The sequence below is a fragment of the Megascapheus bottae genome, chromosome X (genome assembly GCF_031878675.1).
Source record: "Megascapheus bottae isolate mThoBot1 chromosome X, mThoBot2.hap1, whole genome shotgun sequence".
Lineage (NCBI taxonomy): Eukaryota > Metazoa > Chordata > Mammalia > Rodentia > Geomyidae > Megascapheus > Megascapheus bottae.
The window spans coordinates 46,113,256-46,185,344 of NC_143547.1; the positions used below are offsets into that span (position 1 = coordinate 46,113,256).

At 40.1% G+C, this 72,089-nt stretch overlaps 2 protein-coding genes across 2 annotated transcripts; both read left to right on the forward strand.

The window, feature by feature from the left end:
- The first annotated feature begins 14,176 nt into the window (after nt 1–14,176).
- Nucleotides 14,177–41,618, forward strand: Zc4h2 (zinc finger C4H2-type containing). The gene is made up of 5 exons (XM_090325609.1): nt 14,177–14,349; nt 34,786–34,957; nt 37,478–37,650; nt 38,813–38,975; nt 40,222–41,618. The coding sequence occupies exons 1-5, from the start codon at nt 14,297–14,299 to the stop codon at nt 40,333–40,335; spliced, it is 675 nt and encodes a 224-aa protein (XP_090181735.1). The 5' UTR covers nt 14,177–14,296; the 3' UTR covers nt 40,336–41,618.
- Nucleotides 41,619–69,510: 27,892 nt separating this feature from the next.
- On the forward strand, nt 69,511–70,077 carry LOC150040995 (E3 ubiquitin-protein ligase TRIM52-like). Its single transcript, XM_090327112.1, has one exon. It carries the CDS (start codon nt 69,511–69,513, stop codon nt 70,075–70,077), a length of 567 nt encoding a protein of 188 aa, XP_090183238.1.
- The last annotated feature ends 2,012 nt before the right edge of the window (nt 70,078–72,089 follow it).

A 72,089-nucleotide genomic window follows, 5' to 3' on the forward strand; every position in this document is an offset into this window, starting at 1 on the left:
CCGGCCCCAACCACTTGGATATTTCTGACAGCATCCATGGAACTTAGAAAATGATAATATAGGCAGATGGCTACTTGTAGCAATGAGGAGTATACACGAAGCACCCATGAATTTGGTGCCATGGCTCAGGTAATAAAGTGCCAGCCAATTAGAAAAAGCCTCAGATACTGAGTTCAAGTCCTGGTGTTGGACAAAAGGAAGAAGTATACATGTCTGTTTCATGAATTACTAAATGATTTCAGGGGCTATACATATGGTACCTGATGTACTACACCCCTTCTGGCATCTCCAGAGATCAAATAGATTTAGGTACACTGTTTAGGTTTCCCTGGCTTTAACAAGGAAGCCTAAGTTAACATCTGAAAGGAAACTATGTGGGAACTGGTTGCCGCCCCACCTCCGTCCCCACGCCCCCCCCCTTAACTTCCTGATTCTAACTTCTGAGTTTGTCCCTTTTATTGTTCATTAATTTTAATTTTCCTGTTTCCTCAACTTTATCTGCCTCACAGCCTCCTACATACTGGTGTTCTGATAAAGGTCATTTATACTCACTATTCTGGTTATTATCCCCTAGTTCCAAACACATCCTTATAAACTCTGTTTTATGAGCTTGGGGACTGCAAAGTACAGTTTTTTTTGGCAGCTAACTCCCTGTAAAGCTCTGCCAACAAGGACCATTAAGAAAAGACCTCAAGGCTGGAAGAGGAAGACTGCTTGTCCTTAGGGTTTCAGCTCCTATTTGTGTTGCTGCGGCAATGTGTTTTCATTAGTTGGTGGCAATCGAATTCTGTAGCAACTGGTTCCAATTTCTAGTTTCTGCTATACTGTCAGAACTCACAGAACTAATTTTATCTGGTTTCCTCAGAGACCCCCAGCAACAATGGGACCTCTTTTAGCAGGAAACTGGATCTTAGCTCCTCCAAGAATCTTCCTTTAAATGTCTGAAGTCTAATAATCTCCATCGTTTTCCCTAGCTATACTGATATAGCTGCTTCTTGAAATTATCACCTCTGTCAGATCTCAGTGTCTTTTTGACCTTTCACTTTTCCAATACAATTTTAAAATATCACATTCTTTGTTAAAAAAAAACACATGGTATGTCTGTGATTTGGGAAGGGGAGGAGGGGGAACTTGAGAGCAATCATTAAGATATGGAAATCATGAAGAAGAATTTGTTGGGGACGGTGCAGATAACTGGCAACTATTGTTCATGTTGAGTGAGCTATCTGTAAGATACGCAAGTGTCAGTCAAAGGCAAGCAGTTGTTTATATGAATCTGAACTGATACTGTCTAGGATTGAGTTCATTTTCACTGCCAGTTAAAGAATTAACAGGCAGAAAAGTGTCCAAAGCAAGCGGGGTAAGTTTATTTAAAACTAAAATAAAGCAAGGAAAATGGACTCACCCAAGAACATAAAGTAGAAAATAAATCATACGTGTGCTCTACCACTTGAGCCTCAGATTTACTGGTGGCTTTTTGGTGGTTAATTAGAGACAAGAGTCTCAGAGACTTTTCTTGCCCAGTCTGGCTTCAAATTATCATCCTCATATCTCAGCATCCTGATCAGATAGGATTACAAGCATGAGCCACAGGCACTATATATATATGGGTTTTTTATTTAATATTTTTGTCAGCCCTGGTGCTTGAACTGTGGACCTGGGTAATGTCCCTGAGCTCTTCAGCTCAAGGCTAGCACTCTACCACTTTGAGACACAGTGCCACTTACTGTTTCCTAATGGAAAATTGGAGATAGGAGTCTTAGAGGCTTTCGTGTTGGGTCTGGCTTTGAACCACAATTGTCATATCTCAGCCTCCTAAGTAGCTAGGATTACAAGCAAGAGTCACCAGCACATGGCCCAAAATATATTCTTTTTTTAATTTATTTTTCATTGTCAGAGTAATGTATAGAGGGGTTACAGATACATTTGCCAGGTAGTAGGTGCATTACTTCTTACACAATGATACTTCTCATAATTTTGTCCCCACTTCCCTCACTCCATCCCCTCCCAATCATCTTGTTTACCCCTCTTCCCTTTCCTATTTCAAATAAACAAACAAACATATATTCAATATACCAGGTCAAATACAGTAACAACATGAGATAAGCCAAAGGACAACAAAAGAGCAGAGAATATAGTACATTAAGAATAACAATCACACAAGATAAACCTATGGTTTCCATATCCTAGAGTTCATTTTAGTCTCATCCTATATGACCTTATGTATCTAGGTTTGGAGCTATTGTAATTCTGTGCTAGGAGAGTCCTAGATGTGTCCTAATTATTACAAGTGAGGGAAACCATTAAGCCTATGTTCCTTTGGGTCTGGCTTACTTCACTTAATATGATTTTTTTAATAAATGTTTCCATTTCCTTACAGATGGGGTGATGTCATTCTTTCTGATGGCAGCATAGAATTCCATTCCTCATCTTCTTGATCCAATCATGTACTGAGGGGAATCTGGGTTGGTTCCATATCTTTGCTATGGTAAATAGTGCTGCAATGAACCATCATTGTGCTAGTGGCTTTAGTATGGCCTTGTTTCTGGACATTTGGATGAATGCCAAGGAGTGGGATTGTTGGGTCATATGGAAGCTCTATGCTTAGTCTTTTGAGGAATCACCATACTGCTTTCCAGAGTAGTTGAACGAGTTTACACTACCACCAACAGTGGAGTAGTGATCCCTTCTGGCCACATCCGTGCCAGCATCTGTTGTTATTAGATTTCTTGATCATGGCCATTCTAACTGGAGTGAGGTGGAATCTCAAAGTTGTTTTGATTTGCATTTCTTTTATGGCAAGAGATGTTGAGCATTTTTTATGTGTCTATAGGCCATTCTAATTCCTCTCCAGAGAAGTCTCTCTGTAAGTGTTTAGCCCATCCGGCACCAAATATATTCTAAATAACAAAAATTATGTTTTAAAAATGCCTCCTCCAGCCCGGGAGTTTGTCCTAGTGGTAGAGTATTTGCCTAGCTTGCACGAAGTTGCAGCTTCGATTCCTCAGTACCACATACATAGAAAAAGCCAGAAATGGTGCTGTGGCTCAAGTGGCAGAGTGCTTTCCTTGAGGAAAAGGCCCAAGGACAGTGCTCAGGCCCTGAGTTCAAGCCCCAGGACTGGCAAAAAAAATGCCTCCGCCATGACACATCCAATTATGAGAAATCATGCTAGTTGAATTCTAGTTAAAACTGGTGAGTATTTATGCCTTCTTTATACTCTAAAATCTTAGAATTCTGCCAAGCCCAGTTTGAAAACCATTGATCTTGCTGATTTCTGAGACAATTTCCCACTTCTAGTACTTAACTTTCACAGGATATAATTGGAGGAAGTAAAAGGGTTAAGAAGGAAAATGTTGGGTTATTTTCTATCCAAAACGTATTGGCTTGGAGAGGTACAGGAATTAGTCACTTGCCTAGTTTTATCTGCCACAGAGTAATTGTTTGAGACTCTGCTGTGGTATCATGTCAGCAACAGAGCAGCTCTGAAAACATTCATCTGAAAAAACTTTTCTGATTCTCCCAAGTGAACTTTCTTAGTCTCTTCTGACAGCCAAGACCTGGACACTCCATGACTTAAATTCCTTAAGTTGCCTTCCATGAAAACCGTCCAGACATTTCACTAATGTTTCTTGTATTTGAGAACTGGCATTACAAGAATGGAAATAAGCAGAACAAGTCAGCTTGTCCATTCAATGATATCCCCTGCATAGAGCACAGCATCTCTTGAAAAGAGATGAAGAGATGTATACTGGGAAAATTGAGAGTATAGATGGGGCTAGGAGAGAAAGAGAAGAACAATAGAAGGAGTGATCAAGATTCATTGTATTCATACACTGGCATGTTGAATTGTAACCTCTTCATGCAACTATTTAAAGATAACAAAATGATAATAATAGTAAAAAAGAAAATAGAAACATGATTTTATTGACTAGTCCTGGGGCTTGAACTCAGAGCATGGGCACTGTGCTTGAGCTTTCTCAAGGCTAGCACTCTGCCACTTGAGACACAGCACCACTTTCGGCTTTTTCTGTGTATGTGGTACCAAGGAATTGAACCAAGAGCTCTGTGCGTGCTAGGCAAGCCCTCTACCACTAGGCCATACTCTGGCATAATTTTTCTTATCATTCAACCAATAAGCAAAATTTCCCCTCACCTTTACAATAAATTTCCTTATAGAACTCATTGACTGGGAAAGCAAATATGAGCTTTGAGCTCCTGACTTCCTTTATAACAAAATGTTTCTTTGCAAAAACTTGGGTGGCACTGTATTTGTTTCTATTCCCACTGGACAGTGAGCCCTTTCTCAATAACACATCTATGTAGTCTCACAGTGTGCTAACAATCCCTCTATTATAACACAGTTTCCATTGTTTTGACATTGTTTATTTACTGGCCTATCTCCAATTAGGCTTTGAGCATCGTGAGAGCAGAAACTGTTCTAATTTCTCTGGCTCTCCAGCTCCCAGAAGAACACTCAAAACAGGGAAGCTACTTGATAAGCATGTACTGATTTGAAGTGTTATGCATTTCTCAAATCTCTTTTCTCCCTCAAGTAACTCAAATCATTCAAACTATTCCCCAGAAAACCTATCTAAATTTTAAGATGGAAAAACTATTTTATTAAATATTTGAGTGATATTCAATAGCCAGTATTTTAAAATCTAATTGAAAAAACAGTTGAGATGTATTTTATGAGTTAATATCCATATACATAACTTCTCACATTATTTTATTATGACTAGCAGATCCTGAAATCAAAGCAAAGAGTGTATATATAATACATACATATGTACTGCATATGGTCATTTTATAAACCTGAGGACATTATTTTCCTATTTTTAAATGATATCAGACATTTAAAATTGCTATAACCCCATTTTATGATAATCTGGCCATAGCAATGATCGATCTTTTTTGCTGTTCTCATTACTAAGTAGATATGTACAATCATTTTTCTTTATCCTACTGATTTAAAGTAGGATGATGGAGGAACTGTTAAAAGATAAGCTGTCAATGAGAAAGTTAATAGAAGAATATACACACTGAGCAAGATAGGGTGGTGAATAACTATAGCTCTAGATGAATATTTTATTGGGATTAAATAATAGATCTCTCAGCTGGGCACTGGTGGCTCATGTGTATAACCCTAACTACACAAGAGGCTGATATCTGAGAATTGTGCTTCAAAGCCAGCCCAGGAACAAAAGTCCATGACACTCTTATCTCCAATTTGAAAAGTGCTGCTGTAGTTCCAGAGGTGGAGCCCTAGCCTTGAGCTGAAGAGCACAGGAGTTAGAGACCCACGAGTGACCAAAAAATATCTCTGGCATTGTATCCTTAGATTTTTTAAAAATATATTTATTTCTTTGTCCCTAAGCTCCTAAGCTCATTTTGCTTAATGCTGGTGCTCTGTTACTTGAGCTACAGCAACAAATCTGGTTCTTTCTGACTTTAATTAAAGAAAAGAGTGTCATGGGCTTTCCTTCCCAGGGCTGGCTTCAAATCATGATTTTCATATCTCTGCCTCCTGAGTAGCTAGGATTACAGGCATGCACCAACAGCACCTGGCTTCTTACATCTATATTTAAGTGCTGCAATAGAGAATTCTACCTTAACCTTTTACAAATAAAGAGGCTGAAGTCAAATAAAGGAAAAGTGTCAGTATCAGAGCTGGGATTTGAATCTAAATTCCTGGAACTCAGAATTCATTGTGTCGTCTCCGAGTTTTAGAGGAACTTTATAAAAATTACTAAGAAAAGTTAGCAGATACTAGGTCTCCTTGACACAAGTCAAAACTTTCTTAATGAAGACCCAGAAAAACAACAAATTGAAGAAAGTTTGGATAAATGTGACTGCATTAAATTGCAGAGCTTCTATATGGTAAAAGACATAGTTATAAAGTTAAATAGAAGGCCCACAGAGTGGGAGAAGATCTTCAATACCCACACAACAGACAAAGGCCTCATATCTAAAATATACCTACAGTGCCTCAAAAGGCTAAACATAGAACTCCCCTATGACCCAGCAATTCCACTACTTGGCATTTACCCAACCATCCAGAAACAAGGGCATACTAAATCCACTAGCACAACAATGTTCATTGCAGCACTATTCACCATAGCAAAGATATGGAACCAACCTAGATGTCCCTCAGTTGATGAGTGGATCAACAAGTTGTGGTATTTGTACACAATGGAATTCTATGCTGCTGTCAGAAAGAATGACATCGCCCCATATGTTAGGAAATGGAAAGACTTAGAAAAAATCATATTAAGTGAAGTAAGCCAGACTCAAAGGAACTTAGGCTCAATGGTTTCCCTCATTTGTCATAATCAGTAGAAACCTTGGGCTCTACTAGCAGAGATCTGCAATAGAGCAAAACCTTGATACATAAGGCCATATAGTATGAAGCTAATTGAAAGGATCTCCAGGATATTGAAACAAAATCCATATAACGAATGATTGTTGTCCTTAATGCACTATGTTGTCTCTCATCTCCTTTGCTGTCCCTTGGTTATCTCATATTGTTATAGTATCTCAATTAGTTATCTGATATATTGAATTTATTTGTATTTGGTTATTTGAAATTTGATAGGGAAGGGGGGAAAACCAAGACAGGTAGGGGGTGTGTGTGGGGGGGAGGGAAATGGGTACCAAGACATATGAAAGGGTATCAATGTACGTGAATTAATGCACCTTCTATCTGGCAAATATCATGTAACCCTTTTACTAATTACAATGAAAAAAGGAAAAAAAAATAAAATATACCTACAGCTAAAAAAAATTGAATCTCTCAGAAACATATTCTCAAAGAAACAACCATCTCATTTAAAAGGTGGGCTAAAGACTTGAGAGATTTCTCTGAAGAGGAATTAGAATGGCCTATAGACACATAAAGAAATACTCAACATCTCTGGCCATAAAAGAAATGCAAATCAAAACAACTTTGAGATTCCACCTCACTCCAGTTAGAATGGCCATGATCAAGAAATCTAATAATAACAGATGCTGGCAGGGATGTGGCCAGAAGGGATCACTACTCCACTGTTGGTGGTAGTGTAAACTCGTTCAACTACTCTGGAAAGCAGTATGGAGATTCCTCAAAAGACTAAGCATAGAGCTTCCATATGACCCAACAATCCCACTCCTTGGCATTCATCCAAATGTCCAGAAACAAGGCCATACTAAAGCCACTAGCACAATGATGGTTCATTGCAGCACTATTTACCATAGCAAAGATATGGAACCAACCCAGATTCCCCTCAGTACATGATTGGATCAAGAAGATGAGGAATGGAATTCTATGCTGCCATCAGAAAGAATGACATCACCCCATCTGTAAGGAAATGGAAACATTTATTAAAAAAATCATATTAAGTGAAGTAAGCCAGACCCAAAGGAACATAGGCTTAATGGTTTCCCTCACTTGTAATAATTAGGACACATCTAGGACTCTCCTAGCACAGAATTACAATAGCTCCAAACCTAGATACATAAGGTCATATAGGATGAGACTAAAATGAACTCTAGGATATGGAAACAATAGGTTTATTTTGTGTGATTGTTATTCTTAATGTACTATATTCTCTGCTCTTTTGTTGTCCTTTGGCTTATCTCATGTTGTTACTGTATTTGACCTGGTATATTGAATATATGTTTGTTTGTTTATTTGAAATAGGAAAGGGAAGAGGGGTAAACAAGATGATTGGGAGGGGATGGAGTGAGGGAAGTGGGGACAAAGCTATGAGAAGGGGTATCAATATGTGAGAATTAATGCATCTACTACCTGGTGAATGTAAGTGTAACCCCTCTATACATTATCCCAACAATAAAAGAGAAAAGAAAATATTAGCAGAAACAGACAAAGCTACTTTTACAACAATGTTTTCCACATTAGAGTTTACAGATTTAGAGAAGGGAAAATTAAGACTCCCCAACTTCAGTTCCAGTTCTTTATCCCTTGCACTTCACACTTGGGGACCTAGGTCATTGTATAGGCTAGAAAGAATAAAGAGAAAATTCAGTGACATAAAGCCATCAAAAATAGCATGAAGCATTGCTTGGAGAGTACCTAACACAATCTATGTAGGCAGATACAAGTTATGTTAATCACAGGTAACTCCCATGAACCAGGGAAATCTTAGATAAGTCCTCACTTCCCACTCCCACAATTAAAGGGATAGAGAACATGAAAGGTTTCTGGTAAGTATGAATAACAGATTACTGGTTCAGTCTTTAGTTCCTTGATCCTGGTCAATTCCATTGTCATTTCCATTTCATTCTTTGCTGTTCATTTTTATTCCAGTACTGGGACTTGAACTCAGAGCCTGTGCTTTGTCCCTTAGCTTTTTCATTTATTTGAAATACACTTCCACTTCTAGATTTGGGGTAGTTAACTAGAGACAAGTATTTCATAGACTTTTCTGCCCAGGCTGTCTTCAAACCAAGATCATTCAATCCCAGCGTCATGAGTAGCTAGGATTACATGTGTGAGTTTGCCATTTCTGATGTTCTGTTTTTGCACCCTTCCATATGCTTAAATTCTATACCCTTCCCTGTCTCATTAAATGACGCTGTCCTATTTTCCAGGCCCTAAATCTAGGAATCATTTCCTTTTTTAAAAAAAAGTGTTATTTTTATTTATTTTATTTTTGCTTCTTATGTTATAACTGTACATATTCATGGAGTACAATGTGATGTTCCAATGCATATAATGATCAAACCAAAGTAATTAGAATATCTATCACAATAACTATTTTTAATTTATTTGTGGTAAAGAGATTTAAAGTTCTATCTTCTAGCTATTTTGCAATACACAATGCATTATCGTTATTAACTATAGTCACCCTACTGTGCAACAGAACACCACCAGTTATTTCTCCTAAATGTATTAGTGTACCCATTACAAGAGTCATTTTTCAGATGTACTGTTTATCTCTCTGTACCTTCTATCTCATCTCTGAGTGAGTCATATCAATTCAGTAATATGTTTCCAATAACTCTATTTTTCTTCATGTCTGCTATTGCTACTGTAATTCGAGCTATCACTAACTTTTTCCTGGACAATTGTAATAGCTCACCTTGTACTTTCTTCTGCTTGCATGCTTACCGCCCTGCAATCTATTCTCCTCATAGCAGCCAGAGGGATATTTAGAAACTAGATTATGTTTTATTTCACTGCTTAAAATAAAGTCCCAGCTCATCACAGTAGCTTACACGTTCTTTTGTTTTCCTGCCTATCTCCACAATCTACTACTGCTTCCCTCAATTGATCATAACCCTGACAGTTTGTGAGTTTGTGTGTGTGTGTGTGTGTGTGTGTGTGTGTGTGTGTGTGTGTGTGTGTGTGTGTGTACTTGTTATGTGCTTCCTGGAGTTTGAACTCAGGGCCTGGGTTCTGTCTCTTAGCTTTTTTGCTCAAGGCTGGCACTCTACTGCTGGAAGCACAGATCCACATCTAGCTTTTAGGTGGTTAATTAAAGATAAGAGTCCCATGAATATTTCTTCCCTGGCTAGCTTTGAACTACAATCTTCAGGTCCCAGCCTCTTGACTAGCCAGGGTTACAGTTGTGAGTACTCAAAGCCTGGTTCTCACGAAGAATGTTTCATTTCAACGGACTCATTCATAACCACACTGTGGCCTTACCATACATGTGGACATACTGTGAAGTGAGAACTCTTAGATGAAGAGATGGTGGACAACGATCAACCTTAATGGTAAGGTTGGGAATGGAGCTCAGTGGTGGAGTATTTGCATAGTGTATGAAGGCTCTGCATTTCATCCCCACTACTGCAAAACAAAACAAAAATCTTTGAAGATCATTCTTAAACTTCTGACACATTCTCAACCAATGCTTTGCAAAGGACATTATGCTAATTCATGACCCTATATTGCTTCTGTTTGTCAAATGTTTTCCATACATACTATCCTCATTAGTCTACAAATGACTCAGTTCAAATGGAATTCAAGCTCTAAATCCATACCTTCTGTGTGTGGCCTTGATAAACTTTTTTCTCATTTGAGTCTATTTTCAGTCTTATTAAAGATGGTTAATCTGTTTCCTTCATTGTAGTTCTGAGGATGCAATGAGAAACTCTACCCCAATCCTTCTACACAGAAGTCATTAAATGCTAGGTACATGCTGGGTACATGCTGGGTATACAGGCGTTTTCCTCAACCCTTCTCCCTATAGGACATGGTGGAAGCCAGTTCTTAGGTTGGACCCACAGGCAATGTAAACCAACTCAGTGATCACTAAGTATCACATAGTGGCACTCTAATATAGGGAATTTCAAGATCACCAGGGACTCTCAGTGTTGGTGGCTTACACCTGTAATCCTAGTTACTCAGGAGGCTGAGCTATGAGGATTATGGCTCAAAGAAAGTTCATGAAAAAAGTTCCTGAGACACCTACCTCCAATTAACCTACAAAAAGCTAGAAGTAGAGGTGTGGTAAAATGGCAGAGCAACAACTTGAGGGGAAAAGCCAAGCAAGAGCATAGGGCCTTGAGTTCAAGCCCAAGTACCAGGAAGTTTTAAAAACAGCTCATCAGAAAAACATCAGGCTAATTCCACTTTTGGGTTTGTACACTAAATAAAGACAGCTTACAATAGTGACACCTGCACATCTATGCTATCACAGCATTTTTCAAAATTGGTGGATAAAGAATAAAGAAAATACAATGGAATTTAAAAAATTAGGGCTGAAGGAAGGTTTTATGTGGTGGAACACCTGCCTAGCAAGCACAAAACCCTGAGTCCAAGCCACAGCACTGTAAAAAGTGAAATTATGCTTGAAAATGAACAGAACTGAAGATCATCATGTTAAGTGAAATAAGCCATGTATGCAAATATTTTAATAAAGCCCCTAATTGTACATTTCAATACATGTGAATAAAATACATATCCTGTTCATTTATGAAAATGAAAAATAAATATGTTTCCTGACTATGAAAGATAGTAAGGTCTGGGATTTAAAGAATAGAAATGTTTCAATTCCTTCCCCAGAGACATTCAGAATGGGCTGACATTCATGTTTCACACACATTTTTTTAGCTCCTACAAAATACCAAGTCTTGTATTCAGCACCATTATGGAGGATGCTCTCACTGAGTCTTCAAAAAAAAGTTTTTGAAAACTGGAAGTCCATTTTTCATGATTAACTGAGTTTCAGGCAAATGAAAACTCAGAGAAATTTCAGATCAGTTGGAAGAGAGTCAAATCCTCCCTTTGTCCAAAGCCTACTGCTCAGTATCTGTCTATGCTCTTTGAGTAACTAACTCCCTCTTAGCTACTGTCATTTCTGATTTTCCACTTTGCTTCCAATGTCACTTCCCTCACACATGTGTCTAACATTTTCATTTCTATGCTATTCAAATTATTTTATGTTAGGGGCTGGATGCACAGGTCACGAGTAAAGAATATACTAAACATGCATAAATCCATGAGTTCCATCTCCTCTGCCCCCACCAAAAGCACTTATTTTAATATAATTTCACATTACTTGGCATATAGCAAGCACCTAATAAATGTTATACTGGATATGTGTGGTGCATAGGATTAAGTACAAACTTTGAATTCTGACATTGAGGAGCGGTAGCTGAACTGAATGTAACTAGACTGAATCCATCTCGTGAAAGCAGCCTCCATTCTGTAAGAGTTAAGTTCTGAGAAATCCCCTAACTGCCTCTTCTCAGGAGAACTGCAAGATGCTCCATCACATGTTTACTCAGACAGTTAGCAAGGACATTCAAAGGTCATCTCTAGGACTGCAGCTGTATTCCACAGCTAGCAAGGACACCTAAGACTAAAGTTCTGTGGGAAACCATAACATCAAAACCGATAAGAAATTGTGGAATGTCCCTATGTAAAAGTTAACTAAAACATGAGGCTGTGAGAATGATAACTGAAACTTGTTTATTCTGTACTATAAAAGCTGTGCTAATTCTGTACTCGGGGCCTCCAAGCATCTCTGGTTTCTAAGGTGCAGAGGACCAAGCTCGAGCTTGCTAATAAATGACTCTTTGTTGGTTGTATTGGTTGTGGACTCTGGTGGTCTTTTAGGGGGATCCTGAACATTGGGCATAACAACATTCAAGTCTCCAATTCATGCTTTTGTATTTTTGTTTTTTGTTTGGTTGGTTTTTGCCAGTCATGGGGCTGGAGCTCAGGTCCTGAGCACTGTCCTTGGGCTTTTTTTCAAGGCTAGAGCTCTACCACTTGAGCCACAGCACCACTTCTGGCTTTTTCTATGTATGTGGTACCCAGGAATTGAACCCAGGTCTTTGTGCTTGCTAGACAAGCACTCTACCACTAGGCTATCTCCCAGCCCCCAATTTATATTTTTGTAAAAAATAAAATTATTGTAAGCCAGGCGCAATGGCTCACACCTATAATCCTAGCTACTCAGGCCGCTGAGATCTGAGGATCGCAGTTCAAAGACAGCTCTGGCACTAAAGTCCGTGAGAATCTTATCTCCAATTAATGACCAGAAAATCGGACGTTGTGCTATGGCTCAAGAGGTAAGAAGGTAGCCTTGAGCTGAAGAACTCAGGGACATGCCCAGGCCCAGAGTTCAAGTCCCATGACCAACAAAAAATATTGTAAAGGTAATATACAGAGGGGTTACAGTTACATAAGTAAGGTAATGAGTGCATTTCTTCTTTGAACAGTGTTACTCCTCCCCCATTTCCTCCCATCCACCCCTCATCTCCCCATCAAGGTGTAAACTTCATTTTCAACAAAATGTCTAGTGAGGATCACTGTTACATTGGTTCACACTTTGTCCCACTGTTTCTATAATTTCCCTTCCCTTTCCATATCAGATAAACTTATTTACAAGAGAAAGCGTACAGAAATAAAACAAACAGTGCTAACAGGGAACAAAGCAAAGGGGAGAAAAGAAAAAAAGAGAGAGAGAGAAAGAAAGAATGAAAAATTGCAAACAGTACACTAAAAAATCCTTCATTTTTTTGAGTTCATTTCAACTAGCATCATTTTATATTGTATATTTTATATTGAGCAATTGATTGCCTTCTAAGAATATCCTAGACATATACTAATTATTACAAATGAAGGAGATCATGCAGCCTATGTTTCTTTACGTCTGACTTACTTCACTTAATATGATTTTTTCCAAGTCTTTCCATTTCCTCATGAATGGGGCAATGCCTATTGTTTTCTAGATACATTTCTCTCTTCACCTCCATATTTGTCATATGAATCTTATGCTTCAGAGACCCTGAATCCTTCATAGAAACCTAATTTTTCCTCTATGCCCTAGAAAATTCTTACTAACTTTTAGAGACCTCTTTACATTGTCTCTGCTCAGGTTACAAAGTATTTACTCCTTTAATAAATAGGACACCTCACTGTAGTGTAATTAATGGTCTATTTTTTTTCAGTCTAACTTTCTTTTCAGAAGCAAGGATTTGCTTTTATTTTATTTTTGCCTATCCTAACACGAAGCCTAGTAAAGTTTGACTGGCTGTGAAACTTTATTTGCAAGACAAAGCTTACAGAAATCAAACAAACAGTGTTTACACCAGTTTCTTCCCGGTTTTTTTTTTCAGTCGCTATCCCTTCCTTCCTTCCTTCCTTCCTTCCTTCCTTCCTTCCTTCCTTCCTTCCTTCCTTCCTTCCTTCCTTCCTTCCTTCCTTCCTTCCTTCCTTCCTTCCTTCCTTCCTTCCTTCCTTCCTTTCCTTCCTCTCTCTTCTTTCTTAATTCCACCCCTACTTCAATCTCAATATCAAACATACAAGTTTCTAGGCAGAAGTGAGGAAACTTGACATCTTGGAAGCTAGTTCTCCCCTCAGGGTTACACTCTGAGCCCAAGGGCTCAGTAATTAGAAACTCTTGCTAATGTTTCTGGGGTGGGTAAGCATGAAGGCCCAGACTCGTTATGATTACGGAGTATTTCTTATTTCTCTAGTTGTCTTAGGAATATTTCCCTTCATTTTTTTTTCCGTACACTGGTCAAACGAATGTTTCCATTGCTCGGCTCATCTCACAACCTTTGAAATAATTATCTGTGACAAATTGATTTAAAGTGCGACTGCAGGAAGAGAACCAGGAGTGTCTCGCTTGGCCTTCTGGGAGTTGTAGTCTTATAGGCCCTCGGGCTGCCTGGCTGGCCCTGGAGCAGCGGACTACAGCTCCCAGGCCTTCTCCAAGCTCCTAACGCACAGGCTCAGAGCCCCAAGCCCGGAGGAGGTGGCTACATTGTATCTATTGTATCCCTTGCCTGGTGCATTTATAAGATTCTACCCGACGGGAAATTGAGAGTGAAAAGCATGGCAGATGAACAAGAAATTATGTGCAAATTGGAAAGCATTAAAGAGATCAGGTAAGTGAGCCACTGTATGTCGCTGCATCCCTGCCCCCCCCCCTGCCGCCCACCTCGAGACTCTTAACATCTCCCGCTGGGGGACCAAGCTGTTACCTATGGAAAATATCTATTGTTGGGCTACTTGCGGAAGGGAACTGGAACGGCGCGCGTTCACTACTGATTTACAGGTGAGGGAAGGTTTAGGGGTGTTGGAGAGAGTCGCAAACAGACTTCAACTCGGAGGAGGGAGGGAGGAGATAAGAGGGAGGAGGGAAAAAGGAGGGAGGGAATGAGAGAGGGAGAATCAGTCTCCAGATGGAGACCCTAGGGACTGGTTCCAAGACAGCTTTATGCTCTTCCGTTACTGGTCACAGTATTTACGGATGCTTTCTTTCTTTTTTTTCCTTTTCTTTTCTTTCTTCTTATTGACTCCAAAGTGTCTTTGGCTTCTGGCTCTTTATGATTCGAGATCCGACACCCCCACCTCGCCCTCCCTGCTGGCCAACTTCAGGATTCCCAGGCTAGGGAAAGCCTTTTGAAAGCGGAGTCTATCTAGTGTGCTGTGGCAGCTGCCCTTGGCTGCCAGGCTGGGATGCTGAGGAATCCCAGCGCGGGGGCGGGGGCGGGGTGGGGGCGGGGGCGGGGGGGGACCGCGACCTGGAGCACGGAGCGCGCTCGTTTTCCTTTTACTCTCTTGCTACTTTCTTCTTATCCCGCGCTTGAAGGAGGAGGGGAGGGGTTGGGAAAGATGGTAGCTAGGTTGATGGTGAGATCACGACAACTGCTCTGTGGAGCAGGAGGTGAAGGGAGCATTGACAAAGTGTGAATTGCCATCGATAGTCACCCGATATCCCAGTAGCAGCTTTGCCCAGAGAGTGTTGATGTTGCTCTGAACACAATAGTGCCTTGAGAGCTGATGGTGTGTGCCAGCACTAGGTTTTTCATGGCCTCCCCTGATCTGCCTGAGTTCCTGCTTCACTGCCACCCTCCTTCAATGGGTGTCCTTAGTCGAATTGTATTAGTGTTTCTGTGGTGTGTTCAGGATCCTGGGGGTGGGTGGGGGAAGGTGTGAAGGATATCGAATGTGTCCTGTTCAAGCTATTAGACCATGAGATTTAAACGTGATCAATTTGACATGAGATTGAAGCCCTGGAATAATGGAATGAGATCTGCCCATGGCATGGGTGATTTCTTGGTTTCTTCTTCCTCTGAAAGGATTGCATCATATCTTTGATATGAAAAGGAAAAGGATGGGATTGTGATTTATCGAGCCTCCAGTGTGCTGGGTCTTGTAACCTACTTTCACTAATTTCTGCAAGAATTCTGTGATCTTCCTGTGCCTCCTTTCCAATTTGGAAAATGAAGACTCAAAGAATAGGGATGAGTGTCCTGCAGCTGTACAGCTTGAATATGCCACATTTACTCACACATTTAAACAGAGCGTCTGTTGTTCTGACTGTGGTCTGAAGTGCTGAGTTCAAGCCCTAGTCCCTGCCCCCCAGCCAAAAAAAAAACCAGCAAGTGATAGAGAGTGAGTGAGATACTTGAATGTAGTAAAATACTAGGAGTCATAATGCTGTAACAAGAAGTTTAGGCTATCTTATCACAGAGAAGGACCATATGGGAGAAAGGACATATACCCTAAATGAAAATGGACCCTCCCAGTGGAGAACACCATAACTTCTACCATCCACAGCAGTAAAAAGAAGAGGTTTCTTTTTCTTTTACATAACTGAGATAGAATCAGTGGAGGTTGAGGTAAGACTGAACTTATACTCCTAACCAACCTGATTAGCAAGAGACATCTTGTGTAGACACCGGACTTCTAAGAACCTACCCCATCCATCCAGGAGAGTATCAGAGGATACTTGCTTAAACAATTTAAGTATGTTCCAGAATGTCCAACTTCTAATGAAAATGTGCTTGCCATATCCAGAAATCCACTTGAATGAGAAGAGAAAATACATACATGTCAATACTGAAACAGACACTAGAATTATTTGAAAAACATTTGAAAATATCCCAAAAATGCTTCAGTGAGAAATCACAAAACATTTCAAAATATGATAAAAAAGAAAATGACAGCAAATAAATGTGTCAATAACAAAAATGAGTAGAAACTAATGGAGTTTCTAAAACTGAAAAACCTAACAATAACAACACTCTGAGTACTCACTAGATAGGCCCAAAAGTAAAGTGGAGAAGAAACAGAAAAAATAGTCATCTTAAATATAAATTAGTAAGCCAGGCACGGGTGGCTCATACCTATAATCTAGTTCCTCAGCAGGCTGAGATCTGAGGATTCCAGTTGGAAGCCAGCCTATGCAGAAAATTCTGTCCATGACACTCTTGTGTCTAATTAACCAGCAAAAAGTTGCAAGTGGAAGTGTGGCCATCTTTCAGCAAAAAAGCTAAGAGACAGAGCCCAGGTCTTGAGTTTAAACCCCAGTACCACTACACCCAAACACAAAAAGCAACAATAAAAGTAAAGTAACAGAAATCACTCTAATACTATTGCAAAAGTTTTAACATTCCTACCAATGATTGAAAAGGAAATGGAAGAAACAATGGCCAAAACTTCCCAATATCCTCCAAACTCAAGAAGCTGAGCAAACTGTATGTTGCTTCACACCTGTAATCCTACTACTAAAGAGGCTGAAATCTGGGGATCATGGTTCAAAGCCAGCCTCGGCAGAAATGTCCCGTGAGTCTCAAATTAATCACCAGAAAACCTGAAATGGTGCTGTGGCTCAAAGTGGTAATAGCCTTGAGCAAAAGAGCTCAGGGAGAGCACCCAAGCCTCAGATTCTAGCCTGAATATTGACAAACAAACAAACAAAAACTGAGCAAACACTACTAGAAACACTCAAAAGCAAGCTATTCCTAGGCACTTCGTAATTAAACTACTAAAAAAGGAAAATCTTGAAGAGAAACAGTATCTCATTTATACTTACCAAGAGAAAATTACAGAGCCTAACAAAGCAGCACATTTTCAAGTGAAACAAAGGCACTTTAACAGTAAACCTACCATGAAAAAGTGACAAATGTAATAGGCTGGTACTGTGGCTCAAGTGGTAGAGGACCTGGCTAGCAAGTGTTAGTCCCTGAACTCAAACACCAGTACTACTAAAAACATTTCTAAAAAATAACAAAAGTAAGTTCTCAAAAAAGATGGAGAAAAAGGCTATAATAGCAAGAAGGAAGAATAAACACCTAAAGCAAACGTGTGAGTAAATATGGTATATTATCTTTTGAGGTGTTTTATGTTTGATGATCAAAGGGAAAGATGTCTCTTTTTAAATTATCAATAACAAAGGTACTGAAAATGAATTTAGTGCTATTTCCTTTTTTTGTGCTAGCAGTGGACCTGAATTGAGTCTCATGCCTTTCCTTAGCTTTTTTGCTAAAGACACTTGAGCCACAGTTTCGCTTCTGGCTTTTTACTGATTAATTAGTAAGCAGAGTCTCATGAACTTTCTGTCTTTGCTGATTTGGGACTGTGATCCTGAAGTCTCAGTTTTTTGTGTAGCTAGGATTATAGGTATAAGCCAGTGTTACCCAGTGAATTCAGCAATGTTTTTTGAATATATATGTAATATATTTGACCATATTTACCCATCACCCTTTCCTACCCATTCCCCCTACCTTTTATTGCCTTCCTCATTCCTTATTCCTCATTCCTTATTAGGAATTCCCTGAAAGTTTATAATATATAATGTGATCTCAATGTATGTAGAAAAATATTTGACATTTTATAAGCAGAGGAGTTTAAAGGAATACAAAAGGGGGAGGTTTCTATGTTTTTATCTTTCACAAAATCTGATAAATAGGGCTGGGAATGTGGCCTAGTAAGTACTTGCCTAGCATGCATGAAGCCCCTGGGATGGATCCTCAGTACTACATACACAGAAAAAGCTGGAAGTGATGCTGTGGCTTAAGTGGTAGAGTGCTAGCCTTGAGAAAGCCCAAGGACAGTGCCCAGGCCCTGAGTTCAAGCCCCAGAAGTGGCAAAAAATCCCTGATAAATAGTAAAGTTAGAAGATAGTGATAACTTTTTATTTATAATGTGTTGCTGAGAGCAAACATTAATAAACACTGTGCAAAGAAATGTACTTAAAGGCATTAAAATAAATAAGAGAATTATAAAATGTTCACTTCATCTATGGAAAATAGAGCAAAGAAAAAAGAATGAAAATAAAGATGTCAGACTTGGTTTCTTGGGAGAGGACTGGAACTATACATTTCTAACAAGTTCTCAAGCAGCAGGGCTCTGCTGTGATGAGAAGGTAATCAGGTACACAGCACTGGAATTTTTACTTCCTGAATTTGTGATCTTGGCACCTCACTTTGTTTCTATCTATCTCAAAATCTTCATCTGTAAAAATGAGCTGCACATACTGGTAAGGATGGGAGGGGGAAAATGTGGGGGAAGGATGAAAGGCGTGACAGTGATCAACATGCATTATACTTATAACCTGACTCATGGAATTGTAACCTCTTGGAATAACTGCTTAATAATTTTTGCCAGTCCTGGGCTTGAGCTCAGGGCCTGAGCACTGTCCTTGGGCTTTCTGAAGGCTAGAGCTCTACCACTTGAGCCTCAGTACCAGTTCCGGCTTTTTCTATGTATGTGGTACCAAGGTATCTATCCCAGGGCTTCATGTATGCTAGGCAAGCACTCTACCACTAGGCCACACTCCAGGCCCAATAATAATACCTTGTAAAAAGAATTAAGTTGTGTTGTTGCAGAGAAATGGATGGAACTTGGTCATCATCATGTCACTGAACATGATCATCATCCTCAAGTTAAGTGATATAATTCAAGTCAATTTATTATTTTCACTCATGCAGAAACTAGATCTAAAACATGTAACAATATGACATGATTTTTAAGGGTGCTATTTTGAAAGGAAGGGGAAAAGGAAAGAGTGATTGGAGGTAGATATTAAAGAAGTACATAATATATGTATGAAAAAAGCACAATGAAATCCACTGAAAACTCTTTCCTAAAATAAAGGAGAAAAAGTAAGTGTAAGAAAAAAATAACATACATGGTATAAATTGGATCAAAGTATTTTGTATGCATGTATGTAAATATCACAATGAAACTCTTGTAAGTTAATATTTGCTAGTAAAATTAGTTACTCAAAATAGTGTAAAAACTAAAACTTATTAAACCTCTTTAATTTTTTAATTTAAAATTTTTTGCCAGTCCTAGGGCTTGAACTCAGAGTCTGGGCACTGTCCTTGAACACTCAAGGATAGCACTGTGCTACTTGAGCCACAGCCACACTTCCAGATTTTTCTGTGTATGTGGTACCAAGAAATCAAACCCGGGGCTTCATGCATGCTAGCAAACACTCTACTAGTAGACCACACTCCTGGCACCCCAAATTATTAAACTTTATTTCTTTCCTTTCTTTTTTTTGTTGTTGTTAGTCATGGGGCTTGAACTCAGGGCCTGGGCTATTTTGTTCAAGGATAGCACTCTATCTAACACTTTGAACCACAGTTCCACTTCTGAAGTTTTAGTGGCTACTTGGAGATAATAGCCTCACAGGGACTCTTCTGCCCTGGCTGGCTCCAAACCATGATCCTCAGATCTTGGCCACTGGAACCCAGCCCTCTTTCCTCTTTGTGGTGTCATGCTATTAGACTGTTTAAATTCTTAACTTTTCTGTGTAATTTCATCATATTTTCCATGCATGTTCTTTATTAATTTATATAGAGATATATTTCTGTTACCATTTTCCTTCATCTTGAAGGACTTCCTTTAATATTTCTTGTAGTATTGGTTTGCTGGTTGGTAATGGGGTATGTCAGCTTCACTGTATCTGAAAAGTACTCATTTCACCTTTGTTTTTTATTTTTATTTTTTGTCAGTCCTGGGGCTTGAACTCAGGGTGTGGGCACTGAACTTAGACATGTTTTGCTAGCACTCTGCCATTTGAGCCACAGCGCCACTTCTGCCTTTTTCTGAGTATGTGGTACAAAGGAATTGAACCCAGTGCTTGGTGCTAGGCTAGCACTCTACTACTAGGCTTTGCTCCTGGCCCCTCACCTTTGTTTTTCAGACTTAATTTAACTGGAAGTGTAATTCTATACCAACAAGAATTTTGTCAGTACTTTAAACAATGATATCATTATTTGGAGTATGCTCTAATTAGGTGAAAATGTATTTACCATTCTTTGTTCCTCTTATGTGTCTTTTTTTCTCTAGCTGCTTTAAATTTTTTCTCTTTATCACCATTTTGAGCAATATCATTGTGATATAATTGTAATTTTCTTTATGTTCCCTTGATGATGGTTTGTCGAACTTATTGGATCATTAGATTGGTAGTTTGTATCAAATTTGGGATGTTTTTGACATTAATTCTTCAAATTTGTTTTGCCTCCTTCATCTCCTATTACCAGTATTTTATTTATTTAATTTTTAATTAATTAATTTCTGTGTGTGTGTGTGTGTGTGTGTGTGTGTGTGTGTGTGCATGTGAGCTGGTCCTGGAGCTACAATTCATGGCCTGGGCACTCTCCCTGAGCTTTTTTGCTCAAAGCTAGTGCTCTGACACTTGAGGAAGAGCACCACTTCTGGATTTTTGGTAGTTTTAATTGGGGATAAGAGTCTCACAATCTTTCCTCCCTGGACTGGCTTCGAACCCCACTCCTCAGATCTCAGCCTCCTGAGTTGCTAGGAATACAGGAAAGAGACCCCAGTGCCCAGCTATTTTACTTTTACCTTGGTAAGTTCATTAAATATCAGATGTATACATTTGATAAATATTTTGCATTTATATTATGGTATTATTAACTAGAGGTACAATATTGCATAGCAGAGCTCTTGAAAATTATTCATCTTATGTAACTGAAACTTTGTATATATTTTATATGCCTCAAATAACAGCTCCACATTTTTGTTTTCTCCAATCCCTTAGCAACTACCATAGAAGCAACTCTCTGTTTCTGTTAGTTTCACTACTATAAATATCACATACAAATGGAATCATGTTGTAATTTTCCCTCTCTGAATTGTTTATTTCACTCAACATTATCTCATCAAAGTGTATACATGCCTTCATATGTGGTAGAATCTCTTTTTAAATGTTGAATAATTCTATTGTGTACATTAACCATATTTTCTTTATCCATTCATCTGTTGATGGACATTCAGATTTTTTTCTAAGTTTTTACTACTATGAATATGCTGCCATGAATATGGGATTGAGATCTTGGCTTTAATTCTTTTGGTTAAATACTGGGAAGTTAGATTGGTCGATCAGTTCTATTTTAGTTCCTAAAGTTTTATTTTATTTTAAGTTGAAAAGTAAATGTAATTTTAGGGAGTAAAATTATATTTTGACAATGATATGGACATGGTATGGGAAATATATGCACAACTACATAGTCATAAAAACTTATGACATGTTTTATTACATAGAGTAATATGTATCTATGATATACAAACCCTTAGCCTAATTTTGATTATGTTCTAAAAACTAAGTGCCAGTGATTGTATATGGAGATTCCCTTCTTGAATACTTGTTTGTTAAACACATCATTTGAAATATGATGTAAAAATCAATGTTAATAAATGCTTTAATAAAAAAGAAAAAAATTATATTTTGACAGATATATACTTTGTGTGCTGATCAAATCAGGTGGTTACCATATTCAGTTTAAACATATATCATTTATTTGTGGTAAGAAAATTCAAAATCTTCTCATGATTATTTTTAATATCCAATAGTTGGCTTTTTTATATTTGTGTGTGCTGTTACTGTGACTTGAATTCTGGGCATTGCATTTTCATTTGGCTTTTTTGCTCAATGTTGGCACTCTACCACTGGAGCCATCCCTCCATTTCTACCTTTGTGTTGGTTAGTTGGAGAAAAGTATCTTGTGGACTTTTCTTCCTAGGCTGGCTTTGAACTGAGATCTTAAGATTTCATTCCTTCCTGAGAAGCTAGGATTATAGACATGAGCCACTAATGCTCGTTTCCAATAGTTATTAATAAATATAGTCACCTTGCCCTGCAGCAGAATACTAGAAATCATTCTTTCTATCTAACTATAACTTTGTTTCAATTGACTAGCCTTCCCCAATGACTCTTCAATGCCAGAAAATGAATAGACACACAAGAGATTTTGTCAGGGAACATTATTTCTGTACAGAAATATACACTGCCATTATTCTCTCCAGAGTTAAGCAGGCAACCTGAGCAGAGTGGTCTGCTCAGTTTCTGTGCTAACATTGTCCCTTCTATTTGTTGCTAAGGAGTCAGGCTCAGAATGTCTTGATTACCAGTGTGATGGGGTAATACTAGAAAGTAAGAAAGCACTCGAATCATCAGTGACAGGTCCCTACTAGGCTTTTATTTTTGAGGCAAAGGCATGTACGTGTGTGTGTGTGTGTGTGTGTGTGTGTGTGTGTGTGTGTGTGTGTGTGTGTGTGTGTGTTGATAATGGGGCTTGAACTCTGGGCCTGGGGACTGTCCCTGAGCTCTGTTGCTTAAGGCTAGCATTCTTACTTTGAGCCACAGCTTCACTTCCAGCTTTAAAAAATTTTTTATGGCTAATTGGAAATAAGAGTTTTACAGGCTTTTTCTGCCTGGGTTGGTATTGAACCACGACCCTAAGATTTCAGCTTCCTGAGTAGCTAGAATTACAATTGTCAGCCACCAGTGCCTGGCAAAGGAATACATTCTTCTCAATACAACTGGCTGGGGATGGAGCTGGGAACAGTGCTGCTGACTCTTACAGTTGGAGGAGATTGGTAAAGAAAGTGGAAAGCTCCATCTCAAGGGGAGTCTATTCTTTAACTCCATTTGTAAGGAGTCATATCTTTGATATGGCTGGCTAGTTATGAACAGCACAGATGATAATTACAATAAAAGTTAAAAAAGCAAATAATTCCAGGTAATATCAGTACCGGGAAATATGTACAGAATTTTAACTTGTTACAATTTAAAGACATTTTAGTTTGACAGAAAAGATTGCTTTTCCTGCTCTAAGTCTCTGTAATTGCTGTTCTACAATTTACTAAGTGTCAAACTGTGGATGAATGGATAAAGAAAATGTGGTATACACACACACACACACACACACACACACACATATAAACATACAATTGGATGAATTCAGCCATAAAAAATGAAATGCTCTCATTTTTGGCAAAAAGTTAAAGACAAAAGGAACTTATGTTACCTGACAAGCCATGTACAGAAAAACAAATAGCAGATATCATTCATGTAGAATAATCAAGGACTACATGTACTATTTTCTGTTTTCCATTCCTGACAACAGTATATGAGGATTCCATTATCTTCTTAACTTTCTCAACATGTGTGTGTATGAGTGTGTGTGTGTGTAATACTGAGGATTGAACCAGGGCCTCACACAGGCTTACCAAATGATCTTCTAGTGAGATAAACATCTTTTAAAATAATAGATATCTTGACTAGAATTTATTTTTGTGATGATTTAGCAACATTGAACATCATTTTATACACCTGTTTACTATTTCGTTAGTCTATTTTTGTTGCTGTGATAAATAATGAAGAAAAAAACATGTAAAGGAGAAAAGGTATCATTTTGGCTTCTGGTTTCAGCCCACTGTTATTTGGCTCTGTAGTTTCTGGGCCTGATGATTGAATGGCATGAAGGGATGGAAATGAGCTTCTCATGGCTGCCAGAAAGCAGTGAAACACAGGCAGGGGACAGGGCCAGGGTACATATTTCCAGGACTTGCTCCTCATGAACTATTTCCTCCAAATAAGTTCATTGCTAAGACCTAAGTCATAAGGCTCTCTCCTCTATTTTCGTGTCTGTCTGTCTGTCTGTCTGTCTGTCATCTATTTTTGACAGTCCTGGGGCTTGAACTATAATTGAGCTTTCTCAAAACTACTACTCTACTACTTGAGACATAAGGCCACTTCCAGATTTTTCTGTATATGTGGTACTGAGGAATAGAACCCAGGTTTTCATGCATGCCATTCAAGCACTCTACCACTAGGCAATACTCCTGGCCCCTCTCCTGTGTTTTCTTTGGGAATATGTGGGCTATACATCTGTTTGTCTCAACAAAATATAACAGACAGCAGTGGCTTAAACAATAGGTATTTATTTTCTCATATTTCTGGGGGCTAGAAGTCCATGATAAAGGTTATGTTAATTTTACTTTTCTAAGACTTCTCTTCATGAAGGGGTGAATCGTTATTTTCTCATTGTATTCTTGCAGGGTTGTCACTGGCCTTTCCTCTGTGTGGAGAGAGAGAGGGGAAAGGAAACAAGCAAGAGAGAGAGGTGGGGGAGTGAGGGAGTGAGGAAGGAGAGTATGGGTCCGTTCTTCCTTCCTTCCTTCCTTCCTTCCTGCCTACCGGCCTGCCTGCCTGCCTACCTTCCTTCCTTCCTTTTTTTGTTGCCAGTCCTAGGGCTTGAACTCAGTCCTGGGAACTATACTTGAGCTTTCTCAAGCTAGCACTCTACCCTTGAGCCACAGCATCACTTCCAGCATTTCCTGTGTATGTGGTACCAAGGAATTGAAGTCAGAGCTTTGTGCATGCTAGACAAGCTCTTTGGAGACAGGATCTTTCCGTATAGCCCCAAGTTGGCTTAAATTTAAAGATCATCCTACATCTACCTACTTAGTGTTATGGATACACACATGTGCCACCACTACTCAGAGAGGCCCTTTCACTTGTTTGAGACAGAGTTTCAGTATATAGTACAAGCTTTGCTGCTTCCTCTCCTTCTTTTGTAGAATAGAATAAAGGGTAGGTCTGAAAAAGAACTTGAAGTTATGATTGAATACTCTAAAATTTCAAGAGATACATAATGAAAGAGGCAAGTCATTTTTATGAATGTCAAATAGCATAGTCCCATAGAAATCTATATCAAGATACATTATACGTAAATTCTGAAAATTGGAGAAAAATTCCTTTAACTAGGCAAAGAGAGATAATAACATCATATATACAGGAGAAACAGTTGGACTGAGGAGGCCCACTGCAGTGGCACAAGACTTTCTGAATTGCTGAAAGAAATCACCTTCAACACAAATTTTATTTTATTTTTTTCAATATTTGAAAATCAATGTATATCAATACATTGTGGAAATAAAGAAGAAAAATCATATTAATTGATAATCTTATCACATTCAACTCAGTAAACAAAGAATAGACAGTTTTCTAAGAGTATATTTATCATACTCGAGAAGTATGACATTTGTATAGTTATTATCTAATAATGTATATTCAGATTTACCCAGTTGTTCCAATACTGTCATAGCTCCTTTTGTCCCAGTATAAATCTAGGTGTGTGTGTGTGTGTGTGTGTGTGTGTGTGTATGGGCATAAAGGGAGGTTCTTCTATTCACTTATGGTAATAATTATACATTAAATATAACATATGAAATATAATACAAGCATTAAAATAAGCTATGGAAAATACTACACATATTAGAAATGCTGTAGGTAAAATATATTGATAAAAAAAGTGCTATCCCACAGTGCCCAGGCCCTGAGTTCAAGCCCCAGGACTGGCAAAAAAAATGCTATTTATGATAGGAAGGCAGGAAAAAGAAAACAGAATTGAATAAGAGAGAAATCAAATAGTAAAACAAATCAAATAATTGATTCAAGCTCTAAAATCAGTAAATACACAAAATTTAGTCTAAAGAGTAAAATGAACACACTAGTTACCCCAAAGGTTAGAAGGTGAGGAGGTTAAAAAAAGAGTAATAGAATGGTGAATATGATCAAAGTATATTATATGCATGCATATACATGCTCTAATGGAAGCTTTTACTTTGTACAGTTAATATATACCAATAAAAATTATACAATAGAGGTAAAATAAAACAAAAATATAAACTATTACTCATTTATACATTGTAATAAACTGTAAAAAAAAGTAAAAAGTAGATCATATACCACAGGTCCATTAACAAAAGGAAGTCAGAAATGTATTAATAACAGGTCAAGTAGCCTTCATGGAAAGGAAATACAAACTACATGCAGCAAAAGCCAAAATACCTAAAAGAACAGATAAGTCTACAACCATATTTGGAGTGATCAAAACAGCTCTGTCACTATCTAATATTACTAGCCAGAAGACAACTGTAATATAGAACTCCATATCACCATGAACCAATAGGATTTAGTTGACATTTGCAGAATACTCTACACAATCACAACAGAACACATATTCTTTTCAAATGCCAATAGAACATGTATCAAAATAATTCATATACTGTGATAAAAATATGATCTTCAACAAATTTAAAACAAATGAAATGCATAATATGTTCTCTGACATTAAAAAATTATTCATTTGTATTTCAAAGGTGAAATCTCACAGAAAGTAAAAATACACTGAACTGCATGAAAATGGAAGTATAATACATCAAAATTTGTATTATACAGCAAAACCATCAATAAAAGGAAAAATTTTTGCTAGTCCTGAGACTTGAACTTGGGGCTTGGCCACTGTCCTTGGACTTTTTCAAGGCTAGTGCTCTACCACTTGATCCACAACACCACTTCTGACTTTTTCTCTATGTGTAGTACCAAGAACGTGAACCCAGGGCTTCATGCATGCTAAGCAAGCACACTACCATTTGTGGTCAAACTCCCAGCCTCAAAGGAAAATTTATTGCATTAAATATTTACATTAGAACAAATTCCTCAACTCAGTAATCTGAACTTTTATCGATGGACACTAGAAGAGAAGAGGAAAAAAATAACAAAAGCAAGCAGACAACAGGAAATAATAAATATAAGAACAAAATTCAGTGAATTAAAAACTACACACACATATCTCAAAATATGGTAGCAGCACTCACAAAAAATACAGACAACAAAAACAAAACATAATATCAGTACAGATCCCATGACAAAAGGTTACCAGCTATAAAAATATATGCCAGGTGCTGATGGCTGACACCTGCAATCCTTGCTACTCAGGAGTCTGAAATCTAAGAACCCCAGTTCAAAGTTAACTCAGGAAGAAAAGTCTATAAGACTTTTATCCGGTTAACAAGCCAAAAGTCCAAAGTGGAACTGTGACTCAGGTGGTAGAGTACCAGCCTTGAGAAATAAAGGCCTAAATTGAACCCCCAGTCCTGACATGCACATACACAAAAAAGATATACTGCAAGAAATAAGAAATGTGACATAGAACAGAATTAAACACATGTTATTGCAAAAAATGGTATCAATAGACTTGTTCAGCACAAGTTTACCACAATTTTTCAATTTGTAGATAATGCATTTTAACTTTCTGTTGCTGTGACAAAAACACCTGTAAAAAGCAACTTGAAGAAGTGCAAATGTTTACTTTGGTTCATGGTTTTAGAGTTTTAAAACAATGTGCACATTGTTCTGGGCATGGAGTGATGCAGAAAATCATGGTGGGAATTCTGTGGTACAGTGGAGCTTCTCATCTCATGGTGGCCAGAAATGGAGGACAAAGGGAAAAACAAGCACAGAGACAGTGAGAGTGAAAGGCAGAGAAACAAAGAGAGACATACATACATACATACAGACAGACAGACAGACAGACAGACACACACACACACACACACACACACACACACACACACACACACAGAGCACTGCCCCCAATGATCACCATTCTCCAACTAGGCTCCCTTCCTGAAATTTCTGCCCCCATCCAACAGATCATTAAGTTTTGAATTAATTAGTGAATCAATTCACTTATGAGATGAGAGCCTTCATGACCCAACTACACTTTAAAAGCCCCACCTCTGGGCGGGGAGCATAGCCTAGTGGTAGGGTGCTTGCCTAGCATGCACAAATCCCTGGGTTCAATTCCCCAGTACCACATATACAGAAAAAGCTGGAAATGGTGCTGTGGCTCAAGTGGTAGAGTGCTAGCTTTGAGAAAGCTCAAGGACAGTGCCCAAGCCCTGAATTCAAGCCCCAGGACTGGTTAAAAAAATAGGCTTAAAGGCCCCACCTCTGAATACTGATATACTTATTGTGGGACCAGCCTTTAATGCATGAATTTTTGGGGATATTTAAAATCTAAACCATAATGAAGCATATTTGTGAAGCAAATTAAATACATCTATAGATAGTTAAAATAGTCCCATATAACTATTTAGGAATTGAATATGTAACTTGACAACTCTCAAAATTGGAATATCTGAGCCCAGATGGCTTCACTGGAGAATCCTTCCAAACATTTAAAAAGAATTAACACCAGTGCTTCACAGTCTCTTCCAGAAAGTAGCAGTGTAAAGAACACTTCTCATTTCATCTTCTGAAGTTATTATTACCCTGATACCAACTTCAGGCAAAGACAGTATAAGAAAAGAAGGGAAAAAAGCAGCATCAGAATCATTTATGAATGTAGATGCAAAACTCTTTATTAACAAATAGTATTTAGCAATGCATAAAAATAATTACACTTTGAAACAAATTGGGATTTATTCAGGAGATGCAAGACCAGCTAATGATTCAAAAGTCCATCACCATATGGGTGGTGGTGGCTCATGCCTGTATTCTACCAAGGACACTGAGATCTGACCATCATGGTTCAAAGCCAGCCTGGGTAGGACAGCCCATGAGGCTCATATTTCAATTAAGCAGTGAAATACTAGATGCGGAGCTGTGGCTCAAGTGGTAGAACATCATCCTTCAGAAAAATCAATGGAACAGCTTCCAACATTGAGCTCAGGCCCCATTACTGGTACAAAAAAATAGTGTCCTTCAACAGGTTTAAGAAAAATCACATGATCATATCAATTTGTACAGATGATACACTTGATAAAATTCAACACACATTTGTTGCAAAAATCTCTTAGAAAACCAAGACTATAGGGGGAACTCCTGATTAATAAATAGCATCTACAAAACCCCTAAATATTTAATTGTGAAAGAAGGAATGCTGTCCCCCAAAGATCAAAGAGAGCAAGGGTGTTCACTCTTAGCACTACTATTCAATAGAATACCAGAAGTTCCTGGCAGGCCAGTTAGGTAAGAAAGACATATGCTCATAGAGAAATGTAACTGTGCTTATTTGTAGATGATGTGACTGACTGTTGTAGGAAATGGCTTATATATATTACATTATGCTATATATTATAATATATACATTACACACACACACACACACACCACACACACTTATTTTTTGGCCAGTTCTGAGGCTTGAACTCGGGGCCTGGGCACTTGAACTCTTCTGCTCAAGACTATCAATCTACCACTTTAGCCACAGTACCACTTCCGACTTTTTCTATGTATGTGCTACTGAGAAACCAAACCCAGGACTTTTTGCATGCTAGACAAGCACTCTACCCAGCCCCTGGAAATATATTTTTAAATTATATACAATTTTAATGAGATCTCCTAAATCTAATGAATTCAGCTAATTTACTAAAATCAATAGTATGTTTATAATCTAGCATCGAGCATGTGGAAGCCATGATTTAAAACATAAAGCCACATTAAAATCACAAAATTACTTAAATTCATTAAGAAATGTGAAATTATACAGATACTAGTGGCTCAAAGCTTTAATTGTTGCTACTCCAGAGGCTGATATGTGATGATTGAAGTTTGAAGCCAGCCCAGAAAGAAAAGTTTAAGAGACTCTTAATTCCAATTAATCATCAAAAAGCCAGAAGTGGAAATGTAGTTCAAGTGGTAGACTGCCAGCCTTGAGTGAAAAACACAAAAGAAAAAAAAACATATCAAAACTCGCTTGAGGACAGGAGCATGGCCTAGTGGTAGAGATCTTGCCTAACATGCACAGAGCCCTGGGTACAATTCCTTGATAGCACATACACAGAAAAAGCTGGAGGTGGTGCTGTGGCTCAAGTGGTAGAATGCAAACCTTGAGAAAGCCCAAGGACAGTGCCCAGGGGCTTAGATTAAACCCCAGGACTGGAAAAAAAGAGCTGGGTGCCAGTGGCTCATGCCTGTAATCCTAGCTACTCAGGAGGCTGAGATCTGAGGATCACAGTTCAAAGCCAGCCTGGGGACAAAAGCCCATGAGGCTCTTATCTCCAACTAACCATCAAAAAACTGGAAGTGGTGCTGTGGCTCAAGTGGTAGAGCACTAGCCTTGAGCTGAAGAGCTCAGGAACAGGGCCCAGGCTCAGAGTTCAAGCCCCGTGATCAACAACAACAAAAAGAAATTGTTTGAAGCCCTAAATTCAATCCCCAATACTGACACAAAAAGAATAAGTAAATAAAAGCATAAAGAAAAAGGAAAGAAATGTAAAATTACTTGGTTATTGCTATTTGTTGTTGTACAACTGAGAATGTCTACAATGGTGTCAACATTACAGCTGTCCTATACTCATAGACAAAGGTTGACACTACTCTCTTGCTGGTGACAGACAGGGAGAGGAGATGCCATGACTTGAGGAAGAATTCATGACTTGATTTTCCATGTGCAGACAGCAGTTAACTCTGACTCTACCATGTAAAAAAATGGTGTATTTTTATTTAATCTGAGATTTCAGTGTTTCCTGCCTGTCAAGATGAAGTTCTGGGAACAGTAGACACAGAGGGAGAAAGAGTAGATAAAAGGTGCTCATCCAAGTGGAGATGGCAAAGCTATGTTAATTTCTACTAAGTATCAATGGGAGAAACCATTCATCTTTGATTTCATTTAATGGTACTTGTCGCTATGTTAATTGACTTGATTCTGAATTAGAAAAGCTTGCCCTGTAGCATGCCACTGAAATTACTAGATAGCTTATGCTAATGATTATTATTTTGATCTTTGTAATCATAATATACCTGGCTAGTCAGGGTGTTATATAGACACAGACAGACAGACAGACAGACAGACAGACAGACAGACACACACACACACACACACACACACACACACACTACTTGTTTTAAGCTCTTTATAACAAAATCCAAACTAGAAGTATCAGGCCCTATTATATTGACTACCTACCATGAACTGTGTCATCAACTGATGAACTGGAGAACTTGTGATAGTACATGAAAATTTACTATGTGAACTGTCCAGTATACGTGATTATGCCCATGTTATATTAATACTGTTTACATTAAGTTTCCCTCTTTCTCTGGGAACAAAAGGTCCAACTTATCCTAAGCTCCAACGTGTATTATAAATACTGACAACCTCCCTAGTTTCAACTATGCTACAGTCCCTTTTTTAGTGGATGGTTCCACCAGTATATACTGGTCTTGTTTTGATTTTTTTTTGTGCTGCTACTAGGGATTGAACTCAGGGCCTGAGAGTTTTTTTTTTTGCCAGTCCTGGGCTTGAGCTCAGGGCCTGAGCATTATCCTTGGACTTTCTCAAGGCTAGAGCTCTATCACTTGAGCCTCAGCACCACTCACAGCTTTTTTCTATGAATGTGGTATCAACGAATCAAACCCAGGTCTTTATGCATGCAAGGCAAGCACTCTACCACTAGGCCATACTTCAGCCCCAGGGCCTAAGCTTTTTTGCTTAAGTTTGACACTTTACAATTTGAGTCATACCTCCACTTCTAGCTTTTGGTAGTTAATTAGTTAAAAATCTCACAGACTTTCTTGTCCAGACTGGCTTAAAACACCCCATCCTCAACCTCCTGACTTTCTAGGATTCCTGGTGTGAACTACCTGTGACCAGCTGTTTAGTTGCTTTTTTCTACTTTGAGGCCATTGTTCATGTTGTTGTCATTCCTGGACTGCTCTCTTCTGTGTCTACCTGCACTAACCAGCTAACCTGCTCATTGTTTAGGTCTCAGCTGAGGGGTCACAACTTCAGATTGTTAGGGAACCTTCTTAGGGCTGACAAACTTCTTGGGGAGGTTTTACTGGGGTTTCAACTTAAGACCTCATGCTTGCTAGGCAGGTACTCTTCTGCTGTGCTATGCCTCCAGGCCCTGACAGCTATCCTACCTCTACCATATCCCTCAGCCTATGTTATGGTATCCTTCCATTTCATTCTGCATCTGCTCTCTACAACTCACCATGAGGTTTCACGTATAACTTTGTCCAGGGATCTGTTTTGCTCATATATTATTGTCTTTTCCTATCTGTTTCAGTAGATGATTTATGATAGTTGTTCAGTAAATATTTTTGAATGGATATGTAAGTAAACCCTCTATGTTTGGTCCTTAATAGGTGCTCAATAAATATAGTTGTAGTTTTTATTAATGTCCAAGGCAAATAGTCAAGGGCAGAAAAAGGTTTTGTACAGTTTTAAATCTGATGTGATTTCCTACAGTCAGGGCCAATGAAAAATCTATATAATTCATATATAAGGTATTTCAGTATTGTAACAAGAATCCTTGCTATGTGTATACCTTTTAGCCTGGTACATCTGTCAAAGGCAGTAGGAGGTAGTGGGTGATATATAGGTGTATTGGTTACTTTTACATTGCCATAACAAAATACTTGACATAAACTACTTAAGGGGAATATTTAGTTTACAGTTTCAGAGGTTTTAATTCATGGTACCTAGTTTAGCATTTTGGGCCCAAGGCAAGACAAACATCATGGAGTGGGAGGGTGTGACAGAGGAGATTCTTTACCTCATGGCAGCCAAGGTCTAGGGCAAGACAGAACCCCAAGGATACATTCCCATGACATACTTCTTCCAGCTAGGCTCTCCCTCCAGGTGGGAACCAAACATTGAACTCAGGATCCTATGGAGCAACATCCCATATACAAATTATAAAGATTGGATTTTGTGTTAGAGATCTTTGGCTTCAAATCCCAATACCTGATTTACTAGGCCTGTGGTCAAACCTATTTGCAAGACAGATGTCTGGAGGATAATGACTCAAAGCTAGCCCAGGGCAAATGATAATGAGATTCCATAGAAGTAAGTGGGCATGTTAGTAGTTTCTATAACCCCAGTTATGTGAGAGGCATAGGTAGGAGAATTAAGATGCAAGGCCTGGCTGGGCAAAACTCTAAAAACAAAACACAGAAGCTGGCTGATATTTAGAAGCCAGAGGCTAGGGTGAAGAGTTGGAACCCCATGAGATAGGCTGCTGCAGAGGGGAATATCAGCTACAGGAGCAGGAGAAAAGAAGTACTAAGTATGAGTAAAGGATCAATGGTTAGGCAGATACTGAGAACAAGGAAATAGGAGTCCAGTAGGGAAATAGCAATGTGCCTTAAAAGAACCTCCTTCTAGAATCTTGTACCAACTCCCTTAGCTAGGCCCCTTTGAAACCCCTCATGCATATTTTGAACTTAAAATCTTGGTGTATTATAATTGCAGTCTTCATGTATATAGTTTCATTAAGAAATGTCATTAGCAATTTCCACATTACAAACATTTCTGTTTTGCTTATCCATCATGTATTGACTTTTGCCTTTTGGAATTACTTCATTAATATAAACTCCTAGGTATGAGGCTACTGAGGCAGAGGTTATGTAGTTTGGATTTAACAATTATAAACAAGATTTTTGAAAGGAAGACATAATTCATAATAATTCACACCTCCTTTCTCTTCTGAAACTGAGTGAACTCTAGCATTGTGCTGCTCATAGAAGCTATCAGCTACATGCGTTGTTTACAGTTACATTCATGAAAATGAGTTCAAGTGGAAAATTCAGTTCCTTAGTCGCACAAGCCACATCTCAAGGTCTCAGTAGCCATACATGCCTAGGGCTACTGTTATAGAATCCTCAGCTAAAAAGATTTTCATTTTGTCACACTCTGGTGACACACACCTGTAATCCTAGCTACTCAGGAGGCTAATAACTGAGGATCATGATGTTCTAAGTTATTTATGACCTGCTCTCCTACCTAAATGGATGTGCTCTCTCATCCCTTGTGCTCAAATGGTGCTCAAGTAATTGTCCCTCCCACATCTTCTCACAGAACTTTCAGGATCAAGCCACTCTCCACGAAGAAACAAAAGAAAGTTATTCTATTGGCCAACAGGTTCAAATAAAAACTGATAATAGCCATGGTTTGAAGCTAGCCTGGGCAGACACATCTTTGAAACACTTATCTCCAATTAACCACCAAAAAGCTGGAAGTGGAAGTATGGCTCAAGTGGTAGAGCTCCAGCATACAGCAAAAAACTAAAAATGATAGATCTTGAGTTCAAGCCCCAGTACCAGCACTAAAATATAATAAAATAAAAATAAATCTATCTCTGTAGAAAGTTTACTAAAGAGTACCTCTTTACAGTTTCTAAAAATGCCACTGTTACTTAAGGACAGAATTCTGCCCTTGAGTTACAGTACCATTTCTGGCTTTTTCTGTGAATGTGGTACCAAGGAATTGAATGCAGGGCTTCGTGCATGCTAGGCAAGCACTCTATCGCTAGGCCACATTTTTGGGCCCCTGGAGCATTTATCTTGAACGGAAATATCTTCTGACTTCTCCTGGAATAGCTTCCACTTGAGTCTGCCTGAGAGAGAAAGGATTAGAATGATGTTCTCTGTTTTCTTCCTGTTTTCTGCTGACATGTTGCCTACTTGGGGAAAATTTCAGGAATAAGACCCTGCAAATGGAGAAAATCAAGGCACGTTTGAAGGCCGAGTTTGAAGCACTAGAGTCAGAAGAGAGGCATCTGAAGGAATACAAACAAGAAATGGACCTACTGCTACAGGAGAAGATGGCCCATGTGGAGGAACTTCGACTAATCCATGCTGACATCAATGTGGTATGTGGTTGGCCAAGGAAGATGTAGCTGTGAATGTATGGCCTTTCTTTGGAATGTGGCTGTGGCCATTCTGAGGAAGCATGTGTCAGGATGTTGCACAGTGCGAAAATTCAGGACTTCTGAGACCAGCTGAGGCTCTGTCACTATTAGTCCTGGAAAGCCCTATCACTTGGGGCTTCATTTTATTGTACATACATTATGCAGGGGGCTCACTAACCTCCAGGGGCTCTTTTCATGTGGTTATACTCTGATTCTGGAAGTCTTGAGAATCAACACTTTGTCTTGGAGAAAACTAGAGCAGACACCTGGCTCTGGGGGTATATTTTAAGGTACTCTAAAGCTCCCAGTGAGACCGAACGAATTATTATTTTTTTTCTTTTTATTTCGAACGAATTATCTTGGCCTGCCTATCTAAATGAGTCTCCCTCATGAGAGCTTGCCCTTTGAAGACTTCTGACACGGGAAATGAACTTTAAGGAAATATGCTTCCCTCTTTTGGAGTTATCCAAAGAGACACTGTGCTGGTGATTCTTTCACCAGATAGTAGCTTGAAAATGCTGACCTACAAGTTCCTTTCCAGTCCTTAGAGCCTATATTTTTTTAAATTATTTTTTGGTGGGCTGGTACTAGGTCTTGAACTCAGGGCCTGGGAGCTGTCCCTGAGCTTCCTTGCTCAAGGATAGAGCTCTATTATTTGAGCCACAGCTCTACTTCTAGGTTTTGGTGGTTAATTGGAGACAAGAGTCTTGCATACTTTCCTGCTTCGGCTGGCTTTGAACTGAAATCCTCAGATCTCAGCTGATTAGAGATGATTACACTGATTACAGGTATAAACCACCAGTGCCTGGCTCTTTAAATTACTTGTTTTCCATTTTCATTTTTTCCTTTTTTTTGTGCTGATCCTAAGGCTTAAATTTAGGCTTAAATTACCACGTGAACTACAGCTCTACTTTCTGCTTTTTGGTGCTTAATTGGAGATAAGAGTCTTATGGACTTTTCTCCTTGGGCTGACTTTGAACTGTGATCTTCAGATTTCATCCTCCTGAGTAGCTCAGATTACAGGCATGAGCCATGGGTACCTGGCAAATGTATACATATATTATATATTATAATAATATATTATATTACATATTAATATAATGTATTTATATATACATATATTATTATAAATAATATTATATATATGCCAGTTCTGAGTCTTGAAATCAGGACTTAGGCACTTCCTTGGACTTTCTCAAGGCTAGTGCTCTATCCTTGAGCCACAGCACCATTTCCATCTTATTTTATGTGGTACTGAGGAATGGAACCCAGGGCTTCATGCATGCTAGGCAAACACTCTACCACTAGGCCACACATATAGGCCCTAAAATATATTCTTTAAATTACTGTTGATAGAACTAAGGTCCTATTCTTGGGAAATTTATTTTTCAGGAAATACTCACTTCTGATGATGTCAGCTCTAGGAGCGTAAAGGAAAAGTAAATGAGGTTTGTACATTAGGTCTTAGAATTTGTTGTGTTAGGGATCACAGGATTCTGGGTATCTGAAGAATTAGCAGCTCTGTTATCAGCTAACCAGGGATACAGAGTCAATGAAATGAATAAAATATTTGCCCAAGTGTAGCGGATGGTCTAGGCCAGTAGCTCTTAGGTATCTGAAGGGCCTGTTAACACACAAATTGTTAGGCATCACCCACCTGAGAATTTCCAGTTCAATATGTCTTGGTTGGAGCCTGAGAAGTTGCATTTCACACTTCCCAGTGATGCTGGTGCTGCTGATTTTGCAATCATGTTTGGAGGACAGTTGACCTGTGAGAAAAATCACTGGTCTGTACAGAATTGGTCCTTTAGAAGTATTTCCGAGCTGGCAGCTGGTGGCTCACGCTTGTAATCCTAGCTACTCAGAAGACTGTGATCTGAGGATAGCAGTTCAAAGCCTGCCCAGGCAGAAAAGTCTGTGACACTCTTATCTCCAATGAACCAACAAAAAGCTAGAAGTAGGGCTGTGGTAGAGCACCAACTTTGAGCAAAAAAGAAAGAAAGAGAGAGTGAGAGCGAGAGGGGGGGGGAGACTGTGAGACAGCTCCAAGGTCTGAGTTCAAACTCCAGTGCCAGCACAAAAAAAGAGAAGAATTTTCCTAGAGAAGTCTTTTCTTTCCTCTGAAGCTCAGTTGTCTGACCTGAAAAAGAGTGATAGGGTAAATGAGCCTTCACAGCTCTGAGATACTATTTGAACATTACCATTTATTCAGTGTTTATTCTGTTAGTCCTTATACTCAGTACTTTATATGAATCATTGAATCTTCATCAAGATTGCATGGGATATGCAGTATTACACCTGCAGAGATGAAGATGCTGAGGTATGACTAGAATCATGTAGAAAAGACATGACAGATCTAGGATTTGAACATAAATTAGTCTGGTTTTAGATTCTGTGCTGTTATCTGCTTAGTCATAAAATGTCTTCAAGAATTTTGGGATTTTTTTTGGTTCTCCACACATCCCCTACTTTATTTTCCAGATGGAAAACACCATCAAACAATCTGAGAATGACTTAAACAAGCTTCTAGAGTCTACCCGGCGACTACATGATGAATATAAGCCACTGAAAGAACATGTAGATGCCCTGCGAATGACTCTGGGCCTACAGCGGCTTCCTGACTTATGTGAAGAGGAAGAGAAGCTCTCCTTGGAGTAAGCTGACTGCTCCTATCTCCACAGTATAACACACACACACACACACACACACACACACACACACACACACACACACACACACACACTGACAGAATGTATGTGTACTCAAAATCCGGCCTGAAAGCCAGCATACATTGTACTAGGCCTGCTAATGTCTGATTCATTGCATGACATTAGGTAAATCTCTGGGCTGGGTTAGGCTGTTATAACTAGAAGGCGGATGATTAAGACTAGAATTAACAGCTGGCTTTTAAAATTATTTGTGATTTTGACATTGTAAATGTTTTAGCTGTCTAGTCAGACACTGGTGGCTCAGGCCTGTAATCATAGCTACTCAGAAGGAAAATTTCCTGAAGGTAGAGCAGGTTGCCTGTGGAAATGGTAAGCTTCTCAGGCCTGGGGTATATAAACATAGGCTTGGGGACACTTAAAAGGAGTAATGAAGCTGGGTGCTGGTGGCTCACACTTATAATCCTAGCTACTCAGGAGGCTTGCCAGCCTGGGCAAGAAAGTTGTGAGACTCATCTCCAATTAACCACCAGAGAACTGGAAGTGGCACTGTAGCTCAAAGTGGTAGCACTAGCCTTGAGTGAAAAATCCAGGCTGAACACTAGCCCAGCCACTGGGTTCAAAAAAGGAATATTGAAAATAGGCATGAGTTGGAGGATAGGAATAAATATCTTTAAGTACTTTGCTAACCCGAGCAAGGTTTCATAACCATTAGATATTTTTCTTTCTTTGTCCTTCTCTCCTTCCCTTCTTCCCTTCCTTCATTTCTCCCTTCCGTCCTTCTTTCCATTAGATCTTTCTTTCTGGTGATGGTACTGTGGCTTGAACTCAAGGTCTAAGTGCTGTCCTTTAACTTTTTCTTTCAAGGTTAGAGCTTTCCCACATGTGTCACAACTCCATTTCTGGCTTTATTGTGGTTAATTGCCCAGGCTAGCTTTATCTGAAGTGTCCTAATCCACTGGGCCTTTCAGAGTCAAGGGTTATTCTTCTAGCAGATAAGAAATTTGGAACCTTTGAGCTCCAGAGGGTATTACTAACATTCTAGAGAGACCCAGAGTTCAAACCCTGATTTTATGGCATGGATTCTTTAGAGGGGGAATGCTTTTATTGCTTACAGAATGATTCAGCCAATATCTTTTTTTCTCCAAAGTTACTTTGAGAAGCAGAAAGCAGAATGGCAGACAGAGCCTCAAGAGCCCCCCATCCCTGAGTCTCTGGCTGCAGCAGCAGCTGCTGCCCAACAACTCCAAGTAGCCCGGAAGCAGGACACCCGACAGACAGCTACCTTTAGGCAACAGCCTCCACCTATGAAGGTGAGTGAATGAAGTGGAGACTATGAAGAAAGCCAAGTATCTTCCCATAGAAGGCCCATAGAATTGTGGGTGTTGGGCTTTGGGCCTTATTTGGCTTTTCTTTAAACAGCCTTCTCTTGGGATGCTGGGGGACTGGTAAACTGGGATCAGTGATTTTGATTGTTCCACATTCCTGGATGGATTTAAATGAAGAGAGATTGGCAGGTCCTGCTGAAATGTTTCAAATGTTGCAGGCATAGTATATACACAATATGTAGTTATCATGTGTCAGTGATGGAGCCACCGGGATCAGAAGACATGTTCCTAGAATAGTTGAGGAGTGGATATTTATATAGTTAAGAAAACAAAGGAAATCTGAAGTAAATTTGCAAATTAGCTGATTTATATCCTATGGGGCAATAAATCTGTGACTTTTATGACTATCCATTTCCTCAACAGAACTAATTTGCATCTTTACTGGGAAAAATCCAGCTACAGGTTATCCTAATGGCCTTACACAGTATGATCAATAGTAAACAGTTATACAGAGACATTCTACTAGATCCTGGGCTCAGCAAACTACAGAGTGCAGGCAAAGTCAGACCAGATTTCTGTTTTTGTTAAAGATTTATCAGCCCACATAAGCATATAGATTGTGTCTTTTTTGTTGTTCTTGTTCCCATATTTTACTTGGATTTTTCTGCTCAAGTGTGAGGCTCTACACTTAAAGCCACACCTCAACTTCTGCCTTTTTGCCAATTAATTGGAAATAAGAATCTCATAGACTTGTCTGCTTAGGCTTTGAACCCTATTTCTCAGATCTCTGCCTTCTGCATTGCTAGAATTTACAAGCATGGGCCACCAGGACTCCACCCATATATTGTATCTTAACATAAAATAGAGTTATAGTTTCAACAAAAACAACATACTCTCAGAAGTCTATATTATTTATTATTTTGGCTTTTCCAGAAAAAGTCTACTGACCTTCCCCGAAGAATATTAAATAATCTATGTGTGACTTTGTCAGATACAACAGTATAGTATAATGCTAAGATGTGTAGTCCTCATTTTGCCTTAATTCCAAGATTTGCATACATTTTTTTACCCCTCGCCTCTAACCTGATTTTTTCCCTTCACCCCATTTTTTGAGGTCTGATTACTGTTTCTTTCTGATGGAAAATCACAATTGCTTTCTGGTCCCTTAGGAGCCATGGTCTAGATGAATATAAGCACTAACTTTCTTTGTTCTGTGCCCCTCCTCCACCAGGCTTGTTTGTCCTGTCACCAGCAAATTCACCGGAATGCACCTATATGTCCTCTTTGCAAAGCCAAGAGTCGGTCTAGGAACCCCAAAAAGCCCAAACGGAAGCAGGATGAATGAAGAGGAGAACGTGTAGACTTCTGCTGATCATAAGCCCTCCCCTTGGCCAGAGTGATTGATGTCCTGATGTGAAAAAAAAACCTTCCCCTCCTTCACCAAGTCTCCTATTTAATGTGATAGAAGCACAACACCCTTCCCCCCACTCTGCTCTTCATTTTTTTCCTGCTCTTGGGATTTCTGGTTTAAGAAGAAATGAGATTCAGGTGCTAATTAATGACTCTGATGACAAGGCCTTCTCTCCCATTCTCATTTCAATCACTGCCCCTGTTTGCAGTAAAGGGCACTGCAAAAGCCCAGTAATGACTATTGCTTCTACCTTGTGCCTGAAGTCTTAAGAAGCTGTAGGATCTGAGGCCGGGGGAAGTGCTCATATCTTGGTTTCTCTTCCCTTTATTTCTGCCCAGTGATCTCAAGAGATAACAATCTTCTTGCTGGACTTCCCAACAGATTAGGCACCATCTTTTCTCCCCACCTCCATCCTCATTCTTAAAGACCAGAGGTAGCTTGGACAAATTTTCCTTTTAATATTCATTTATGAGGCCTAGGATGTTAGCCTACAGCTCCCATCCAAGTCTCTCAAATGTACTAAAGTTCTTAAGTACCAGTTTGGGTGACAGGAAATTCTGAGATCTGTTGGGCTGTACTAGTTTATCCATAATGAATTACAGAGCCAGTCCCTGTATATAGGTCCTGCCTACCTCACTGCCTAAGATATTGAGGCTGAGGGGTAATCTACAGGAGTTATCTTAGGCTGAGAAGGGCCCCAGGATGATTATGGTGTTGGCTTGCATACAAAGTAGGTACCTGCTCAGTGGTATATCGTGGGGAGAGGAGTGGATTTACATTCACATGAGTACCAATCAGTAAACACTGATATAAGTGGTAGACTTCTTTCCATTCATGCTTCTCTCTTCTAAGTCTGTCTTTTATAAGGCAGCTTCAGCTCAGGATAAATGCTGGGCACATCTTTCCTGTGGATTGTGTAGGTAACTTTTCATTCCAAAAGAAAAGGCCTCATGAATTCCAAGTTCTATAAATCTCCTCTGCACTGAACCTAGATAGGTCTCCTGGTAAAGACACTCAGACTTAAGGAATGAAGAAGGGGGCTGAGTGAAAAAGTTTTAGTTCTAGGTCTCAGTCCTCGACTGGGGAGGGGATATTTTTCCCTCTTTCCTTAACTGTAGTTTTAAGTTGCCACAGTGTATGTGTTCATAATAACAAAGGCTCTTCTGCCTTTTGAAGGTAAGAGTGTTATGTCTGTATAAATCCTTTTCAATAAACATTTGTTCATTGGAGTAAATTCTGACTAAGGGCCTACTGCATACATGATAATTCAGAACATATAATACCGTTTTCTCTCCAGCTAGCTCTTTACATTTATTCTATTTTATTAAGGAGGTGTTACAACACAATAATTCTCCCAGTTATAGAAACTCTATTTAGTACTTACTGTGTGCCAGGCAAAATGCTTTTGTAGATGATTGTACTTGATTTTTCCAACAGTCTTATAAGCTAACTATTCCTTTCTCTGCTTTTTCTTTTGCCATTCCTGTGGCTTGAACTCATGGCCTGGGTTCTGTTCTTGGGCTTTTTCAAAGCTAGCACTCTACCATTTGAGCCACCACACCATTTCTGGCTTTTTCTGTGTATGTGGTACTGAGGAATCGAACCCAAGGCTTTATGCATGCTAGTCAAGCACTCTACCACTAGGCCACACTCCCAGCCCTCCTTTTACTACTTTTTAATGTTGGTACTAGGGCTTGAACTCAGGGCCTGAGTTCTGTCCTTAAGCATTTTCAGTCAAGGCTTGTACTCTACCACTTGAGCCACACCTCCACGTTCTCTTCTTTTTCTTATTGTTTTTGAGACAGGGTCTTGCTGTAGCAGCCCAGGTTAGCTTCACATTCTAGATTTTTCTGCCTTTACCTTCCAAGATTATAGGCTAGGATTATAGGCACACACTATTATATCTGGCTACAGATAAGTATTTTTTTTGCCAGTCCTGGGGCTTGAAATCAGGGCTTGGGCACTGGCCTCAGACACTTTTTGCTCAAGGATAGCTCTCTGTCATTTGAGCCACAGAACCACTTGTGGCTTTTTCTGAGTATGTGGTACTGAGGAATGGAACCCAGGGCTTTGTGCATGCTACAAGAGCACTCTACCATCAGGCTACGCTCCAGGCCCCCAGATAAGTATTGTTATTATAATTTTCTATAAAACATAAACAATTATAGAGGCTTATATACATTTTCCAGAATTAAATAGCTAGTAAGAGAAAATGTCAGGAGTTGGAGTCAGAGTTTACTGATTCCAGAGCCTATTTTTTGTACTTAGTCACATGATTAATTTTTTTCAACATTTCTGCATTTGGGCCCTGTGACAGTGGCTCATACCTGTAAACCTAGTTACTTATGAAACTGAGTTCTGATGATCCTGGTTCAGAACCATTTTTAACAGGAATGTCCAGGACCAAAAAATGCCAGAACTTGAGCTGTGGCTCAAGTGATAGACAGCCAACCTTGAGTGATAAAGCTATTCCTTAGAATAGTCCCCAGGCCCTAACTTAATTCCCCAGTACCAATACATACCAGAGAGAGAGAGGGGGGGGGAGGGAGGGGAGGGGAGGGGAGGGGAGAGGAGAGGAGAGGAGAGAGAGGAGAGAGAGGAGAGAGAGAGAGAGTTTTGCGAATGGTTTCATGAAGTGATCTAATTCCGGGCTTGTAATCAGGGAGTAATCTAATGAGTGATTGACATACAGATGTAAGTATTTAGTCTTCTATAGAGAAATCTGATGAGGTGTCTTAATTTTTGTGCTCCTGCAGGGAGAAAGAAAGCTACCAGCAGGACTGTCAAACAGTTCATCTTTATTTTCTCAGACTCTCATTGCCTTGTGTTACCAAGCACCCCCTAATTACTAACTTGAACTTGAGACTGGGTTTTTAGACCCCAAATCCAGGAGTTCCAAGTTAGGTTCAGCCACTTGCCTGGTTATGCCAAATAAAGCTGAGGGGCAGAGAGGCATGGCAGCCATGGGAAGACACACTTCAGTGTATTTTCAGCCCTCTTCAGAGGTGCAGACACCAGTTTTAGGTTAAATAGATAGAATTATGGGTGGTGTGAGAGAGGTATATATAGTTAAAACAGTCCCAAATCACAAGTATAGCCTCGCTGTTCTTTACCTCAGCCTTTGTTCCTAGAGGAACTATAAAAGTTGTTCTTTTATTACTGGAACTGATCAAGGAGCAAGTCTTAGACTGTTGTTTCTAAGATGAAAAGGAAGTATTGTTTAGGGAGCACTTTGTCTTCCACACAAGATGGTTATCTGAATCTTCTCATTCCTCTTGGATACAAGGTGATTGTAAAGGGACCATGACAGACAAGAACTCAGATCAAATTTGGGAGAGTTTTAGTTGGGACCCAGAAAAAGCGTGTGTGTGTGTGTGTGTGTGTGTGTGTGTGTGTGTGTGTGTGTGTGTGTGTGTGTGTGTGTCAGTCCTGGGGCTTGAACTTGGGGCCTGCACTCTACTACTGGAGCCACAGCTCCACTTACTTCTGGCTTTTTGGTCATTGATTGGAGGTAAGAATTTCACAGATTTTACTGCTTGGCCTGGCTTTAAACTGATCAATATTTCAACCTCCTGAATAACTAGGTGTGAGCCATGGATCCATGGATACCTGGTACAAAGCATCTCTTTAGTTATTTCTTACATACTAACAACCAGTGCTTCCCAGAGAACCCAAAGAGCAGACATAAACTTCTCTATACTTCATATTTATCATCTGAAAAACAGGAAACATGATTTATTTAATTCATTGGGCTGTGGTGAGTAATGCCAGCTACTTAACAAGCAATTGATGTCTTCATTTCCTTCTCTGTACTGCTAGAATTAGGTAGATTGGATGATTTACTTACTGTTCAATTTTCTTGGCATCAATTAAAATTTTGTTAATCAGTACCTGTAGGTGGCACAGGCTCAGTCTAAGCAAAGGGAGGTCACTTAACTCCATGGATACCTTTAAATAGCATTAATGGTCCTTTGCCTGCATCCTTGGCATAACAGAGGACAAGTCTTTCCATTTCTTTTGCAGTGACTGTAACAAGCTTTGATCACAAACAGTACCAACCAAGAAAGCCAAAGAACACTTCATTTTTTGTTTATTTGTTTTTATGCCAGCACTGAGGGCCTTGAACTCAGGGCCTAGTCACTGGCCCTTAGTTATTTACTTAAGGTTGATACTCTGCCACAGCTCTACTTCCAGCTTAAAATAATTGAGAAAAGAATCTCACATATTTTCCTCCCTGGCCTGACTTTGAACCATGATCCTCAGATGTCAGTTTCCAGAGTAACTAGGATGACAGATGAGAGTCACTGGTGCCTAGTCAAGGGACATTTCTAAATGGAGAAGAACAATCATGCCTTGAGCACTGAACTCTGCCAACCACTTGGTGGGACACTATTATTTCATTTTCCTTGACTGGTTTTCTATCTGTTTTCTGTGGAACAAAATGTTATCACACTTATTGGTTTAATACAATCACCATTTATGTGGTTATGATTCTGAAGTTTGTACAGATTAGGCTCGGCATGTTTCATTTCTGTTATTAGATTCCTTCAATCATCTGGGTAGGGGATAGAGAATCCAAAATGGCTATTCTCTTGTCTGACACCTTAGGTCAGGTGTCTGGAACAGCTGTGAGCTGGTCATCTATCACCCTTCAGTAACCTTTATCTTCCAAAGCCTGTCTTTCTGCATATGGCCTTTTTCTATGGTAGTCAGACATTTACACCTGGAAGCTGGCTTTCAAGAAGGTGAAAATATAGTTGCCAGGACCTTTGTGCCCTAAAACCAGAAGTCATACATGTACAATACTGCTGCAGTACTCAATCTGTTAAAGGAAGTCAGAAGGCCAACTCCAATTTTAAAAGTGAGAAAGAGATGGATGTATGTTGGAGACAGTAAGAACTGCTGATATATGTCTGTATGTGTCCATTTTTAATAGTTGATAGAATAGAGGCTCAAAAAGAGGAAGTGCCAGCCAGGTGCGGTGGCTCTGGACTGTAATCCTAGCTACTCAGGAGGCTGAGATCTGAGGATTAACGTTCAAAGCCAGCCCAGGCATGAAAGGACCTGAGACTCTTATCTCCAATTAACTTCTAGAAAATGGGAAATGGGGCTTGGTTCCAGGGTAGAGTGGTAGCCTTGAGCTGAAGAGCTCAGAGACAGCGCCCAGGCAGAGTTCAAGTCCCATGACTCCCCAAAAAAGATGTGCCTAGTGTTGATAGCTCCTACCTGTAATCTTAGCTACTCAGGAAATTGAGAACTAAGGATCATAGTTCAAATCCAACCCAGGCAGTAAAGTCCCATGTGAACTTTTATCTCCAATTAACCACCAGAAAGGCTGAAAGTGGAGCGGTAGCTAAGATAGTAGAACACTAAGTTTAAAAAAAAATCTACAACTCTGGGACAGCACCCAAGCCCTGCGTTCAAGCTTCAGGATTGGCACAAAAAGGGGGGGTGGGGCCAGGATTTTGTCCTAGTGGTATAGTGCTTGCCTAACATGCATGAAGACCTGGGTTTGATTCCTCGGTACCACAAACGTAGAAAAAAAAATCCGGAAGTGGTGCTGAGGCTCAAGAGGTAGAGCTCTAGCCTTGAGAAAGTCCAAGGACAGTGCTCAGGCTCTGACCTCAAGCCCAGGACTGGCAAAAACAGTGGGGGGATTAACAAAGGACAAAGAAAGAGACAGGTTCACATCCCATAAACTGCCTCTAAACTTTGTTGCTTTTGCTTAAGTCCACTGCTCTTTGGTAAACTCAAGATCCAATTAGGGGCTAATGAAAAGGAGAACAGAAATAATAAAATGAGAGGAGATGGTGGCGGGGAGAAAAAGGAGAAATAGGAGAAATAGGAGGAGGAAAACACAAGTAGTTATATTTTAAATGCTTTATGCTTCAAAACACAATTGTTTGTGTAGGTGTGCGATGTGTGTGTGTGTGTGTGTGTGTGTGTGTGTGTGTGTGTGTGTGTGTGTATAGTATGTAATGAGCCATAGAGCCAAGGTGCTCTTCCTTAGTTGTTTTTTTTTCTAAAGCTCAGATCTGGTGTTCTAATACAAGCCACATCTCTACTTCCAGCTTTTTACTGGTTAATTGGAGATAGAGTCTCATATTTGTCTTTCCAGGCTAGTGTTCAGCTGTGAGCCTCAGCTCTCAGTCTCCTGAGTAGCTAGGATTACAGGTGTGAGCCATTGGTGGTTGCCTCATAATGTTCCTGTTCAATCTCACATCAGTGACACTTTACTGTTTGTACCATATGTGTTAACATCCACTTATGATAATGTCCAGAGGAGGGAACTTATTGTGTACGTTAGGATCAAAGTTATAACTAGAATCTATACCTTCAGATCAGTCTATAGCCATCATTACCTTCTCTACACAGCTAGAATGAATTGTATGAATATGTTGTGTCAGAGGTTGCTGACTCTTACATTGGAGGTAAGAGCTCCACTTCACATAATACTAGGTAATTTGTGCAGTTTTGCTCTTAAAACCCTCACCTCTTTTTGTGTAGCAACTATCCATGCTTTCAATTTAAATCAACATCTCTCAAGGTTAAAGCAGGAAAGGATTATTAACTCAGTCCTAGGACCAAGGCTTCTAACTTCCTCATCAGCTGTCCAACTACTATGTATCTGACTGTCATTGATTACAGTCTATAAAGGTATTGCTGTCAGTAAGTATCAATTCAGTTCCAAAATGGGCTGGTCAGATAAGTATAACCGGAATACACAGTCTCAAAGACCTTTAAACAACTGTGGTGCGTGGTTTCACAAATGTGTGTGCTAATACTAAGGCTTGAACTCAGGGCCTCATGCTCTTTTTTTCTCAAGTTTTTTCTCTCGAGCTCCAGCTCCAGCTTCAGCTTCTCGATGGTTAATTAGACATAAGAGTATCACAGGGACCGGAAGTTTCGTCTAGTGGTAGAGTGCTTGCCTAGCATGCACAAAGACCTGGGTTCCATTCCTCAGTACCACATACATAGAAAAAGCCGGAAGTGGTGCTGTGGTACTAGCCTTAAGAATACCCAAGGACAATGGTCAGGCCCTGAGTTCATGCCCCAGGACTGCCTCCTCCACAGATTTTTCTATTCTGGCTGGCTTCAGATTACCATCTTCAGATCTCAGCCTCCTCAGGTGCCCCACTAGGTACATCCAGTTTTTAATCTAACCTTTGAGATCATCCAGTTAGATGTCCTGATATCTTCCATCCAATGGGATTCCCCTTCCTTTTGTCTAATATTATCAAAACCTGATGAAACATGTACACTACAACACTATACTGGGCTGCTTCAGTGTAAGCATGTTGACCTCTTGAAATAGATCATAAGTAGAATCAATGGATCATAAACATGACCACCAATATCTTGCTGTGTTTTTCAAGTTGTTTGGAGAGCGACACAACAGTTCGTGGGACCTTCCCCAACATGTTCAGGAGGAAGGACCTCAAGGGCCCAACCTCACTTTTCATATACATACCATTTAAATTGCCTAAAAATCAGGCAATCTCAGGGACTGCTATCATGAAGTTTTATGTTAAAATGTCAAAGAGCTTCTGCCATTCCCCTGTCCAAATCAATGGTTCATGTTGGTTCCTTTGAAAACTTCATACAGAAGCTTTGCTATTAAACCAAAATTTGGACTCCAAAACAAATGACAAAAACATGTTGTTCTCAAGAACCCATGCAATTTTATCTTGCACATTTGGGACATATACATTTATAGAAACGGCCTACTTCAAGTCTAGCATGAAAATGTGGAGACCTCAATTTACTGAAAACCTGATAGGTAATGTATGACTTACAAGTCTGGGCACCTTTGTTTTCATACTGGGGTTTGAACTCGGGGCCTCACACTTGCTTGGCTTCCCTGTTTTGCTAACATTCTATCACTTGACCCATATGTCCAGCCTTTGTGCTGATTATTTTGTGGATGGAGTCTGGCAGACTTTTCTACCATGGCTGGCCTTAAACTGTGATCCTCTGAATCTCAGTCTCTTAAGTAGCTAGGATTACAGACATGAGCCACTGCTATCACCTAGCTAAATCTGAACCTTTTTTTTGTCAGTATTGGGCTAGGCTCTTCAGCTCAAATCTAGCATTCTACCACTTTGATCCACAGTGCCACTTCTGGTTTTCTAATAGTTAACTGTAGATAGGAGTCTTTCTGGACTTTTGTGCCCTGCTAGCTTTGAACTGTGATCCTCAGATCTTAGTCTCCTGAATGGCTAGGATTACAGCTATGAGCTACCAGCACCCAGCAACCTGAGCCTTATTTTTTGCCAGTCCTGGGGCTTGAACTCAGGGCCTGACCACTGTCCTTGGGCTTCCTCAAGACTGGAGCACTACCACTTGAGCCTCTGCATTTTTCTGTGTATTGGTACGGAGGAATCAAACCTGGGTCATTGTCCATGCTATGCAAGCGCTTTACTACTAAGCCAAACTCCCATAACCCAACCTGATCCTTTCAAAGTGACACCTTGCAGCTACTTCACGAGAGATGGCTCAGCACTGCAGTGATGTTGGCAAGTCAGTATTCAGGATCAGGGCTGGACACAGGAGGTCATTCACTTATTGTAATGTATTTTCATATTGTCCACATATTTGTAACCGTAAGTTCTATGAGTCTCTTTTTATGCTTTCACTAAATAGAGTAAATGGGCTTTTAAATCCTTGTGACTTGACTGTTCAACAATATCATGTAGTCACCTAAGTGTTGGGCTCTTACCATTTCAAAAACAAATAATGATATTTTTCCCTCCATAGGGTTGCAATTAAAAAAGGATCCTTCCAATCCAACTCTGAAACTCATTCATGGTAGTTATTCCTCTTATTCCCCTGACATTATAGTTAGAAAGATTTAAGTGACTTAAGTGTTTGGTATAATTGGGGTATAATGGCATGAATTGTCTCATTTATGGGTCTCAAATGTGTATTCTTCCATATTGGACTTTTTATCTGGCAATATTCTTGTGTTATAGGCTGGCAAGATTAAGTCCATGTTCCAAAAATATGTTTGGAATTGGCTGAGCTCATTTTAAGGCCTCTTTCCTTTAAAAAATATTGTTTGTTTTTAGGGAAAGTTGCCACTTCTGTTAGTAGCACTTCAATGGGGACCAATATAATGGTTCCATTAAAATTTCCTTTGACCCACACAGCTTTACTTCTTTTTTCATGGACGTGGTGAGGCCATAGCAAATCTATCTCAATCCTAAAATGAAGGTGGAGGTCATTCTCCAAAATTACCTGTAGGTGGAGCAATTGCTTTCCAGGTGAAAAAGTTATTTATATATCAATTTACATAGTAAATCTTACCACCAAGAAATCTCCTATATAGAAAGCAATCTCTATTTCTAGTATTATTAAACCTTGTAAGCAATAACAAGTTGTGAGGAAGTTTGGTGCTGGTGGTTCATGCCTGTAATCCTAGCTACTCAAGTGCCTGACATTGAGGATCATGATTCGAAGCCAGCCTGGGCAGGAAAACCCATGAGATTCTTATCTTTAATTAACCATGAAAACCTGGATGTGGAGCTGTGGCTCAAATAGTAGCGCACCAGCCTTGACCAAAAAAGCCAAGTGTGAACCTAAGGCTCTGAGTTCAAGCCCTCAGGCCAGCACAAAATGTTTTAATTAAATTTTGAAATAAAGTAAACACAGAAAGCATTAATTGTTTGATAAACAAGTAAACTAATAAAAAAATTTCCCAGTAAAATTCTGTGTCATCAACTTAGAAATAAGTTAGTTAAGATTGAGAGAGGTCAAGTGTCTCAGGTCTAATATGCTCCAAATATGCATAAAACAGTACCTGGTACCAAGTAGGTCTTCAATAACACTTTTTTTTCTTTATACTTGGAATTTGAAGGCTTGGCTATGAGCCTTGTCTTGCTCCAATTCAATGAATGGAGGAAGAAAACAAAGAAGCAAAGTCACAACTCAATAAGAAACCATTGGGGGTGGGGGGGTTGGCCACCCATGGCTTACACACCTTATCCTAGCCTTGAACACAAAAGCTCAGGGACAGTGCCCAGGACCTAAATTCAAACACAGGACTTCTACACACACACACACACACACACACCACATGGGTTATTCATTTTTACAGGGGTCAATCTGGCCTTTGCTCCCCTTGCAAGGCACATTGTTAGTGATTTCCTTGTTTGTCTGACTTTATTATCCACTAAGAGGTGGGTTCCCAAAGGAGAGAGCGTGTATCTCCAACTACATAGTTTTCCACTGGGAGCTATTGGTTCTGTAAGAGTGGAAACAGCACCAGGAAAACATTCCAGACAAGTTTGGACTCTCAGAGTTTTGCATCTGAATTCCCGCCTGGCCAGATTAAGATTGTAGTTGAAAACTGGAAAGTGAGAACTGGCAAAGGTCATTTAAACACACCCTCCCCACTGACTGCCAAAGAGATTTTACCTAAATCAGGAGGAGAGGCTGAGCAAAGGGAAATAGGAGGATACACCATCAATCACTGAGGCTCAAACGTAACTTCTTTCCAGCTGCCTTGGTACAAATGAATGGAAAAAAAATCAGACCCTTCTTCAGGAGGGGCAGAATTATTGGTTGTCACTTGGTAGCAAGTGTCATTTCAATCCTCTACTAATCCAGCCATGTGTACTTCCTCCCCATACCGTCATGGCTCTTCACACCCTGGCCTTTTCCCTCTTCACTTCCTTCATGCCCTAGGCCCTATTTATGTTTCAGGAAACTCATAATGAAAAACATCTCCTTATTCCAATAGTTTAGTCCCTCAAATTTTCCTTAGTCCTTCCTCACTCTGTCATTTCCTGGAGGGCTGATATATTTCAAACATTCTGCCCTTTTGAATTTTAGAGAGTCAAAGACATATGAGCCACTGTTTCCACATCAACCTCTTTTCTTCTATAGATATATAGATGATAGATAGATAGATAGATAGATAGATAGATAGATAGATACATAGATACATAGATACATAGATACATAGATAGATACAAATTTCTGCTAGGCTGCTGCATGCTTTGGCTCAATACAAAAATCCAAACTGCTCAGGAAGCTGAGATCTGGATGACTTTTATTTGAATTTGATTTTGTTGTTAAACTTTTTTGTACCAGTACTGGGTCTTGAACTCAGGGCTTCACACAGGCTTTTTCTCAAGGCTATCACTGTGTCACTTGAACCACAGCTCCAGTTTTAGCTTTTCATTAATTGGAAATAAAAAAAATTCTTATGAACTTTTCGGTTCAGGCTGGCTTTAAACTGCTGGTTTTAAACCTTAGAGTAGCTAGAATCATATGAGCCACAAACACCTAGCTCTATAATCACTTTTTAATAATATGATCTAAGTACACAATTTGATTGTATTAGATATATAACCAGGAGGAAAAACAGTCAGTATGAGGCTCTGAGTTCAAGCCCTAGTACTGATACAAAAACAACAACAACAACAAATTCTCAATCACACAATCTAACCGAGTTGGAGACGAAGTCTCATAGGACATACGCGGGACCTGGAAATTCACCTTAACTGGGGGCTTCTATATGCTCACGTAATTCACTCAAAACACCCTTGTAAGGGGAATGATTATATTATGCTTTATGTGCTTGGTAAGCCATTATTCCAAAGACACATAAGGGAACCAGAGTTTGCATATACACTAACTCACTCCTCTCTCTCTCTCTCTCCCTCTCTCTCTCTCTCTCCCTCTCTCTCTCTCTCTCTCTCTCTCTCTCTCTCTCTCTCTCTCTCTCTCTCTCTCTCTCCTCCCTCCCTCCCTCCCTCCCTCTCTCTCTCTCTCTCTCTCTCTCTCTCTCTCTCTCTCTCTCTCTCTCTCTCTCTCTCTCTCTCTCTGTGTACACATGTGTGCTGATTCTGGGGCTTGAAATCAGGGTCTAGGCACTGTCCCTGAGCTTTTCCATTCAAGGCTAGTACCCTATGACTGAACCACAGATTTCCTTCCTCATCTAGTATTAAATGTGTCTTTTTGCATCCAATCTCAACAAAACCTTTATTGGGACAGGAATTGCTCCCATTATCTCTCATTTAATTATAGAGCAAATTAAAGCTTGGTTGACACAATTTGCTAGTCCCTCAAGTAGAAAAAGATGGAATTAGCATCGGAATTTAAGTACATTCAACCTTGGAATTCTATGCTTTCAAGAGCTCTGTCTCACAAAGTAGAAACAATACCATGATGCCAAAGACACTAGTATAAAATTCTTCACATGGAGAGCTTATTTCTCGCCTGGACAGACATACTTGAGAGAGCAGAACTTTGTGCTAGGAAAACTTTTTGACATTTGGAACTGGAGAAAAAAAATTAACTTTCTGGGCTGAAGGAATAGCAAAAATTGAAAGCCAAAAGTCAGAAAAACACGGAGAATCCATGTGAGACAAAAGAATTTGGAATTTAGTTCAGACGATTTTTCTCTTAGCAGTATGGATGAAGGACTGAGGCAGAGAGATCATTTGAGAGGCTATTTCAAATACCTGGCAAAAGGCAAAAATGTCTTGAACTAGACAAATGCATTGGAGATAATATGAGGACAGAAGCAGTCAAACTTCAGAAGGGAGCAAAAGAGCTCTCGGGAAAAGGAATTGAAGAAAATTGACAGCCACAATGAGTGAGAAGGCTTATTCTAGATCATGGGTGTTCCTTCTTGGGTTCAACAACAGACGGAGCATTTCTGTCCTAGAGCATTTCTGACTAAAGCATCAGAAGGAAGAGCTCATTTTTTTCAGCATTCTAGAACTGACTGCTAGCTTCTGGGTGATAGTAATTTTTCTTGTAATTTGAAAAAGTAGTTATAGCAGAAGTACTTTGCCAATTTGGAAATTAGTACTATCACAATTAATAGGTGCCAGAGTACTTATCTCGGAAAGTCTTCCCACAGGGGAGCAAGGCTAATAATGTAGGGGAGGGAAGTCCAGGCCTGGTTGATGCACAGAGTGAGAGCTGTTCCTTGTACATCTCTAGGAGTATCTCAGTGTTGGGACAGGGGATTTCCCTCAGAGAAAGGATGGGAAGAAGGAACATCTAACTATCCCCATGGCCTCCATATAAGTAGTGGGATAGGTTCTGGTGGTAAATGGAGAAAATTATATTTGGGTAAATTTAACTGCACTCCATACTTCTGAATTGTATTTTTCTTTTATATTTTTCCTTGATGGAGAACCCAGGGCGTCCCATATGGTAGGCCAGTGCCTTATGACTAAGCTACATCTGTACCCCTGAATTGTTTGATCATTTTTGTATATATATGTGTGCCAGTATTGGGGTTTGAACTCAGGGTCTTCCACTCTTGCTTAGCTTTTCCTTCTCAACATCTCTTACAGTATTTTGCATATAGGAGATAAGAGTCCCAGAGACTTTCCTGCTGGGGCTAACTTGAAATCATGATTATCAGATCTCAGCCTCTTGAGTAACAAGGATGATAGCATGAACCACTGGCACCTGTTGAACTGTTTTATTTTATTTTATTTTGCCAGTCATAAAGCTTGAACTCAGGGCCTTGGTCCTGTCCTTGGGTTTTCTCAAGGCTAGTGCCCTATTACTAGAATCAAAACACCACTTCTGGCTTTTTCTGTGTATGTGATACTGAGGAATCGAACCCAGGGCTGCATGCATGCTAGGCAAGCACTCTACCACTAGGTCACAGTGTCAGGAACATTCTCCCTTTCCCAGAATTCTTAGCGTAAGAATGGGCCTGCCTAGTTCCTTGCCCTAAGGGCAATATTCTGTAATTAGGTCACTAAGCAACGCAAGCCTGCTTGTGTTGATATGCAAATATCCTACCATAGGACCTCCTATCCCGAGCAGTACCCCAACCCCCTCCTGACTCTCCTGAAGAGGCATATAAACCCCTGTGTGAAAAATAAAATTTGCAGCTTGATCAGAACGCTTGTCTTGCTACCTTCTTCGTGTCTCCTGTCCCTCTCATTCCTCCCTCTAGTTTCTTGGCCCTATTTGACATCCCACTGGATGGGATAAATGGCCCGGGAACCTGCAAGGCTGAGGAACGCTGTCTTCCAGGAAAACTTGGATCCAAGTGATTGTGTGACCGGCTCAGAGCTACCCACCCGAGACATCAGTTTCAGTCAACGCTGAGGAGTGAAGACGGCGCAAGGAAAGTGACTGGCCATGGGACACTCATCATCGTCACAGGAATTGTTCATTACTGGTTTAAAAGAGGCTCTCAAGACACGAGGAACTCGGGTTAAAAGGAAAGATTTAAAGGCATTTTTTGATCATGTCCTTGGTTCCCCAAGGAGGGAACGATTAATGAGATTAAGTGGCAGAGAGTTGGAGATTGTTTATTAAGAAAATTCATATTTTTATAAGAATTTTCATGTAATAATTGCAATTGTGGTCAAATAAGAAACATTTTCTGCTTGAAACAATAAATAGTGCATGCTTGGCCATGTATAAAAATAGCCTTTAGCAAATGTGTTTGACAAGGAATTGCTTTTATGTGGATAAAATGATCATTGATCTTAAAGATTGCTTTTTTACAATTCCCCTACACCCTTATGATCGCATTTACTTTGTCCTCAGTCCCTCTCGTGTTAACTTTCAAGGACCTATCCAAAAATTTGTCGCTCAGGAGGTGGATCCAATTCATTTACACTGGCCGCCAATTTATATTTTGCATTATATGGATGATATTTTGTTGGCGGCTCAGGACAGGTCAGATCTACAAAATTACCTGGTGCTCACAGTGTCTAGATTTAAAAGCAGAGGTCTGGAGATTTCAGACCCCCAGGCTGAGAAGGTCTGGGAGGCCTTAACATGCGTCCAGCCATTCTTTTCAATTGAGCTGCATGAGAGCGCATAGAGCGCCTGGTGAGGAGGAAAATTAACTTGGGAAAGGTCCCTCCCCTCGGGGTCTCTCCGACCTTGTCTGCTCTTAAGGCCTGCTTCTATCCTGGCTCAGTTACATCTAGAGCCAAGGAAACTTTAATTGAGGAGAGCTCATAGTTGTGGCGAGTTAGCCCTCCCGCTGCTCAGGAAAGAAAGGGTTTAGAGCCTCGCCCTGAGGAGGGATTTTTGGTCCCCTTTGATCCTGACGTTGGGCCCCTGAGCCCTACACCAAGTACTCCTGCCCTGGAATTTGCGGCAGACAATTGGGGTGCAGAGGGACCTCCGCCATTTTACTATCCATTTTCACGCACTTCACCTCGTTTTAAACTGGAAGAGGAGGTTAAGGCACCATTTTACTCCTCCCCACCATGCTTGGAAATTGCTAACCCTGGGGGCAATAGATCTGCCCTAAAAGAGCTTAAGAAAGCAGTCTCCCAGGATGGGCCTAATTCGCCCTGGGCCGAAACCATCCTCCAAAGCCTGGCTCATCAGCAGTGCTCTCAGGCCTTAAGTTCCCAGCTCCTGGGTGTAGCTGGCCTAGCAGCGTCTTAGCACTTGCCCCTTGTCCTGGCTAGAGCCATGCAGCCACTGCTCTTAAAGAGGACCTGCCCTATAATCTCTAGGGAGAGATAAGATACAGATGTTGTGACATTCTATGATGACTGCATTAGTTATGAAAAAAATTGGCATAGAACTGCTCCCGCAAGGGGCTGGGAGTTTGGCCTAGTGGTGGCGTGCTTGCCTAGCATGCACAAAGACCCGGGTTCGATTCCTCGGTACCATATACATAGAAAAAAAAAGCCGGAAATAGTGCTGAGGCTCAAGTGGTAGAGCTCTAGCCTTGAGAAAGTCCAAGGACAGTGCTCAGCCCCTGAGCTCAAGCCCAGGACTGGCAAAAACAAAACAAAACTGCTCCCTCAATTCTAGGGGCCACAGTCGAATCACATGGGGAGCAGTGGCCTATTGGCAGGAAAAACAATTGGAGCTACTAAAATTAATAAGGATCAGGCAAATACAAGTTTCAAATACAGGTTTCTTCATGATCTCCCTAAAGTAAATATGCCCATGAGAGCCACCTGACCAGGGCTCCCAAGTCTTTCATCAATTCCTAATAATTTGTATATTTATGCTAGAAACAGTGGTTTTCCTTTAACAACCTTTTTTGGAAAAGACGCCCAGGTTTAAAGCAAAGGCCTCCGGAGGTAAGTAAAAGTCGGCCGACCACCCTGTATGTCTGTCTAAAAAGTGCACTGCTGAGAAAAAAGCACTCTAAGGCCTGTGTGGTAAAGGGACGCCTTGACCCCTTTCTGATTTCTTGTCTGTAACAGGGCATACCTGAGAGTCTCACCAGCAAGACATGTCTAAATAAGTTGTTTGGTGAAAGCGTTCACCTGGGTTCGTATTGTTGTGTTAAATGTATCCAACTGAGTCCCATTTTCTGTTGTAAGTCAATGTCTGGATCTGTTTGAGAGTAGGTTAGGATGGCCTCCGCCAGCCAGCTACCAAGGAATGGAAATTTCCATAGGGGAGGCACCCCCTGAATTCCTGATTTCAGGGCCCCACGGTCTTTCCATCACTCTGGTAGTTTAAGGCCAGGCATGCCATCAGAAGTTTAGGAGTCTCTTAAAAGTCTCTGTTTCTCTGTCTTGTTCTTGTTTTTCCTTGGGTATCTATTTATTTATTTCTGGAAAATAAAAGTTTCATCCCCACCTGGGGTAGGTCTAGGACCTGGTATGGCCCCTGCCACTTGGCTGCAGTTGAGGTGCGCCTAGGCCAGACAAAGCAGCTGAAGGCTTAGTCTAGTTCCCTTTTTCCTAAGAACCTACTGAAGTCACAGTCTGGAGACAGTTGGTGGCAGGACACAGACTCCAGTCTTAGTTCTCCTAGGTTTAAGACTCCCACCCAACTTTCATCTGCAAAAAGTAATATATCTGATATCAGAAACAAGCTCTGGAAGAATAAATTTCAGCTAAGTTTCTTTGTTAGAAAGCTTTGTTTTAAAACCTGGTTGTCACCTCCAAGAATTAAGATTGGCAAAAAAAAACCCTCATGATACTAAAATTTCCAGAAAATGTCCGGCTGATATTAATTTTGCACACTTTAAGATCTTTGAATATGAATGTGTGTGTGAATGGGTATGAGTGAACATGTTCAAGGTTAAATTGTCAGCATGCTGTATAAAACAATGGATGAGCTCATATTTGAAACACAAAGGCAATTGGGTAAATCTAAGTCTAAACTTCAAGAAAATTATTAGGTTTGAATGTTTTACAATGTCTCAAAGGATTATTGCATTGTTTTAAAGAGGAACTCGTAAAAAGTATTTTTCTAAAGTAGAAAAAGTATTTTCTAAATGAAATCTGCATTTAAAAATCTGATATTGTAATGCATACAGCTGTATCAGAATTTGTTTATCAGTGTCAAAGGTGATGTGATTAGTGTTTCTTAAACTGCCCCCTAAAATGTATTAAACTGGGGAAAAGAGTTTTTAAAGGAATGTTTAAAAGTTTATGATTTGGTTTCATGCTAGTGGATTGCAATTGGACATATTTTAGAAAAAGGAGGAAACTAAGTCCAGACTTAGACTTTTGGTGTACTAAGGATGTTTGTAGTTCTTGCATTAAGGAAAACTTATTTGAGTTTAAATTGTTGTTTGAGTTCTAGGCAGTAATCTAGACTGCAAAAAAAAAAATGCCTCTTCTAAAAGGAGGCTTGGAGGCAAAGGGCGGTCTCTTGGGCCCTTAAAGCTTTTTCAGGGTGTTAATTATTTAAGCAAGTATCAGTAAAAGTTTTAAAGAACATTGGAAATGGGTTTCTGAACAAAATTTGAAAGTGAAGTTGTCCTAAATGTTTCAAGATAGAGAAAGAAAAAAAGGAAAATTAGGACTACCAAAATGATTGCTTAATTGCTATTTAGCTTGCTCTTCTAAAGTCTCCTTATAGCAATTTCCAGTTGGCCCATGGAGAAGGACAGCAATCCTTATTCAGATGTAACTTTGGCCCTTACCAGGTTCCAGGTAAGATCATTCTCAGAGACTATTTCTGTGTTGACCACCTTGTTGCTTTAATTGGAGTAACGTGGCCTTTTGTAGGACTCATTAATCTGAAAGCTGCAGTTTCGAGCCAGCGCGGGCAAAGCAAAGTCCCTATGAGACTATGGTGTCTCTCGTTTAAAGGAAATCTGGTTACTAAAAGTTGTCACCCTGGTATTACTTTGAAATCTCAACCCTATATTGCCCTGAAAACCAATGGGGTGCCAGCCTGCAAAAACTAGTGTGCTCAGGAAAAGCAACCAGGGAATCATTGGGAGAATTCACCAAAGTCAGGCCTTAGGTTAAGCTTCTTTAATCAGTTTGCACAGAAATTTGCAGTTTGTAGGGCTTGAACTCTGGGCCTGGGCACTGTCCATGCACACTTCAGCTCAAGGGTACCACCCTATCCCTTAAGCCACAGCACCACTTCCCATTTTCTAGTGGTTTATTGACAATAAGAGTCTCACAGACTTTAGTGCCAAGGCTGGCTTTGAACCATGATCCTCAGATCTCAGCCTCTTGAGTAGCTTGGAACTGCTTTATTTTTAACCAGCACATTTTGTTTTAATAAATAAAACAATAATATGAATATAACTGCATATCCACTAAAATGCTTAGTATTAAAATGCATGATGACATCAAGTGTTGGTGAAAACATGGAGCAACTAATAGTTTAATGTATTGCTTATGTGAATGTAAAATACCACAATCATTTTAGGAAAAATGTGACAGTTTATTAAACTGAATTGGCCACTCACACTATGACCTAGCACTATGACCCTATAGTACATAACTCTGCTACAAAAGTGAAATTATATTCCCAATAAAATCTTATATATGAATGTTTCATTAAAGCTCCAGCGTGAAAACATTAAACAGTGTGAATTTTAAAAATCAACCTGAAGGAAACCAGACAAAAGATTTTATGATGTTTGATTCTATTCATATGATGCTCTAAGAAGTGGAAAAAATTAATATATAATGACAAATTATAACACTATTTGTTTCTAGAGGATTGAGGGGATAAGGATTAGTAGGGAAAGGGAATAAGGAAACATTCTGTAATGGTCACTGAGTTGGGAATTTTTAAGGTGACCCCTTTGCTTACATGATTCGATAGGAGAGCTTACAGGGCTCAGCATGAAGTCATAACCATAGCTGTAATTTATTACATTTAAAAGGGAACAGAAAAATCATCAAAGGGAAAAGATGCATAGTGAAATCCAGGAAAAAAATAAACAGGAACAAGCTTCTAAAGAGTCTTCTTCTCAATGCAGTTACATAAGATGCAGTTAGTTACCCGATAAGCTGTCTATAACAACACTGAAATTGACTACCAGGAAGCTTTTCTTTTTTTCTTTTGTTGTGCCAGATTTGGGCTTGAACTCAGGACCTAGGCGATGTTCCTAATCTATTTTGCTCACTGCTAGTACTCTTCCACATGAGCCACAGTTTTATTTCTGACTTTTTTGGTGGTTAATTTGCAATACAAATCTCATGGACTTTCCTGTCCAGGATGGCTTCAAACTATCATGCTCAGATCTTAGTCTCCAAGGAGCTAGGATTATAGGCATGAACAATCAGTTCCAGACTTCAGGAAGCTTATTAAAGACTCAAAATACAGAATTTTCATTGAGTGCTTGTTACATAGTCAGTCTCTGATTAAGACATGCCACAATGTCATATTCCCCAAAAGACAGTAGGTATAAAACACTAACCATATAATTGACATAGATATTCACAGCATAGTCGTAACAATTATCCCAGTATTTAAGATTTAGATTCTATTCAAGAACTAGCCTCTAAGCAGGCCTGTCAAAGTGTCACAGTGAAGTTTGGAAGCTAACCCTTTTCTACATAGTTCTTTATCTTGATACAATTTGGGCTATGTATACCAATACATGCCTATGTAAAACCTCGGAGAACAGTGCATTTAAAATTTGCATATTTAATTTTATGTAAAATTTGCCTTAATGACAGTACTTACAGTAATATAAATATAAATATTAATAATATCCATTTTTAGGGATGAACTGTATTATTCCGTGCAACTTATTTTAAAATATATCAACTCCTAGGTGTGTTGATACATGGATAGAAGGCTAGATAAGTGATGAAATGACAGAAAATCCTAATTGTAGAATTTAAGTGGGCATATGGGAATTAACTACAAAATCCAAATTTTGCTGTAATTGTATAATAGTTTTAATAATTTCATAATACAATATTCTATAAATAAAATATCTATAGGGTAATGTTATTTCATTGCCTAAAAGCCTTAGTTTTCCTCCCCAAATTCAAGACAATTTAAATCCAATCTCCTATGCATTTATCATTGCTCTCACAGGCTACAGTGGATTTGGCAAAGGGCTAGGAGAGTGAGTAGTGAACAGAGGAGGACAGCTTTGGATAATCATCCTTCTGCCTTTCTGCATCTTTGGGCCCAGATGCTGTCAGTCTCTATCTCTCTCTCTGTTTCCCGCTTCCCTCTTCCCTCCCTCCCTTCCTTCCTTCCTTCCTTCCTTCCTTCCTTCCTTCCTTCCTTCCTTCCTTCCTTCCTTCCTCCTCCTCCTCCTCCTCCTCCTCCTCCTCCTCCTCCTCCTCCTCCTCCATTTCCTCTTCTTTAACCTTTGGATGTTAATGGAAGCTCCATCTGATGTTCTAGTCCATTTCATGACATGTTCTGGGGATCTGTACAGTTGAGATCTAGCCCTGATCCAGTCATTTTGCTATTTACATAGATGAATGGTACTCTCTGAAAACAGGTTTTTAGACCTCCAATGGTCCCAAATTACATAGGCCAAGCAAAGAGACATGATGATGGGCAGAGAAAGGAGACTGAGTACATTGCAGCCATGGGAAGACAATAGGGATAATGAGTTAGAGAATGATATAAAAGTATGTGTAGTTAAAATAGTACCATGTTGCAGATATGATATGGTTGTTAATTAGCTCAATCCTTGTCTCTAGAGGAGTTCCAGAGGCTTTATTAGTTTATTACTGGAACAGAACAAGAAAAAGGGTTGTCTGAAGTTTTGGCTGTTTGTTTTAAAATTGTAAGAAAAATATGTTGCTTGTTTGAGGAGCAGTTTGCCTTCTACACAAGATTGCTTATTTATCAGGTCATTCTTAGTGATGCAAAGTTGATTGTTGCAGAGTCTAGCTCAGATCAAAGGGCACAGATAACAAAGTTGGGGGACTGTTAGTTAATTTACAGGACCAATTGAAAGCCCCTTAAAAACTTGTACTGGGGCTTGAACTCATGGCCTGGATGGAGTCCCTTAGCTATTTCACTCAAGGTTAGCACTTTACCACTTGAACCACACCTCCTCTACTTTCACTTCTGGCTTTTTGCTGGTAAACAGGAGATAAGGTTCTCTTGGACTTTTCTGGGCTGGCTTTGAACTGTTATCCTTATATCCCAGACCCCTAAGTAGTTAGGACTAAAGGCAAAACCACAGGTGACAGGCAAAAGCATCTTTTAAATTACCTTTTACACACCCTAATCGTGATGGAGTATATTTGTTACAGATTTTCCTCTTAAAGCTCAACACAACCAGCATAGTATGACAGTTCAAATTGATTCTTTTTCCTACCGCACTTCACCCTTGGCCTGTTGCGCTTAAAATATTACAATTTCATCATCTCTAGGGGAATAAAAACAGTACTGATTATCTCCAGATCCTCCTGCTAAATGACTCCAGGCATTCATCAGCCTCATAATCACATTGCCCACCAGGAGGCATCTAGGTTCCATGTATGAGGCAGAAGTAATACTTGCATATCAGACAGGGAGCTATATTTTTCAAAAAGGAGAAAGTAACAGACCCACATGCATGGCAATATCTAGGTCAGAATGAAAAGGCAGCCTAGGGAGTTGCTCCTGTGCTTTGAAGGAAGACAGAGAGGTTTACCTCTGAAATAATGTTACCCTGTTGGGTACTCAAATCACTTTAAAAATTAGGATTGAGCAAAACTAAAATGTGGAGAATCTCTAGCTCTACACCAAAACATAGGGACATAGGTGAACTTTAGGGCTTCCTTTTCTCAAATAAGCTTTTCATCTTAGTATCTGTACTATTTGTCAAATTTTTACCATTTTAAAGGGGAAGGCAGTGTTCTGTTTTGTGGCTTTTTAAATATGTGTGTGTGTGCTGGTCCTGGGGTTTAAACTTAGAGCCTGGGTGCTGTCCCTGAGCAATTATGCTCAAGGATGGAGCCCTACCACCGGAGCTACAGCTCTCCTTTCAGGTTTTGTGGGTAAATGGAGCTAAAACTCTCACAACTTTTCTCCCCTAGCTTGCTTTGAACCAAGATCCTCAGATTTCAGCTTTGTGAGTAGTCAGGTTTAAGACATGAGCCACCAGTATTTAACTTTTGCAGTTGAGACCAGAAGTGCTTGTAGGGTCTGGTCCTATGGACACAGGAAACTTAGTCCTGGCTCTGAAGTGCCACCTCTCTGAGTAATAGTGTCTCTTTGAGATGAGCCACAGAGGGGCCATGTTTTATTCATTTTCCATCTGCTTTCTCTCCTTTGTTTTCAAACTCTTTCTCCTGTATTTTTCAGACTTTTGTTTATAATTACAAATTGTAAGGAAAAAACTCCATTTAACATTTTAAAATGTGAGGAGCTAAATTAGAATTAACATGCATGAAAAGTCAGTCTCTAATAGGAAAGGAATGGTCCAAAATAGCAAAGTAGGACCAGGTATAATATGTAGTCACTTGCTAAAGCATGTATTTGGTCTTTTGTCAGTGTCTGTTTTTATTTCATTAGAGTATGTTCTTGATGTAAATGTAAAGCATTTCTTTCTGACTAATGGTTGATGTAGACTTTGCAGTATAATTCAATAATAAAGGAGTCATTAAACTCTAGTTTTGTTGTTGCAGAAAATGATTTTCAGATAACATAAAAGTTTCTAGTTAGCACACACACAAAGACAGTTCCCAGCCTCTGAGATCTGTATCCTAGCTGCATGTAGTTTGCTACAGAGCAGGAATTAGAGCACAGGTCCCAGGGATCATTCCATTTACTAGCCTTCTGTTTTTTACAGTGTGGTTAACTTTTTTTTGCCAGTCCTGGGCTTGAGCTCAGGGCCTGAGCACTGTCCTTGGTCTTTCTGAAAGCTAGAACTCTACCACTTGAGCTTTAGCACCACTTCCAGCTTTTTTCTATGTATATGGTACCAAGGAATCGAACACTGGCCTCAGTGCATGCTAGGCAAGCACTCTACCACTAGGCCAAACTCCCTGCCCAGTGTGTTTAACTTCTAGTCAGGATATGAAAACACTGAGAACAACAAGCAAAAGATACATTTTGTCAACTCTCCAGGGTAGAACTCATTGTGCTGTTTTCAACCCCTACTCTCTGACACATTTGGGAGATACTTTCAGTCTTGAGTATTTATTGAACTCCTTGGGATATAAATCAATGAGCCTGTAGCAAGCTGTGGTTCATAGTACAGAAAAAGGGAAATTTCTAAAGTTAATGGAGCCATCCAGAAAACAGTTGATCCTTGACTCCACCCTCAGATAACAATTATTTGTACAATAGAATTACAGGAAATCTCAGAAAAATCTTCTCTACCTGAATGATACTAGGGATCAGGCTGAATGATTGGCTATTGATAGGCCAGTAGTGAGAAATCACACCTCAACTCAACCACTGTCCAGTTCTTACTGAACACACAGAATGTTTTTACTGAAAAGAATTAAGATGATTAAAGTAGGAGTTTTGAATACTAGCATCTTTGAAAACTTGCAAGCTGTGAAAGTAAATAGTCTGGTAGAATAGGCTTGGTCTTAAACCCACTAAATTATCATGCTTGGATCTTTTAGAAAATTTTATAGAAAAGCTCCATTCACAGGGTTTGTGATTCTTTTTTGTTCTTTTTTTTGCCAGTCCTAGGCTTTATCTCAGGGCCTGAGCACTGTACTTGGGCTTTCCTCAAGGCTAGTGCTCTACCACCGGAGCCTCAGCACCACTTCTGGCCTTTCTGTCTATGTATGCGGTACGGAGGAATTGAACCCCAGTCTTCGTGCATGCGAGGCAAGCACTCTACCACTAGGCCAAACTCCTGGCCCGGGCTTGTGATTCTTTCACCTGTTTCAGAGCTCAGGCATGGTAGACAAAGCTTTATCCCCAAGGCACTTGTTGAAATCAGTCAGTAGGAGTTTCCCTAAGAGTATCGCCCTGCTCCTTTCTCCATCCCTTAACTATTCTCCAATCTGTGTAAGATATTTTCTTCTTGGACCATGGTTAGGACACAGAGACACTCTCAAGTTTTCTCCAGTTAAGGCTGCTCATATCTGACTCTAATTGTCTACTCTAACCTCAAATATTTTCCTATGTGTGTATATGTGAAGAAAGGTTATGTACTAGTTCTCACACATAATTGTTTATATTTTAGATTTAACTTCCACATATGAGAAAAAACATGCACCCTTGTCTCTCTGAGTATCATTTCAGTAAACACAATTTTTCTAGGCCAATTTATTTTTCTGCAAATGACACATTATTATTCCTGACAAATGAGTAGTTTCCTTGCATATCCCACTTTTTTGCCAGTCTTGGACTTGAACTCAGGGCCTGAGCACTGTCCTTGGGCTTTCTCAAGTCTGGAGCTCTACCATTTGAGCCTCAGCACCACTTCTGGCTTTTTTCTATGTATGTGGTACCGAGGAATAGAACCCAGGTCTCCATGCATGCTAGGTAAGCACTCTATGAGGCCAAACTCCCAGTCGCAATATCCTACTTTTTAATGGTGTGTGCATATCAGAAATTAATCAGAGCAGAGTCCCTTAGCACTTTTTTTTGCTCCAAGATAACATTCCACCACTTGAACCACAGATCTCCACTTAATTTTCCTTTTGAGGCTGGCTTGAAGCCATGGTCCTCAGGTCTCATTCACCATGAGTAGCTAGGATTACAGGCTTGAACCACTGGTATCTGGCTTCCTGATTATTTTTTTCATATATTTTATTGTAATTAATAGAAGGGTTACATTATATTAGCCAGATAGAAGGTGCATTAATTCTCATGTCTTGGTCCCCATTTCCCTCCCCCCTACCCCTTCCTGATTATTTTTGATCCTTGGGCTGTTCATTAATGTCTGTGCATTTGAACAGATACATACATATTCATTCCAATCTGCATATACTGATATTTTCTAGTAATATACAACTATAAACCTATCCAAATGTTCTGGATAGATGATCTTATGTGGTCCCTATGCCGAGGATTGATATGGCCCCTGCAGCACTAATGGGCACCTAAAACAGAACTGCTGTTGCTGGTATAGAAATGGGCTGTACACCACAGCCACTGAGGTTGACACAAAAGCAAAGCAATCTGGAAGTCCCCAGCTACAGAGGCCTGCCTGATGATGTAGTTTGTGTGAGGGTAAAGAGCACTCTCATTGGTCCTGTGCTGATACAGACTACAGGGGTCTCTGGTGCTGACTTCTGCTGTGATGAACTTGATGTTAAGATTCTGATATACGTTGAGAAAACAGAAAGGTCACATTTTGAGAGGCCAGATGGGATTCTTTACTAGAAAGCTGGTGAATGCAGGCAGATTCTTATTTGCAAAGACCTGCAGCCCCAGAAAACTGACCCATGAAAGCAGGAGAGCAAAGAAAGAGCAGTAAAACAGTATCAACAAACCAGATCAAATCCAATGGAAAGCCTAAGTCGGACACCATGTTGACCAGGAGCACCAGGAGACCTGAGACAGGACAGGAGGTATGGCATATCCATGACTGAGCTTGTCTGGGCCTAACTAGGGTCAGGCAGGGGACAGGGTCACAAGATGCTTGAGAGTTCATGACCTAAGACTAGTAGGTCCAGTAACATTTGTCCAAGCCTCTGCCCCTGTCTCTAGGAATTTGGCATGCCCATCATCTGGAAGGTGGAACTACTCTGGCTCCACCATGAAGATAAGATGGCACCAGTTAATCCCAATACCATATCATCTACCAGATGGCCAAGATGGGGATGGTTAGATTCACCAACCCTAATTCAGGTCAACGAAAAGTCCATTCTTACATCGTTCTCTTTCTTCTAATGGTTTTAGTATGTCATTGCAATGTACTTGCTGAGAAGGGAAAACACTGGGTTAGGTAATGCAAAAATCCTCCCTGTCATCTCCATTATGCTTTATTATTATGTTATATTCAGATGCGTTATTATTATTTTGTTACATCCTGTGTTCTTTTATCTATTTTCCTTAGCTTTTGTGAGGGTATTTCATGCACGAATAATTATTCAAATTGATGTTTTTATGACCTGGCAATTGCCAATGAGTCTTACACGAATGTGTTCTACTCGCAGTTCCACTTCTGCTTTGTTTAGTACTTGCATGCCATCTTTTTTTTCTGTACAGCTTTTTAATATTTCAGAAAGACGTACATGTTGGGCTGGGAGTTTAACCTATTGGTAGAGTGCTTGCCTAGCATGCACCAAGACCCAGGTTCGATTCCTTGGTACCACATACATTGAAAAAAGCTGGAAGTGGTGCTGAAGCTCAAGTGGTAGAGTGTTAGCCTTGAGAAAGTCCAAGGACAGTGATGAGGCCCTGAGCCCAAGCCCAGGACCGGCAAAAAACAAAAAAACAAATACAAAAACAAAGAAATACGTACATGTTACATGCCAAGAAAGGACCCCGGTTTTCTTGTAAGAAACAAGATGAAATCATAATTGGGGGGGAAAACACCCACAAACAAAATGGGGAAACAAACAAATAATAATGATAAAGTCACAAACACTCAACTAATTACAGTTCAGTACCTGTTAGCCACATTTAACATGATTCGGAGGGACAGAAAGCAACTTTATATATGAGTGCCTTCTGTACCCTATTCCATTAAATGAAAGGGGGGGGGAAGAGTCAGCATTTTTTGAACCAGTGGCTACATAGTAAAAACTGTATATTGTTGTCCATTCCATCTTTAAAAAGCAAAGTCATTAGGATGGTAGAAAAGTTAAGTTTGTGACAATGAACCCCCCCACCTTTTTTTTTAATGTGAGCATTTTGAGAACTATCTCCACTCTTTCTGCCGCAGAAGAGAATGAGGAGGTAGGGCTGGGCATCAACTCAGAACCCAACACTGATTGGCATTCTTCCCTGCAAAGTCAGTGGCATTGTACTCCAACTCCCAAGCGCACTGCTGATATTCACACCCACTCCTGCTTCCTTCTTCATTGCTTTCATCACTGATATCAAAGAAATCTACATCATTCCCTGCTGTAAGCATTCTTCATTTTACTACTCATACCCTGCAGAGCCATGATTTGAAAAGGACCACTATGTCTGGCTTGCTAGTGTCCATCTGGACCTCTGGGTTATTTCCTTGGTTAGCTAAGCCATTTCTGATCACTGTAAACAGGTACCTGCTTTTGCCTTTACCATTCCAGCAGTCATCTTCGTTGCCATTTCCTGCAGCCATCCTCTTGTCATTGCACACATTGCTAAAGAGAGATGACCAGAACTTCTTGGCCTGTTTCCTTGACATCAGTGACCAGTCGGCCCAAACTAGTGCCAGCTGCTGTGGTTGGGCATTATGGGAGAAAGGAGAACTTGGGCAGGAAAAAGCATTTGAACAACAGTCCAAGGCCCTATGGGAACAAAAATGGTCATGATGAGGCACTTATCAGTTACAAGTGATGTATGTCAGCTTAAAAATCTGTTATTTACTAGAATTCCATTTTTTCTCACAGCCTTCTACCAGCCTGTGTTAATTAGTACAGTTGGCTAATTCATATTTAATATGATTATTCATAATGTCAAAGCTAACTCTGTCGTTTAAAGTTTTGTTTCATTTTCTCTATTTTCTTTGTCCTGTGTCTTGTAGGTTACTTAGAAATGCCATGGAAGTTCCTGAGACTTCTATCTTCAGTTAACCACCAAAAAAGCCAGAAGTGGCCCTGTGGTTCAAAGTGTTAGAGTCCTAACCTTGCACAAAATGAGCTCAGGACATGTCCCAGGTCCTGAGTTCAAGTCCTAGAACCCTCATGACCCGAGAACGAAAATAATCCAGTAGGAGCAAGTTTTCTCTCTCTCTCTCTCTCTCTCTCTCTCTCTCTCTCTCTCTCTCTCTCTCTCTCTCTCTCTCTCTCTCTCTCTCTCTCTCTCTCTCTCTCTCTCTCTCCCTCTCCCTCTCCCTCTCCCTCTCCCTCTCCCTCTCCCTCTCTCTCTCTCTCCCTCCTTTCGGAAGGCGTCTTCTCTCTGCAGGCTGGTCTGTAGGCTTCTCGCCTAACCGCAGGCCTCTCTGCAGGCTTTTCACTTTCCACAGGCCTCTCACTGCTTCGCAGACCCCAGCCCGGCTGTGCTTCCAGCTTGGAGCTCTCCCTCTTCCTCCTCCTGAAAACTCCGCCTCTCACCCGGGTTCCTGCCCCCATCTGTGACATCACAAGCGGCGGAACTTCCCCCCCCCCTCGAAGTCTCATAGTGCCAACAAAAAACCAAAATAACTTTGAAGAGGCAGAGTTGCCAGCAAACCAAGACTGTAGAGAACTGTATTAGGACCTGGGGCCAGGCTCTGGCCTATCGCTTGCGAGGTCTAGGCCTAGCCTGGTTCCACCGGGCCTCTAGGCAGATCTGAACCTGATTCCGGCCTACACGTCCTTGAGGCCTGGCCTAATGTGGTTCCGGTCTACAGGTCACGAGGTCTAGGCCTAGCCTTTTCTGCCTGGCATGCTCTGCAGACTGGAACCTTCCAGTCTGCCCGCCCACGAGGGCAGGGCTTATTTCCGGCCTACTACCCGCCCGGGCGGGGCCAGATTCCCGCCTATCACTCCTGAGGAAGCGCGTAGCCTGCATACCAGGTGAAGCCAATCGTGTTCCAATGTACTTCTCGCGAGATCTGGGGCTAGCTTATTTTCCGTTTGTACACCCGGGAAGGTGGGGGCTACTTCCGGTCTACCACCCTCGAGGGCAGGGCTAGCCTGGTTCCCGCCTTCAGTCCGTTTCCGGTCTGTAAGCCCAACCTCTAGCTCAACCTGTTTCCTCCTTCACACCGCGGAGGCAGCTGTGAGCCTGGAGTTCCGCGCCCAAGGTTGGGCAGAGCTTGAGAGGAGGCGTCTGAGGCCTGCGTTGGAGCTGCCAGCGTGAGCTTTGTGTGTGTGTGCGTGTGTGCTTGCACTTGCGGTGGTGTAGCCCAGAGCACAGCCTGCCGGCGCTCTCCGCTTCTAGGCCTGAACTCGAGCGGACACTACTTCAGTCTCACCGCGCTTCAAAATGGCCGCTTCCAACTCTCTTCAGGATCCCCTGAAGATGCTTCAGAAGGAAGCCATGTGTGCTATCTGTGTTGATTACCTCATTGATCCCGTATCCATAGGCTGTGGGCACAGCTTCTGCCGACTGTGCGTGAGCCTCCTGTGGGAGACCGTGGATGACTCTGACGAGTGGGCCGACGAGGAGGAAGACATGAGCTCAGATAGCGAAACATCTTCCCTGTTTTCTCCACACTTGTTCGCCTGCCCGATGTGCCACAAGACCTTTTCACGCCGTAACTTCCGTCCCAATTGGCAACTAGGCAACATGGTCCAGATAATCCGTGAGATGTGTGAAGCCTCTTATCCACTCAGCTGGGAGAACGAAGATGACGTCTGCTCTGAGCACCAGGAAGCTCCAGAGAATGTTTTCGAGGCTGACAACGAGCTCTCTTGCGAGATGTGTCAAGTATGTAAGCATGAAGGTGGTGCCAGTGGAGAAGATGATTCCGAAGAAGAAGTGAGCAGTGGTACTTTGACAAGTGCTGAGGTGATTCATTCTGAGCATTGCCCCAACTTTGAGAGTAAATGAAGAAAGTTATGTAGTTTTAACTCTTAAATGAGTATATCAAAGGTCAGATTTAAGGAACATCAGTTATTCTAATTTGTTGAAGTTATGTTATTAGTTGATCTACTGACAAACTGCTTATGTTAAAAATGTGGTTTTCCTAACTATATGTTGTTTTCACAGACTTCTACCGTTAAAGACATTTTGGGAGGGGTGGCTTGTTTTGAGACAGTTTTTCTATGTAACCCAGGATGTTTTAAAATTTATAGCACTCATTCTACCTTAGCCTTCCAAGTGCTGACATTGCACTTGTGAACTGCCATGCCTGGATTAAAGACTATGTTTGAAGGTGTTGAACAGGTGTATTATAGCAATCTTCAAGCATCAACTTCCATGGAATCTGCCTCTTAGCTACTAGAAATCTTCAGTTTTGCTGTCAGTGTAGACCATTGTGAAGAACACTGTATTTTATCCCAATTTACTTTAGAAGATTTGAATGCCATTTATTGTTTTTATTTTCTGTTACATGCTGTTGCTTCCTGATTATCATAGAGAATTGCATTCAGTTGAATTTATGAATAGACTAACTCTAACACTGAAAAACTTTTGAAAAGGATTTGTACTTTAAAAATATAAAAATGAGGAAATGGTGCTGTGGCTCAAGGGTAGGGCACTAGCCTTGAACTGAAGAGCTCAGAGAAAGTGCCCAGGCCCAGAGTTCAAGCCCCATGACGACAAAAAAATTTGGGGGCCTCTGTGGCTCATGCCTGTAGTCCCACTGTTCAGGCCAACATCTGAAGATCATGGTTCAAAGCCAGCCCAGGCAGGAAAGTCTGTGAGACTCTTATCACCAATTGGAAGTGGTGCTATGGCTCAAAGTGGTAGGGTGCCAGCCTTGAGTGAAAAAACTCAGGGACAGTGCCCAGGCCCTGAGTTCTAACCCCCGGCCTGGGCACAAAGTCCGTGAGACACTTATGTTCAATTGACCATCAGAAAACCTGAAGTGGTGCTGTGGATCAAAGTGGTAGAGCACTAGTCTTGACCTGAAGAGCTCATGGACAGTGCCCAGGCCCAGAGTTCAAGCCCAAAAAACTACAAAAAAATGCTTACCCTGAAATTTTAGTTGGCAATCACCAAAACTATTGCTTATTAAGTACAAAAATATATATGTGTACATATGTAAGTAAACTAATTTTTTGCTTAGGGACCAAATTCATAAATGTTATTTCAAGAGAAAAAAACTAGATGTATATAATTTTGTGTGATGTGTTTTAACCTTGTCCTTGAAACCCACATGTGGCAGTTTGGGAAAGAAATGTGTTTCACATTTAATTGTCCTCATTTTTAGAATTCAAGAGAAATATGTGTTTTGACTGGAAACTTCCAGGTGAATATTCCAAAGAAACTAAATTAGAAAGTGTGAACATGAACACAGGAGATGGCTTTATTGATTTCATTGTTTCTTTTTTTCTTTGTATTTACAAATATTTTTTCTTTGGGTTGTCTTTTAAAACAATAAAAGTTTGGAATGCACCTTGTGTTTTGTTATATCTGCTATATCATTCAAGAGAGTATTAGGCTTAACAGTGACATGGTTATATCTGAATAAATTTTTATTTCTAAAATTAAAAGAATCACTTTGACATTGGAGTGTATCTCTGAGTACTTTTTAGTGTTTCAGTATATGTATACAATTTATCAAATTTTATCATGTCAGTTTTGGAGATCTAAGGGCCTCAAACTTTTGCTTGAGGTTTTTTTTTTTTTCTCAAGCCTAGAGCTGTATTACTAGAGCTTCTGGCTTTTTGATGATTAATGGGAGATAAAAGACACTTTTCTGCCCTGACTGGCTTTTTTTTTTGCCAGTCCTGGGCTTGGGCTCAGGGCCTGAGCACTGTCCTTGGACTTTCTCAAGGTTTAGCACTCTACCACTTGAGCCTCAGCACCACTTCCAGCTTTTTTCAATGTATGTGGTACCGAGGAATCGAACCCGGGTCTTCGTGCATGGTAGGCAAGCACTTTACCACTAGGCCAAA

Coding starts and splice junctions, on each gene's coding strand:
- Zc4h2 (XM_090325609.1), top strand. CDS start 14,297: ATGGCAGATGAACAAGAAATTATGTGCAAATTGGAAAGCATTAAAGAG. Junction 14,350..34,785: donor GAAAGCATTAAAGAGATCAG/GTAAGTGAGCCA, acceptor GGAAAATTTCAG/GAATAAGACCCTGCAAATGG. Junction 34,958..37,477: donor TCCATGCTGACATCAATGTG/GTATGTGGTTGG, acceptor TTTATTTTCCAG/ATGGAAAACACCATCAAACA.
- LOC150040995 (XM_090327112.1), top strand. CDS start 69,511: ATGGCCGCTTCCAACTCTCTTCAGGATCCCCTGAAGATGCTTCAGAAG.